The sequence below is a fragment of the Salvia miltiorrhiza genome, chromosome 2 (assembly GCF_028751815.1).
Source record: "Salvia miltiorrhiza cultivar Shanhuang (shh) chromosome 2, IMPLAD_Smil_shh, whole genome shotgun sequence".
In the NCBI taxonomy this organism is placed as follows: domain Eukaryota; kingdom Viridiplantae; phylum Streptophyta; class Magnoliopsida; order Lamiales; family Lamiaceae; genus Salvia; species Salvia miltiorrhiza.
This window is the reverse complement of record NC_080388.1, coordinates 60,932,362-61,004,450: the sequence shown is the minus strand read 5'-3', so window position 1 is coordinate 61,004,450 and position 72,089 is coordinate 60,932,362. Positions and strand designations below refer to the sequence as shown.

General features: G+C 34.5%; 3 protein-coding genes and 2 long non-coding RNA genes across 9 annotated transcripts; 2 read left to right on the top strand and 3 right to left on the bottom strand.

The window, feature by feature from the left end:
* Positions 1-1,619: 1,619 nt before the first annotated feature.
* LOC131010833 (uncharacterized) lies at positions 1,620-5,165 on the bottom strand. Its single transcript, XM_057938499.1, has 5 exons — positions 4,630-5,165; positions 4,241-4,436; positions 2,613-2,744; positions 2,104-2,228; positions 1,620-1,914 (listed from the first exon to the last, which is right to left on the bottom strand). Exons 1-4 carry the CDS (start codon positions 4,929-4,931, stop codon positions 2,106-2,108), a joined length of 753 nt encoding a protein of 250 aa, XP_057794482.1. The 5' UTR covers positions 4,932-5,165; the 3' UTR covers positions 1,620-1,914; positions 2,104-2,105.
* A 100-nt stretch (positions 5,166-5,265) lies between these two features.
* LOC131010834 (cold-regulated protein 27) lies at positions 5,266-7,926 on the bottom strand. 3 transcript variants are annotated; one of them, XM_057938501.1, is made up of 5 exons: positions 7,727-7,926; positions 6,540-6,743; positions 6,174-6,405; positions 5,940-6,031; positions 5,266-5,849 (listed from the first exon to the last, which is right to left on the bottom strand). In XM_057938501.1, the coding sequence occupies exons 1-5, from the start codon at positions 7,778-7,780 to the stop codon at positions 5,838-5,840; spliced, it is 594 nt and encodes a 197-aa protein (XP_057794484.1). In that variant the 5' UTR covers positions 7,781-7,926; the 3' UTR covers positions 5,266-5,837. The 3 variants fall into 3 exon arrangements, with proteins under 3 accessions (XP_057794484.1, XP_057794485.1, XP_057794483.1); XM_057938502.1 differs by having other exon boundaries at positions 6,540-6,734; positions 7,727-7,921; XM_057938500.1 differs by having other exon boundaries at positions 5,266-6,031; positions 6,540-6,734; positions 7,727-7,904.
* Positions 7,927-13,393: 5,467 nt separating this feature from the next.
* On the bottom strand, positions 13,394-19,338 carry LOC131010832 (uncharacterized). 2 transcript variants are annotated; one of them, XM_057938498.1, is made up of 13 exons: positions 19,034-19,338; positions 18,685-18,903; positions 18,274-18,448; positions 17,286-17,369; positions 16,939-17,180; positions 16,423-16,651; positions 16,147-16,311; positions 15,796-15,927; positions 15,472-15,585; positions 15,033-15,080; positions 14,547-14,625; positions 14,097-14,153; positions 13,394-13,714 (listed from the first exon to the last, which is right to left on the bottom strand). In XM_057938498.1, the coding sequence occupies exons 2-13, from the start codon at positions 18,873-18,875 to the stop codon at positions 13,656-13,658; spliced, it is 1,575 nt and encodes a 524-aa protein (XP_057794481.1). In that variant the 5' UTR covers positions 18,876-18,903; positions 19,034-19,338; the 3' UTR covers positions 13,394-13,655. The 2 variants fall into 2 exon arrangements, with proteins under 2 accessions (XP_057794481.1, XP_057794480.1); XM_057938497.1 differs by having other exon boundaries at positions 18,685-18,906; positions 19,034-19,337.
* Positions 19,339-29,244: 9,906 nt separating this feature from the next.
* Positions 29,245-44,433, top strand: LOC131010831 (uncharacterized). Of its 2 annotated transcripts, XR_009096674.1 has the most exons (4): positions 29,245-29,378; positions 42,953-43,029; positions 43,132-43,505; positions 43,611-44,433. It is a non-coding gene; the product is annotated as an uncharacterized LOC131010831 (long non-coding RNA). The 2 variants fall into 2 exon arrangements; XR_009096675.1 differs by lacking the exon at positions 29,245-29,378 and having other exon boundaries at positions 42,922-43,029.
* Positions 44,434-47,388: 2,955 nt separating this feature from the next.
* LOC131010830 (uncharacterized) lies at positions 47,389-51,018 on the top strand. Its single transcript, XR_009096673.1, has 2 exons — positions 47,389-48,090; positions 50,757-51,018. It is a non-coding gene; the product is annotated as an uncharacterized LOC131010830 (long non-coding RNA).
* Positions 51,019-72,089: the final 21,071 nt, after the last annotated feature.

Sequence of the window (72,089 nt, the reverse complement as noted above, 5' to 3'; positions counted from 1 at the left end):
AAAATAGCAGAATCGATCACCTATCCACCATGAACAAGAATAATGTACCCATCACTTATGTGACAATATAATTAGGAAGGAGAATTAATAAATTTTACTCTAATTAAAATTATTTTACTATAATTACAATTGTCACATCAGTGATGAGCACGTTATATTTGCCCACGATGGGTAGGTGATCGGTTTGTACAAAAATAGAGCCTTTTTAATAGGGTGATGTTATACAGTCATAACGTGACCAACTACAAATTAGTTAAATAAAAATTAATTAATTTATTTATTTTATTTTTTGAATAAAAAATTTAGTTATTTTATTGTATTTTTTATATTATAATTATTTTTTGTATTTTTTATATATTTTTAAATTAATTAAAAATAAAAAGTTAAAAAAATAAAAATAATAAGTACAATGTAGATAATACAACAAAATAATCAAATCTTATTTTTATTTTAAAAATAAATTAAATAAATAATATTTTTTCTATTTTACTAATTTGTTGATGGCCACAGCGTAGCTGCATAAATTTATTAATTATTGTCTCCAACCAATTTTTAAAAAGCAACTTATTCTTGGAAAATAGTAGTAATGCTTTTAACACTGATTTTCACGGCCTCAATCATTCTGTTTTTATTATACTTATGATTATGATTGTGATAGAAGTACAAATTGGAACCAATTCTTTTCTATTGTGTTTTAGTTGCAAATTTCATTTTTTATTCAATTCGTGTTATGATGTGCCGTACGACATTACAACTCTTGGCATAAAGTGCACTAGTAAAACTATTCATGTTATGATTATATAATTCAGATAAAACTGTTAACCTTTTATTTAGAGATTTTTTTTGAGACAATAAAATGGTTAACCTAATCCCCGAAAACTCGTATTGAGCTTGATTATAGTAAAACACAATAAAAATGTACTAATATCTACGTCTTCCAAGTCAGAGATAATTTGCTTTTCTTTTACACTCCTCTTAAAATTTATACACAAACTTTTATTTAATTTTAATTTTGTACCTCAACTAAAAACTTTGCAAGTTTAGATTCAAATATACAAACTTTTAATTATATTAATTTTTTATACAATTGTCAATTTTCAACAATTAACATCATAATGACTAATTGAAGTGACGTGTTACGTATTTACAAAATACATGTTTCAATTTATCCCAGGGTTCCTCAAACAATGTGATATCTTACACTGGCTAAATCCGTAATCCTCCCCCCTCTTATTAAGACTGAAGAATGTTCTTGTGAATTATTGCCAATACCAGATATATAAGCAGTGATTTCATATTCAGGAGTATAATAAGTCAATTTGTACTCTTTAACACCCGCTTTGAATCCAACACTTGCTTTAGTCTCTATTTGTGGTGACATAAATCCCACCCTACAACTCATGAATTAAGAATTCTTACAACAAGACCGTCCAATTATGTTATTTAGTATATCAATCGTTTATGCCATGTAAATTTTATAAACGTCCATCTCAACATTAATTTGAAAGTAATTGACAATCGTGCAAAAAATCAAAACAATTGAAAATTCGTCTAAAGACGAATTTTAGTTCACGTGCAAGAACAAAATTGAGTAAAAATTCACATATTTAAGCACAAAATTGAGTGAAAATTCCTATTTTATTTTCTCAGATAGATATTGTGTAAGGAGGCGAAGATCAAAATGGCCTATGGGCCTAAACCTAAAACAGATACATCAGAATTCAGAATTGAGAGATATGGTCATAAGGTAAAAGAAACAGAAATAGTAAAGAAAGAACAATATGGCTAAAAGGGAGATGAGCCTGGTATCCATTTTTCACCATATACATGCACCATTTTACCTCTTCTCTCCATCACCGAATAAAACTAAGGAAACATAAAACGTCATCGTTTCAAGAAATAGATCGATACGACCTATCAGACAAAAAATTCAGGCAAGGGGAGGAGTTAGAACCTTTATCAGCATTTCAATAGTAAATGAGAGAACTCTGCTTATCTATTTAAAATTCTATTTGGTATTGCTGAGAATTCATAGACCATAATATTCAAAGGCACTGTGTTTTGATAAGATGATCAAAATGATCACAACAGACACCAACTTACTCTTATGTTCTGTGCTCATAACTATTTTCAAGAACTTGCACCCCAGGTCCATATATTTGTCGACATCGATCGTTGAATGAACTAACAAGCCGAGAAACCACTTCTTTGAAGAACATATTGGCAATCTGCAATAGAATCATAGAGATTGATATAAATTAATAATACTCCAATTATGTGTCAATGGTTCTTCTTTCCCCATGCAAGCAGTAATGAGTGATCCTACATCTTTTCATCCATATTTATGCGGCCCTTATGGAGATAAAAGATTAATAAGTTAAAACTAAGGTGAAATTTTAATTATTTACACTCGGCAGTAAGTTTGTTATATGACAAACATACTTCACTTCTGCGAAGGTGAACAGATACCTCATATGAAACCACCATGAAAAAGTTAACTGAAAGCCAATGCACATAAAGTTAAGCATATTAAGAAATCATGCCACCCTTCAAGTTTCCAATAAACGAAATTTATTTTCGAATATAGAGTAAAAACTACTGAAAGAGCTTACCTGTCGATAAAATGGTGACTGAAACTTGAAGTCCACCATAAAATAGAGGTTGCAACTTCCAGGAACGGGTCCAGGGCTAAATTCCCAGACATTAATCAAATGATCAAAAAGACTAGTTTGGGATGAAGTCGTCTGCAACCAAACAGAAACAATAGATGTTTTATAATTAGGAAAACTTCAATGGCGCATAACTTACTGGAAGGAAAACACTAATGGCAACCTTAAAGATTGAATTGTTGACTTAAGCTGTTTCAGTTAGATAATACTCATTCTTCATAATCAAGAAACCGATACTGAGTTTGTGTCTGTTATTCTCACACTTTCCATATTGCTAAAACAAAGTTTATAATGCAGGTGGGAAATGTCAGAGCTCTCACTTGGTTCATCTCAATTCAAAAACTAAGTCAAGGGAAAGAGCTGAAGTACTGAAGACTGGAAACACAGGAATACTCATCAAACATAGAGTTGATAAAACAAGACACAAACATAATGAAAATGTAGACTACTGGGCTAAGCCAACAGTACATCTACTTGCATAAGATCATGGGTTAAAAACAAAAGCCAAAAAATATTAGAAGGTGGGTTCACACCATTAAACTTTTCTATCATGCAGCCATCAACCATTTTCTAACCAAAGTATCAGATACAAAGGTGCATTGTCATAACTTTCAGGCTGCTTGCTATATGTCAATGGAAAAAATATGAAATACCAAGTATATTTTCGAGCAAACACTAGATGCACGCTGTCAGACTCACATGCCTTTAGTTAGGATTCCATTTCCTATTCTAACTTGTGAAATTGTTTCTTGTGATAAGACAACAAATATGAGAACTGAGAAAAAAGATCAGATAAACATAAAAGTCCTCTGAAGAAGCTCAATGTTGTGGAATAAGTTCATTGACAATCATCTTCTTCTTTTCAGAAGACAATGAGTTTTTGATATAAAAGAAAAAGGAGAAGAAAAATACTGATATTTTGGTCTAACAACTAAGAATTAAGAACATATGTGACGGCATCCAAAATAGATCAATCAACAATATCTACCCTCCTCCAATGGAGGAGATTCGGAAAGAGTCATCTAGGTCTTGCTGAAACTATTTCACAACTCAACTTTAGGAAATCTAAATAAAATGTAGCAGTAACAACAAAATGACTTTGGAAGAACTCATAGAAACAAATATAATCACCTTATATTACCAATGAATCCGTTTAGCAAATGGCATGTAATAAGCTAACAAAATTCATCACCAGTCCTAAAAACTGTTCCTGCTTATTTCAAGCCTTCTCTTTCATAGTATTAAAACTCAGCACAACGCCTATATAAAGTCTACCAGTTTATAATATGTAAACAGCCACAACCCAATATATCTACCATAACCCCAGGTCCCCAGCACAAGATTAACAGTTCAGTCCTAAAAATCTTTATGGAGAAGCCGTGTCCTGATTTTAAGCAAATAATGAAGTGCTAAGTTATATTGATATTGATATTGATAACAAAAAGGGCAACAAAAAACAGTCAAATTTGGGTAAAAGTGGTTATTGTGAATACTTTACTCCAGCCAACCAGCAAAACAAGGAAAAACCAAATATGAATATATGAACCAAGCTGCATAACATGGATCTTCACCTTAATGGATTTTGGTTTGGTTAGCTGCACATGGGATGTATAACTTTCGACGAGAAATTTAAAGCCAATTTCTAACTCCGCATCAAAACTTCCATCAGGGTTCTGGCAAATTATCTGTGAGCGCTGACACCAAGGAAGAAAATCTTCATACATGTCAACCGCAGCAACCACATTGAACAATTGTTCAGGTGAATATCTAACATTTAAAAGATGAATCAGCAAATTGCACATTTGTTAAGAGAATCAAAAGCCACACTAATTTCACCAAATAAATCACATTGACTGGTCATCATTGCAACCAAAATCGCAGAATTCTTCAAACAGGATTTCCATAAAGAATCAAATAGAAATTCAAAACAACAAAAGCAGCTGGATTAATGAAACATTACCCCATAACATGCCTTTCTTGGTGCACTTTTGATAGCATACTACCCTCTTCGCCATCACCGCATCCCAGAAACCCTCTCTTTTGGTGAACAATACTACTAATATGCGATAAATTTGCACAGCCTAGCGAATTGCAATTCCCGTAACGCCCATTTTCCACCGAAGAAAACGCATTATTTCCGGCGATGTTCCTCGAACGCCGAATCTGGTTGTAGCTAGGAAAGTCTCTCGTCCGCTGCCGCAATGGATTCCGGAGAGCCACCAATCGGGCGAGCGCCCTCGGTGCGGAATTGAACGGAGGCATTTGATCAGAAATCGATTAGGAGTTTATCTGTTTGTGCGATTGGAACCCTATCGAATTTGCCTGATGTGATCTCGAGATACGATTCTGTTGCGAATTGGGGCTAAAATTAGGGCTGATTTGCAAATTGTAATTGAATTTTTTTTGTAAATTATGGTCTGTTGCAATTTCTTGTTTTGTAATACAACTAAAAATTAAAATAAGATTTTCTCAAAATAGGGGTTTTTATGAACGGTGGAACCGTGGAATATGTGAATCTACTACTTATTTACAGGTGTAGTAATGACGTGTAATTACGTTTAACAAGTAAAAGTTGCACAACTGTATCTATACTGACTAACAAATAACTTGAAATTTCTATTCAAACAGAAGTTTGAGAATATCATACATGTCATAACAATTCAAATATTATACTCCTGGTATAAATCTTTGGAGCTGACCGATACTTGCAACGATTCACTAGTAAAGTGTGAAACATTCATCAACTTGATGTGAATACCTCTTTCCAGTGATGAAATTTACATCAATACACTAGAGGCACAATTGGGAGCACTGTTTCTTTGTGCTCAAAAAATCTAAGGCCCAGAAAGTAGCTTTCAATATAGCATACGAAAATTTTCGAGTTCTAGGTTCTAACGATAAAGAATAAAATCTGGGACTATTTGTCACCAACCAGGGATAGCTGCAGTCTGTCACTTCTTTGAGAGCTTACAAAAATTATCTACAGAGCTTGTGCGACGCCACATGTCAACTCTTCTTGCGTGGAGTTAGAAGTTTCAGTTGTTTCAATCAAAATACTAGGATCTCTGGTGCTGGCATTAGGGATCTTGGTCTATCTAAACTACATCACCATTCTACTCTTCGAGTGCTTTATGCCGATGGCCTTCAACGACTCGAACCATATTGCTGTTAGGGAACAACCTGAGTAAATGATTTGGAAACTGTGTAAGATGGAATTGCCAGCAGTAAATGAGTGTGTTTTATGCAGATGATATGGGAGCAAGTAATTACTTGATCGTTGCTTCTTGTACTCTTCGTTTCGTCTATCTTGGCAGACTTCTCCTCTGCAACAGCTTCATCATTGAAGTTCTGATCTGTCATCTCTGTTCGAAAAGAAAAGAGCATGTTAAAGAAAGCCTTAACAGATCATTAGGAACACTGATATTTTTTGTTTTCACTCTGTTTTTCGATGTTACTAGTCATTTACTACACAGTAAAATATGTCCAAAATGGGAAGGAAAATACCTATATTGTTTTCATTAAAATCTTCACGTGAAGGTGACAAGTTGCTCATAGGCGTAGCTGAAGGAGCTTTAGCAGAAGGTGGACACCTTTTGATTGCCTGTATTTTTGAGTTCCGGTAGCGCTGGATCCAGGGATTTGACAATGGAACTTTACACTCCTCTCTTTGGTCGACTTCAGACTCGTCCTTTTGGAAGTCCACTTTGGACCAAAATCCATCACGAAGAACCTTAAACTACATAGGCAGAAAAGGTTCCAAGACAAACAATAACTTTTAGAGAGCGTTCTGAATTTGGAAACTTATACACAAAGAACATAACTGTGCCAAAATTAGTACTTCATGGACAAAGGGTAGTAGTAGAGGTTAACCTGGCCAGAAGTTCGGGTGCTCGTTTGCTTTTGCTTGAGAGGTTTTGATCGAGATGCTGAGCTTGTATGAGACTGCAAACCAAACATCTCTATTGACTTGTATAGCTGGTTGACAAATGTTGATTCCATAGATTTGAGAAACAAGCAGTGTTTCTCATCTGTCCATTCTGGCGCCATCAGCTCTCTTTCCTGACACTGCAAGAACTAAATTGACTAAACTAAAACCACGAAATCTTGTATAATGCAAGAACCAACATATGCTTCAGTGAATATCAACGAGCGATCATCAATGCATGAGGCAACGCAGGTAGATCAAATGCTTTACACAACCTTAACTCACAGTCTCATCACGCAAATATAGCATGTCATTTTGCTTCAGAAAAGAATAAAACTTGCAGCGCTATGATTTAACATACCAACTTTCAATAACAAATTATAATGGATTCAAGAAGATTAATAATTCAAGAACCAACATATATCTCAGTGTATATGAATGAAGGATCACCATTGCAGATGGGGAAGGGAAAAGGACGAGTATCTACTAAATTCAATTCCTAGATACTAAAATCCTAAACACAGGCAGGCCTTCAGGCAAAATCAAATGCTTTATGCAACCTTAATTAACACTGTCTCATCAAGCACATATTAGCATTTTCCTTATTAGAAAAAACATATTGCAGTTCAAAGTTAGCATACCATCTTCATCGTCCAATAACAAATCACAATGGGTTCAAAGACTATCCACTTAACACGATGAAATGCCATCAAAGAAATGTTGGAAAACAAATTAAAATACTTAAGCTAATTCACTCTGCGATTCAGATTAATCTCTTTCTTCTTAAGACAGCCAACCAAATCGTATCATTTCATATAAAAAAAATCAAATAACACAAAGAAAAAGGTAATTCTTCTCATAATCTCATCAACAGCAAAATAATTTCATCGGAAAAAAAAAATAGCGATTCCTATTAAGATCAACACAACATATAATTTCTCCTTCTCCGATTGAACAACTAACAAATATCATAAATAGTTGCTCTTTCATGGTGCAAGTTTCTCGACAATTTAGCAGGAATCGCAGCTCAATAATCGCAAAAACATCAAAAAAAAAAAAAATCCATCGACAACTACTCCATCATTTGCCAACTAGAGACCGTAAATCATTGAGAGGGAGAAGAGCGATTTACCACTAATTTAGAAGTCTCTTCTTGCTCGACAGAATTTCTCGAGGGCGAATCCATACAATATCTCCTTCGCCTTTGTCCAAAACCTCAAATCCACAAACGAAAAATTGAGAATTTTCAGTGAATTAACAGAACAAATTTGGTGCTGGATGATTATTGGTTGTGATAGTTTGGCGTTGATATTTTGTTTGGGGTTCCATTATAAATTCGTATGGTGTGGCAATAGTAAAAAGTTCACGCCACGTGTTCTACTTTACACGTGTCAGCCTCTCAGGATGTCCCCACTTGTGGATTTAACTGTATGGACCGTGTTCCATGAACGATATTTTCAGATTTTTCTCTGTATTTTGTAGTATATATAAAAATGTCAAATTATTAATTAATTAAGTTGCCACTAATCAAATATCTAAAAAATTAATGTGATTAATGTCTCAATTTATCAAATGCTTTTCTGAAAGTATTTTGGGCCGGTCCATTTAATGTTCCAATGAAATAACATTCCGATCTAATTTGAAATTCAAATATATACTACTTCTTCCGTACGCCAAAAATGGAGCACAATTATTATATTTGACGTTCATGAAAAATGGGACACTTTCCTTTTTTTTTACATGAGTTCACCTATTTCTCTTATATTTTATCCTTACAAATATTTCTTATTTATCAAAAGAATCATATTTAGTTCAATCTCAATCACTCATTTTATACAATGATGAGACCTTTTTTTTCAATAATCACTCATTTTATTAAAACTCGTATTTAAAGACTTTGTTCTATTTTTAATGAGCGGAGGAAGTATATAATAATATCAAATATCAAACAACACCACAAATATCTTTGCAAATATCAAACGATAATCAACACCACCATACAAATTGTGATATTTTACTTTACACATACGTGTCCGGTGTCCCTAAAGATAACTCAAGCTCTAAAACCAAATATAAAATTCAGGAATCTAGCTTGTATACAATTTTTAAAAATCAACTATAAGCACTTGAATTTAGGATTTAACTAAGTTCTTATTTTTCAACTAAAATTTACTAATGTATAGTTATGATTTATTTAATTAAAATTTAATATTAAAAATAGAAAATTATATTGTACATACATCCGCACGAAAGTAGCGAGTCCACTAATATAACTAACAATTTTAGTTGTAGCAAATTAATTGAACTAGAAAAATATTTAAAAATAATGTAAACGCGGGTAGGGGTGAGCAGAAACCGAACCGAAATGCAAAATCGAACCGAATCAAACCGTTTTGGTGCGGTTCGGTCCCGAATCTATTGGTTCGGTTCCGAAAATCAAAAACCGATAAGTTTTGGTTCGGTTTCGGTTTTAAATCGAACCGAACCGATAAATATTAATATTTTATTATATATTTATATTTTATAATATATATTCAGCTTTCTAATTTTTAATTGGTTTATATATTTATATTTTGTAATATTTTATTATATATTTATATTTTATATATTTTATAATATATTAATTGGTTTTTTCATAAATTATATATTTATATTTTTACATTATTTTACAGGTTTTTAATTGTTTTTTTCGAAAAAAAAAGTTTTTTTTTTTTTGCATTGGTTCGGTAAATCGAACCGAAACCGACGGTTTTACCGGTTCGGTTTGGCACCCCCAATTGGTGCGGTGCGATTCCAATTTTAACCATCGGTTCGGTTTCTGTTTTGAATTTTTGATTCGGTTTTGCACTGAACCGAACCGATGCTCACCCCTAAACGCGGGCCCGTCTCACTATAGGATATCATTTGTACAAAAAGATAAACAAAAATGGTGTCAAAATATCTATATAGTATAACAAATACTCCATGTATGAAATAATATTTGCATGAAAGCCAATATGAAATACGTATTGTCTGGCGTCATGACTCGTATGGGCAAGTTAAAGTGTGAGAGAAAATGTCAGATATTTTGGGATTTGGAGTGCCCCAAAAATATCTAATTCATTCATTGTAAGTATTCTACTACAAAATATCTAGTACTACTAATTTTTTTTTCTTACAAAATATCTAGTTGTCTGCTGACATCCAAAAAGGCAACGGCAACGCGACTCGGATGTGGAATGACTCTTTCTATCCTTTTCGTATAAAATAAAGTATTCTGGGACTGTCTTCAACAATTTACATTAAACTCAAATGTATTTTAAAGTAAATATTCTCCTTTTAAAAAAAGTAAATATTATTTTAAATAATAATATTTACGCTAAGATTTGAATCAACTAAAGTTTACATGATAATATGCCAATAAAGCATAGCTAAAGTGATAAAGTTGAGACACTCAAAAACTCTCATTTGTGAGAGATCTTAGGTTCGATTCTCGTCTGCGTGCGGTGTAGTATTCCCACCTTTGTGTAGATAGTGGTTCCGCCTGCGTGCGATTATTTTATTAATTATCTTTGTGTGGTGTAGAGGTTCTGCTAGTGTACGAGTTACTTATTTGATTATATTTAGATATCTCTTGTAATTCTTAAACAAAAATTACTCCATGATAATATGATTAACTACTTTTAAGATATAGATCAAACAAATACAAGTTGAACGATTTAGAGGGTATTTTGGTAAGCTTATCTCAAAGAGCTTAGAGCATCTATACCGGGGGGCCAAAGTAGACGCGCACCCCCCCTCCCCCCGCTTCTCTATGCCGAGCGCGCATTACTTTTTTGTTGGGCACGTGCGGAGAACGACCCAATAAAAAAAAGTATCAACTAATAATAATAATAATAATAATAATAATAATAATAATAATAAATCGATCAAATTCGAATTTAAAAGCTTTTTTGCTATTTTTTTTCAAAGTAGCAGTTCAACGGCAGTACGCATTTTCCTTATTTATTTATTTCATTTTTACCTCTATAAATAATTCATGCTTCCATTTTATTTTTCTTCAATTCAAATTCAAATTGTGCTAGAATAATGGATGAAAATTGGGGGAATTGGTGGAACACCCACCCACAAAATCCCACTCGGGGCAATTCCTCTGGTGGAACATTCTCGCCTTTCTCGTAAGAATCTATCTCCGCTCGAGCGGCAGGTCTAGAGGGCTTCAAACACCGCAATGATCTTTAAATTTTTATTGTAATGCAATTTTAATTTTCAATCAGTGTAAGGTTAATTTTTAAGTTTAATTAATTTAGAATTTTATTTTTATTGTAATGAAATTTTAATTTTTAATCAATGTAGGGTTAATTTTTAATTTAAATGAAATTTATGCTGTTAAATTTAATGTTAATTTTAATTGAAAATAAAGTTAAAATTAAATATAAAATCAAAAAATAAATTTAAGAGCCAAGGTGGAGGCTCTCCCACAATGGGGAGCAGGCTCTTAAATGGTGGGGATCAGTTTTAAGAGCCCACATTGGCTCTCCACTATAGATGCTCTTATAAGCTCTTGAAGTTTATAAGATGTAGTTTCATCAAAGCTTATAAGTTGTAAAGTAAAATCTTTGTTAGAGAGAACAAATCGAAAAAATATGGAATTAGAATGATATATGATGAAAATAAAAAATTATAGTTGAAGTGTTTTTGTAAAGGGGTTATGGCCAAAAAATACACTAACTTTGAAAAAAGTTGCAATTTTCACCCGAACTTTCAATTAAGCCCCAAAATACATGAATTTATATTTTTTTTTACAATTTTCATTTAAGTTTGACTTTCAACGAAATTAGAGCTTATTAATATAAATTTTTATATATTAATGTAAATTCTTAGAGCTTATATTTAGAGCTTATAAGCTCGTTAGGAGCTTATTTTTCCGAACATTTTAAAGAGCTCAGCCAAACACCCTCTTAATTGAAGGGGTGCTAGATTGAGTTCCAAAGATCTTCCAATGCTTAAGCAGCAATGTGCAAAGTCGACCTTACACTTTGGGAGCCTTAGGCGAAATCGAAAAATGAAAGCCTTAAAAACTTAAATTTCAAGATTTTTGTTATCAACTAGAGATAGCATACGATCGCCGTTCATGTTTACGGGACTATATAACTTAATATTATATACTTAATAACTTAAAGAACTATGATTAAATAATCACTGAAATAATTTAGATTTTTAAAATTTTGAGAAAAAAAATCATCAATAATATTTTTAAGACCAAGAACTACTATATTTAACAATATCTTATATACAAAAACATTAGATTAGTAATACGAAATTTTAACAAACTCAAGAACTTCTACAGCTAACTTTTTGTATGATAAAATACATAAGGGATGGGGCATTTTTGCCCATTAACACATACATTTATATCACTTGCAATTTAGAAAATAAATCTTTAACGTCAATGCTAATTAATATTTTTTTAAATAAATTTAGAATTAATAAATATTAAATTATGATTAAAATACTATTTTTAAATTTGGAGGCCCCTCAAATTTGGGGGTCCCTAGTAGGGGTGAGCAAAATATCCGAAATCCGAATATCCGATCCGAACCAAACTGAAATTTAAAATTTGGTTCGGATTTTTCAGATTTTCGGATCGGATCGGATTGAATTTTAAGCAAATTTCGGATTTTCGGATCGGATCGGATTGGCACCTTAAAAATCCGAAATCCGAATTATATTTATAATATAATTAATATTATAATATTATAAATAAATATATATAATTATTAGTTTTTAAATAGTTAAATATTTCTAAATTCTAACCCTATACTCCCATTTTGGTTGATTATAATTAATGGTTTGTTAATTATGACCTTAATTTGATTGTAATTATCTAATATGTTAGGTTGACATCTATTTCGGATTTTTCGGATTTTTTCGGTTTTCGGATTTTTTTTTGACATTTCGAATTTTTTTTCACATTTCGGGTTTTTCGGTTCGGATCGGATTTTATCCGAAATTTTTTGGATTTTCGGATAATACGGTTCGGATCGGATTGAATTTTAGGAAAATTTTGGATTTTCGGATCGGATCGGATCAGGCAAAAATCCGATCCGAAATCCGAATGCTCACCCCTAGTCCCTAGGCCTTTGCCCCATCTTCAACAATTAACTTTAATTTTTTATGATAACATATTTATATCACTTATAATTTAGAAAATAAATCTTTCACATCAATGCTAAATAATATTTTTTAAATAAATTTAAAATTAATAAATATTAAATTATGATTAATAGTAAGTTTGACTTATTTATATATTAACAAACTCGAACAAGTTTTTACCAAATCGCCGACTTTTACGTAAGATCTCTTGGACAACATACAATAACCCTCATAGTGAACGGAATTACATCTCATCTTATATGCAATGTTCATTATTAACATTGAAATAAACACTACTATTTGTTACCCAAAAAATCTAATCAAACTAATTGTAGAAACAGTACGTATATATAAAGTAAGCCCACGTTTGATTGAGTATTTTTACAGGTTGAAAAGGGAATCAAGTAATTTAATCCATTACTTGTTGTTTGGTTTGGGTAATGAGATAATCATTACCCTTACTTGAGGGTAACCCATTCACCCAATTTGTTACCCCTCAAAATAGAGGGGAAACAAAAGAAAGGGAATCCCTAATATTCATTTTCGTTGTTAAACCAAACACTCAATAAAAATAATAGTTATTGTTACCATTCCACTCCTTTATTTGATTCATTTCCCTTTCCATTCCTCTACTTGAACTAAACGAGCACTCAATGTAGATAGATGCAGCACAAGTGTTGTAATACATAATTGCACAAACAATATATCATTTACAAATGCTATTCCTGCAGATTGATATTAACATTTCCCCACCAAAACAACAGGCACAGAATTAAAAGAAACAAAAAATGGCCAAAATTGTTATCCAGCTGCAGAGTGATTTTGAGTTCTCTTCATATACAGAAAAATTAGCCGCTTACGCACAAATAACACATCTCTTTAAAGCAATGATCCAATCCGAATACGACACGAGCATCATATTAAGCTCAAGCGGGTGGCCTTGGATCGTCCTCGGCTATTACCGAGTCTTCTAGCCCTACGTGACCTGCACTCGGAGTCGAGAATTATGCGTTAATTCTCCTTTTCAGTCAAGTTGAAACTATGATCATGGCGTATGTTGAGAATTATGCGTTAATTCTCCTTTTCGAACCCTTATCCCATAAATGGTGAAATTTTCAATTTTTTGAATTCATAATGTTTCATAAAATGACTATTTTCGTGAGTAATAAGAATAACGAATAAGTCAAAATAAATTTACAAGCGACTTATTCATAGATTTATACTAGCTTATTCATTTTCATTTCTCAACACATTTTGTCATTCTCACTGGATCCTCTCTCTCTCTCTATATATATATATACTTGGACTATGAACCACACCCCATCAAAGGATATCTATTTGCTAATTGTATGAGAAGAATGACGTACCAAATAATGACACCAAAGATGGAGGTCTGGAAGATGCATTCGAGCTCACATCTATACCTGTATAATCATCATGCACAATTACTTACATAGTTTAATAGACTTTAGTATATGTTTATCTATCAAGAAAAAAAAATACGAGCATGGTTGGATGTCTTAAATTTGGTATCCGATCCTAAATCTGAAACATATTGAGTGAATTCGTGGTGGCTTGCTCGAGTCATTGCAATCATAAGTAATTGCTAACCATCGTCGTGCTTACTTTAGAGGTTTGAGGTATATTAAAACCCTTGATTACAAGCATGGATGAATAGATACTTGTGCACAAGCATAGTTGAATAGATATTTTTGTTAGATTCTTGAAAAGCATAAAATGCTATATTGTTAGGGCATATTTTAAATGCAGGACCAATCAAAGCAGAGACTGTCCGTAATCTGAGTGAAGGACGATACCTGCGGTTCCAGCAGATTTTAGAAGATCTGATTTCTTGAAAGTGTATCCAATAAAATTAGCATCTTTGGACGTCAACATCTGCTCATCAAAGTATGCAAGAAAAAAAAGAACAAGAGAAACATTAACACCAGTAACTCACATGTGGTATGGTATCTAATCAACATAAAGCAGAGCAAAGAGTTGGAAATTATTTCAGAGATTATAAGAGACTATTTTTCCAAGAAATTCCTCTTCTTAAAAGCAATGGATACGAAAACCGTTAAACTTTAAATCAGAATAACTTGGGACTTACAAAAACATGCCATTAACATTTTCTATTTCTTGCTCAATAAGCTCAACTAAATGATCCTAATCATTTTGGGAAAAGCTGTGTAGTAATAGCTCATGTTCATAGAAATAAATTTAGCTGCAAGCAAATTTAACCATATTTGAGATCTTCTTCACAAGATTCTAGTTTCAGAAAAGATGTATAATAACACTTTTACCTTCCTCCATGGTCCTACTCTTGGTGTGCTAGATGGTGGATTTTCTCCCTGAGAAAGAGAAGCAAAAGAGGCTAAAACATTAGAGAAAATCATCAAACACTGCACAATGGTAACAGTATAGTCTTACTCGAATATAAGAGGAGAAAGAATTGATGGCAGATAATAGATGGAAGGTCATTCTGCCTATAAAAAAGAATATGATGATGACAATGTAAATCCGAGCACTATTCAAAGCCTAATATCACGAGACTTGAGCAGAATCAGCTTAGAGATTACAAGAGTAGGATGAAGAAGAATAATCGAATTATTTATTTACATTCTGCATTTGGTTCAGCCGGGGATTCATAAGGTCTTCACAATAACTAAAACTACTATGAGAAATATAATCATGAACTTTAACAAGTCTGGAAGATAACCAATCTCTTTTGTTAATACTCACTTCATCAAACTTTTCGAAATTCTGTGTATCCAAATCTCCATTTACGACAGGTTTGTAGGCTGCTTCCATTTCGTAGAGCCCGTCCCATTTAACACCTCTAAACCATGGATGTCCCTGAAATTGGACATAAAGTCGCAAAATTAGCAAACTAATGAACAGGAAGAAAATCAGCCAACACCTGAACTCGCTAATGTTCGAGCTATACTAATTCGACTCCGATTCACTTGAGATGAAGTTACCAAAGTAACCAAGAACGATCCATTAGTTTACCCCTCGTTTGCTGGGATGGTGGGAATACATCCTTGAAAGCAACATTTTACATACCTTTATTTCGTCCACGCCTCTGGTCCCTAATCTTTTCTCAACGTCACATAACAAATGACAAATAAGATCCCTCGCCTCATCAGAGATTTTTGGTTCTTCAGGAAACTTTAAGCATGTTTTCCAATTTATTATCTGATACAAAAGGAAAGATAGTTCAACGACAACAAGGAACCACAACTTCATGAGTAAATCAAAAAATATTTCAGTGTCAATAGTGTCGGAAAAGCTTCAACAAATGACGACTCAACAATTATGCAAATAAGAAACCAGTTCCAAACAATTAATTTATGGAGAAGGTTAACAAATAAAGTTTCAAGATCGCATATTTGAGAGTAGATTGAGATTGTGTACCTTGCGACATGTCATTCTGGGATCATCGGAACAAAATGGAGGATAACCAATAAGCATTTCGTACATTATGGCCCCCAAAGACCACCAGTCGCACTCCATTCCATATCCTTTCTTCAATAAGACCTCAGGTGCCATATAATCGAGAGTTCCAACAGTAGAGTACGCCTATAAGCAAGAGTGTGTGCATAACAACTTTATACGTTGTAGATAGAATAGAGAAGAGAAAACCAAAGGGAACCTACGAGATATTACATCTAAAGAATAAGGAAAATATACCAGGGCACGACGGTTCCGTTTCCATTGTAGTAACTGCTCCTTTGCCATTAACCAAGGAGCAGTATATTCATCAGTATTCCCATCACCATCGGGTCTAGAATCTTGGGCCAAAAAATCGTCATCTTCCAACAATATTGACGAGTATTTCTCCAGCGTCTTACACAAGCCAAAATCAGAAAGCTTTAAATGCCCATTTTTATCCAATATGAGGTTATCCGGTTTGATATCCCTACAGATTGCAAATTCGAACAAATTTCATATTCAATGAATTGATAACCCAAAGACACTTTATATGCACATACTACTTCATATATACACCCTCCGTCCCATTGATAATGGCTCAATACTGTTCGGCACGGTTATTAAGAAGAGTGATTGAAGGATAAAAGTGATAGAAAGTGGTGGAGCCCACAACTTTTTGTGAGAGAAGGTGGTTTCCTTTTTTGAGTCATTATCAATGGGACAAAGGGAGTACTATTAAATAAGACACAAAAGGATGGATATTTATATATATACCTATGTACATAGCCATGCTGGTGGATCGAGCTGATAGCTAGAATACTTTCTGCCATGTAAAACCGGGCAACGTCTTCGGAGAGGATATCCTCCCTCATTAATAAAGTCATGATATCACCACCAGGTAAATACTCCATGATGAGGTACAAAAAATCAGAATCTTGGAAGGAATAAAAGAGCTTCACTATGCAACGACTATCTACCTCCACCATCAAATTCCTCTCGGAACGAACATGCTCAACCTATAAGGAATCAACTCATCTGGTGAGTGTCATCCCAGTCTGGTCAGACAAAGTACATGGCAATATCTATTATATGACTTTCATTTTCTATTTCTACTTTCTCACCTGCCCGCGGCTGAGCATATCTGACTTCTTCAATTTCTTCATGGCGTATATTTCTCCTGTACCTTTAGCTCGACATAGTCTAACCTGTATCACTTAACTGAGTCACATAGGAAACATAATAATCAATGTTAGTAGGCCATTACTTGGCCTCACACAGGTATTGGTGTATTTAATAAATTTGCATTTGCTTTGTACATAGCACCTTGTACATAGAACCTGCAGTAATTGTTTACTGACACAGCATATCCAAGAATTATACGTATTTAATGCATTATCGACTCGGCCTTGTGTCGTTTAGTAGGAGTTAAAGCAAATCCAACACAATCCCTCTCTATCCCACTTTAAGTTTTTTCAGGAAAATCAAGCAAATAGATCAGCAGAAGCCAAAGGTTCCACGCATTTCACAAAGACTAATATCATATATGTCCTTCGATAAAGTGGCTCTTTGGAGCACCGATCTCATGATAGCTGTCGAGATTTTTGCCTTATAATATAACCCTTCTAAATGACAATAACTTGTAATAACTAATAAGTGAAACACTATATAAAAGTAGAATGACATAATTCAAGTTAAGCTAGTCAACTGTGAAGTCTACTCTAGCTTAGCTTTGGGTAATGATTCTAATAAACGCTTATAACTGATGAAACAAAAAGTGCAATAACCGAATCGATGGCATGGAAGCTTCATAACTCATAACAAAGAACTTACTTACACAGTGAAAAGTTGTGAAGTAGATAATACAAAAGACAAATTACAAACATTTGTCTCCCTACTTGTATTATAGTATAAACTAATTGAGATCAAAATCTGAAATAGGACTATTTTTTTTTTTCAAGAAAGAAGCCTACTCGTCATTTCATCAAGACTAAAACCGTGAAGAATCTTATGCAAATCACCTCATTCCACAAGCAAAGAACTAGATCGTACAAATGCAAGTGCAATATGTGAAATCCAAAGCTGAAAATAAAGGTGAAAAAACCAGCATACCTCACCAAATGCTCCTTTACCAATAATAGTCAATTGCTCGAAATCATCAATCCCCACTTTGTGTCTTTGCAATCTCATATACTCAGTCTCCCTCTTCTCCAAATTCCTCAACATCATCTCCTCCTCCTCGCTCGACACCTGTGCCTCCTGCGCCCTCCGCTGCAACGTCCTCCTCCTAAATAACCCCCAAAATATACAGAAATCAAACAAACAGACGAATCGAAAGCATAAATCCCTAAAAAAATGCACATGGATTCACATTCTCAACTCTTACTACAGCCACGTAATTCAATCACATTTCGAGAATCTGTTCTACAATTCAAGTCAAATCCAATCAATACCAATTCATAAAATAGCTACAAATTCATCAAATCAAATCAAATCAAATCTCAAAGCAATCAAGATTTTCACCTCTCCATGCGATCTTGCAACCCCTGCAGGTAATTCTTGTAGTGGTTCTCGATGAACTGCTTCGCAGCGGCCGCCTTCTGCCGCGTCACTGGCGATGACACCGCCTCATCGGGCTCCAAGCTGAAGGCCCGATGAGCCTGCAGCTTCATCTGCGGGCTCTCCATTCTCCCTTCACCGCCGCCGCCCTCCATTAGACAAAACCCAGATCAAGAACCACAACTTCTGCAGCAAAAGGAGAAAAACAATTGGAAGCTTCCTCAATAAAGGCACAAACTTTGGTGAGAATTCGGACAGTTTAACCGTTTGTAGTGAGAATTACGAGGTAAAAAAAAGTGAGAAAGCGAAGTACCTGAAACAGGGAGCAGGAAACGATAAAGAAACTACAGCTTCTCGCAACTCTTTTTTTTTTTTTCTTGTTGGGAGTTTCGATGTGGAATCGATCAATCAAAGATGCTTAAAAAAATTGGTGGTGGGGTGTGCGTGTGAGTGTGTGTTTTTATGGGATTTTGGAGTGGCAGGCTGTGTGCAAGCAGATGATTAGCTGTAATTTGTTGGGATTTAAGTTAATCTAATACTTGAATATTAGATTGGATTCCATGATTTTAGATGGATTGGAAATGGGGCAACGTGAATTTTCGAGGGGAAGAAGGAATTTTGTAAACTGTTAAGTAAGGTTTAAATTTTTATGTTATTTTTTTATTTTATTCTTATTTCTTTTTGTTGTACAGTTATGGGAAGCTAGAAAACAGACAGATGCATAGCATAGTCGTGTTGTGTCAACGAAGACTGCAATATCTTTCTTTTTTTCAATTTGCACCGGGTTTTTAGGGTTTTGAAGTTTGTGGCTTGGATTTTGTAAACTTTTTAGACCTTTGAAATTAGTAGTATATCTTACTTTATTTAGGTCAATTGTTAAAAAAAAATTCACAAAATTTGGTTGATTTTGATTTATGACTTGTTATATAAATTGTTGTAATAATAACATCATTTTTCAATATATTAATAGTAAAGTAGACATGCTTAATAAATTTTGACGACGTAAATTTTTTTTTTTTTTTTGAGACGAAACCTGTGAAATATATTATTCAGACCTTCCGTACAATATCCCTAATCCAACTAAGAAAATCTTGAGTTCACCCCATAAGATGATCAATATGCCGCGCAAATTGCGCCAAATAATATGCGGCTTTGTTCGACATTCTATACATGATACGTATAGAATATGCATTAGTTTTTTGTTGATATGTAAATAAAATTACGGCGTGTCAGTTTTTCAGTTTGAACGTGTCTATGTTGCTACAATTAAAAAATGGTGTTAATATTGCAAAATTTCCTTAAATTGTGGCGTCTCTTTTTATTTTTATAGCTTAATAAATAGGGGCGTGCATTCAATTTTTTGTTAAAATTGAATCTAAACGAATTTATGTTTAACTTTTTAAACATATAATCGAGTGAAATAGGTCGAATAAATCAAATTAAATTAACCAATATTTTTAAAATTATAATCAATTAAACCAAAAAACGAAATAACTCAAAAAAACTGAAAATTTGATGGTAAAATGACGAAACGCCAATAAAAGGAAAAAAAAATCAGCATGCATAATTTTGCTATTAGTAATAAATATAGGGCTAATTACATTTTCAGTGCATGGATATTTTTTTTTTCATTAATGACAATTTGGCGTTACCATTTATCAAAAATTATTTTGCCTTCTATAGCAGTTGCCCGGAAATTTTGGAGAAGGAATATCTTTATGGTTAACATAAACTTGTGAAATCACTTAAATATTACTCCACAATTTACAAGTATCAACATTTCACTAGGAGCATATGTAGCGGGCTCGCAAAGTGGGTGCGCGATCGGCTTGCGCGAGCCCCCTATAATTGCTGAGCTCGAGGGAAGCGAATTGCGCTCGATTTTGCACGATAGGTGTGTAAGAAGAGAGGGGAGAGCGTGTCCCATACACGACCCAATCAGAATTTGAGCTCAAATAATAGTAATAATAAATTTATAAAAAAACTGGGCAACAATAAGAATGTCGGAAAAAAAAATGATTTACTAGTCGTTATAACTCTTAATGGCATTCTTCAATTTTTTCCTTATTCTATTTTTCTCTTATAGATACTATATAATTTATTCACTCTTTTTTCCACACAAAATTCTTCTTCTTCTTCATTTTCTTCATTCTAAGTTTTAATTTTCTTCTTACATTTTATTGTGATAAAGAGAATGGAAGATTGGGAAAATTATTAGAGCAACCACCCCCAAAATTTGGTTCCGTTGCTGAGCAATTCAAATTTCTCTGGCAGAGCTTTCTTGTCGTTCTCTCAAGAATCAAACTACGTGTCTGTGGTGGGTCTTGAAGTAATCAACTTGAACATCAATTTTGCTCACGACGATGATGTGGCGGAGATACCCGTCATGTCGCAACGACAAAGCAACAAGACGGATAGACTGTGGCAGAGACGACGCTCATATGTACTTTGTGGGGCGAAGCTACGTTGAACGTTGTCAAGGAAGCTGATCAAAAGGCTCCCATCTATTGGACGGCAATGTCACCAAATAGTTATTAAAATTATAATAAATGAAAAGTAATTATAAAAGTGATCTGATAGATCGTTAGAGGATGACTTTAGAAAAATAAGAAATTAATTAATATTTCGCACATAATAAAAAATTATTATGGAGCTTAACTTGAATCTATAATCGTATATAGTAATGATTATGAATGAGTCGTCGGCGAATTGATTTCACTTTTCGACACTGAACTCTGAATCACATGCCAAAATTAATTCTACAACAAACGAAAATAGAACAAAAAGTCAAGTTATTTTTTCAATAACTATAATTAACCATATAATATAAATCGGATCAATGATAACGGTTTGTCGGTGACCCGCTTATCGGCTAGATAATTAATTTGCATGTAAAAAATAAAATTCAATAAGCTAGAGTGTGTAGCTACCTCTTTGTTTGGTAGTCGCCGTTATGATCACAATCTTCTCTATCTCGGGCTCCGTCGCCTTCGCAAAGTTGGCATTTTAAATTAATTCCCTCAAGATCCGTCGTTGGAGCGATATTTGATTCTTGAGAGAATGACGAGAATGCTCCGTCGAACGAATTTGCGTTGTCCGGAGAGAGGGATTTTGGGGGTGGTTGCTCCACCAATTTCTCCAATTATTATCCATTTTTCTAGCACAATGTGTATGGAAAAATTAAAAATTAAAAATAGAAGGAAGAAGAAGAATTGTGTGTAAAATTGAATGGAAATAGTAGGGAATTTATAAAAGTGAAAAAGGAATAGAAAAATGAAAAAATAAAAATAAATCAAAGAGCCGTTGAACGGCCCTCTGCCAATTTTTTTTTAAATGCTGCATTAACACAGTATTTTGGTCGTTTTTTTTTAATTGATGGAATTTTCTGATTGGGCTCACGCGCGCCCAATCAAATTACGGTCTGCAGTGAGGGCGAATGGGAAAGCCTAGGGAGAGGGGGTTTCGCGCGAGCCCGGTGCGCACTGGCTCCCGAACCCTCCCACTGTGGATGCTCTTACAGATGAATTAGATAAGTGATATAAATTTAATTATTTCATTACTTGTCTGAACAACGAATTACATAATATGATCACATTCTAAATGGAAAACAATTTATATAAATAGTGTGATCCTTCCACATTGATTATATATATAGGGGAGCGCTCCAATGAGACCCCCTATTTTTAGTGAGATCATAGACACAATTTCGTGCGTTTATTTTATCAATTCTATGGCTGATATTGTACCTAGAGGACAACTTTTTTTCTCAGTGTTCGAATCCTAGAGGGAGCGAAATATTTTAAATTTCGTTATTTGTTCAACCTAAAGTGTACTCTCTAGATTGCTCGCAAGAGAACGAGGTCAATCGTAGAGTGACAAGTTGACCCAAGTCGTATTTCACGAGAAAGACTTAACATGGCTAATTATCTATGCGTTGGAGCATCCGCATTGGGCTTATTTGATAGCCTATTTGATAGCTTACTTGATAGTAGAGGACCACATTGAGTAGAGGAGGCCACAGTGGGGTTACTTGATAGCCTACTTGATTTTTATGATTTTCATTTAAATTTAATTGCTTAAATTTAAATAACACAATTTAATTCAAATTTAAATTGCATTAATTTAAAATCCTACAACATACCCAAAAAAAAAAACCTAAAGACATAACTTAAAAATACTTAATTAAAACCAAAAAAACTGCATAAATTTTTATTTATGTTATTTTTTTTAAAAGTTCGGCGCGTGTAGAACACGCGCCTGAATTTTGGCCGATCGTGAGATACTCGAAGCATCGAGTAGCCCTCGAGTAAGGGCCATTTGCATCGCCCTACTCGATGCTCGCCCTACTCAAGTAAGCCCCATCGAGTAGGGTGATGCAGATGTTGTTAGAGCATCCTCAGTAGGGATGACCTGATAGCTGACCTTATAGAGGGGGGACCACATTGGGTCAAGGAGGCTGCAGTGGGATGACATGATAGCTGACCTGATTTTTTTAGTTTTGATTTTTATATTTTTCATTTAATTTTAATTGCACAAATTTAAATAACACAATTTACTTCAAATTTAAATTGCATTAATTTTAAAATCCTAAAAATTACATAAATCTTAAAAATTTAAAGACACATCCTAAAATAACTATTCTGGCTCTAGAGGTTCGAAACGTGCCCAAATGTGCTCGATCAAATCACGTTGGAGCTGAGCATGAATCTGTCTATCTCGAAGAATTGCATCTTTTTGCATGTATTCCTCGAAGCAAACTGGTGTTGCTCGAGCACTCTCGGACGAGTCACTGCTAGACGCCATGTGTCATGCGTCGTCATCTCTCCAATGGGCAGTTCTTTCACCTTCGTTCTCAACAATCATGTTGTGGAGAATGATGCAACACATCATGATTTCCTTGAGATTGTCGACGTACCAACCTCGCGCCGGACTTTGAATGATTCCCCATCGAGCTTGAAGCACTCCAAAGGCATGTTCGACATCCTTCCGTGCCGATTCTTGCATTTTCTTGAACCTCGCCTCATTTAGATTGGTCGTCATTGGCGGACTCTTGACGAAGCAGCGCCACTCCGAATATATGCTGTCACACAAGTAGTAGCCCATATGGTAGTAGTGCCGGTTGGCCTCAAAGATCACCGGCGCCGTCGTTCCATCTAACACGTCGGAGAACAGAGGCGACTGGTTCAGAACGTTGATGTCATTGTTCGAACTGGCGACACCGAAGAAGGTATGCCAAATCCACATATCGTGGAATGCAACGGCCTCCAAGATCAAGGTGGGCTCTCCTTGATCACCGCGTGTATATGCGTCGTGCCACGCCTTTGGGTAATTCTTCCATGCCCAATGCATACAATCGAGACTCCCGAGCATCTTGAGAAATTCGTGTCACGCCTCGTGCCTTCGTCTCACGTTCTCACAAATAATGTAGTTCTCTCTAGAACCACACCCTATATATATATATATTTATAGATAGATAGAGCGCGTGCATAGAACGCGCGTTCGATTTTGGCTATCGGGGCACACCCGATCTATCAGGCCTCCCTCGAGTCCCTTGTTTCTGCAGTGGGCGACCCGATTTCGGGGGTGATTCGAGTCTCTTAAACACGTAAAAACAATAGCTCATAAATATTCTAACCAATATTCAAGTGATCAAGTAGTGTATCTAAAATAACGAGAAATGAGTTCAAGATGATAAAACAAACAAGAGTTCAAGGATTAAAGATTCTAGGGCGACGGATCATCTTCTTGAGAAATCAATAAACAAGTGAAGATCATGCACAATTCATAAACCCACAAAATTCTCCTAACGTAGGTGCTCAAACCATAGTTTTCGCATTCAAGCATGAGTCTATGCTAATTAAATCACATGAATTCATCAATTATTAGACTACAAGTTTCCAATTAAGTCTAATTCCAATTCAACCACGGTCAAGGAACGAGTTCTTCTCTCGATCTCACACGTTGCAAACACAATCAAGTAGTGATCAATTGCTAAATCGAATATCATACAATTGAATCGGATAAAGTGCATCAATAAATCACAAGCAAATCAATTAAACCCAATTGACTCTCCAACCCTAGACTATAGAATTAGTTCATCATGCTGTAAAAAGAAAAAGAAAAAGCAAAAGTAATCCATACAATGAAAGCAAAGAAGAAAGATAAAGAAATTCTTTCTAATAGAAGTACAATCCGTTCCTAATGCGTAGAGAAATTGAAATCAAATTAAAAGCTCAAGTTCTCCTAATCTTCTTGCTTCCTAAGAGTAAAAAGGTAAAAGTTTTAAGTGAAATTATCTTTTTAACATCTAAAAACTGCATTTCATAAGTAAAATCCCATAAAAAAAATTGTCAGGGTCAGCCCGGTTGACAGTACACCGCGGCTCACTCAATATTCTGCCCATTTTTCTTCTAACAGTCAGCCTGGTTGACTGCGAGCCGGGGCGCGCTGTATTTCCTTTCCAATTTTCTTCGACTAGTCACCCTGGTTCATTGTGCGCCATGGCTAGCAAGACTTACACACCCTCTTTTGCATCATTGTGAGCTTAGTTCACGATCCTCAAATGCTTTAACATCAACATTCTTTCACACCTAAAGCATCACAATTAAACACTAAGTTCAATTTAACACAAAATTATCACTACTCCACACAACTTTTGCAATAAAATACGACTAAACTAACAAAAGACAATGACACAAATTACGACAAAACATTATTCATCAGTATATATTGCCTTGTTCATCATTATATAATGCCTTATTCATCAGTATATATGTCTTATTCATTAAAAAATAAGGGTCTCAGTGTCTCACGAAAAATAAGGGTGTCATTGAAGCGCAACGCTATATATATATTTTTTTATTTTCTTGATTGCACGTTGCAACCTCCATTAAATTATTTTTCTTAGTCATAATATATGTATATATACCTCCATTCAATTATTTTTCTTAGTCATAATATATGTGTAATTTAATGACTAAGAAAAATAATTTAATGGAGGTTGCAACGTGCAATCAAGAAAATGAAAGAAAACGTAGTTTCCTTGATATTTCCGTTTCCTATCATTTCCATATTAAATGCTTTTCATGCTTTTTCTTTGACCCCAAAATGTGGTGTTAACCAAATAGTTAGGGTGTGTAATTAAATCAAACAGATTTAAGTATTGAAATGTTTGTTTGAATAATTTGTTATGAAGCGGAGTTCGAGTTTACTTTATTGAACATATTCAATACTTACAAACTTACTTGAGTTTATTCAAGCTTAGAAAATTATATTTAATTCAATTTTTCACATTATTCTTTAAAAAATAACCTTTTACTTCTAAAAATATAGCATATTCATTAAAATATTATTTTGTTATGAAAAATACAGTTAATTAGGTAATTAAATATGCGTGTGTATCACTATCACAACTCACAAGTATATAACATAAATTTATTATAATTATCATATTGAACATTTGTATATATGTTCAACCTAGTTTACAAGTTAAGTTACGAACTAACAAGTTAATTAAATATAAATTTAAGTTTCTCACCGGAAAAGCTCTTAAACGATCAAGTTCTAAGTAGACTGCAAATAAATTGACCCAATCACAATGTTGAAAAAATGTCCATTCAAGAATTGCGTTTCTCAAGCAGTCCAATTGGAATTTCGCAGATAATGAAATCAGATTAAGGGTAACATAAATAAAGAATGAATATATGCTATGCTAGTATTGGAAATCAATATTATGATCTCATCAAGTTGTGCTTGAAATGTCAAGTGTGGCCTCATTTAAACCCACGAATATTTGATTAGCCGGCCCAGACTAAAAATACAAATATAAATAAAACATCACGTTGAACTTTTTTATTAAAAACAAAAATCTAGTTTTTGGTTTTTGTTTTTTAGGGAGGATCAATAAACAAAAGGGTTAAATTTCTATAAATATATGGAGAATACTTAAATTTTGATTTTTGATTAATATTACTATCTTAGTCAATTAATATATTAACTTTTAATATTTTGCAATTAGCTCAAAGTAAAATTTCGACAACAATTAATACTATATGTATGTCAGAATTTTTTTACGTGACATTTCAGTTAATAAATAAAACATTTGCATTCCATATAACATAAAAATATAATCGCTTTCTTATTCTAAACTCACACTCTCTGAACTCTAATGACTTCACTTTTATGTTATATAAAAACACAATGTTATGGTTATTGGCTGGAATATCATGTAAGAATTCTTGTAGAAGTAATTGTTGTCAGAATTTTGATTTGGGCCGAATTTCCAAATGTTGAAAGTTGTATTAATTGATAAAAGAAAATGTTGATTAAAACCAAAATATATGTATACTTCTTGTATTTATATGTAACTAACCCATAAATAAACAATTAGTTTTTAAAAGGGGAAATTGTATCTAAAATACAAGATTTTTTTTATAAATTTTTATTTTGCACATAGATTTAAAATTATGTCTCTAAATACACTAACTTTCAATTGTTCTAATTTTTCACATGGTTGTCACTTGTCACCAAATTACTGCTGGACGTCTGAAATATCTACATGACTTGAACAAATTATGTATTTAACGACGTAATTGAATGTATACACTTCAACTAGTTATAATGATATTTTTTTTAATCGAGCTAGTTATAATGGTATTAATTTGTTATTTCAGTTATCCATAATAACATTAATTTAGAGCACCTCCAGCATGGCTCAAGCGATTGCCTCGAGCTTTGCTGCTAGAGCAGTCCCCGCGCTGGCTCATCCGCAAGGCTCGAATCAAGCTCTAAAATTAAAGCCGGCATTTTAGGTGATTTTGTAAAGGTGTGTGCATATAAAAAAAATAATTTTAAAAATATACGTTAACGACTATTTTTGAAGAAAAAAATTAGAACATAACCGTTCAACGACAAATTTTTTCAATTCTATTTTTCTTATATAAATACTACTAAATTTCATTTAAATTAAACTTTAACACTACATTAATTAAAAAATGCAATAATTATAAAAATATTACAATAATTTTTATTTCTATTTTATCCATATTTTAAATGTATTTGTAGATTAAAAAATATTAAATAAAAAATTAGAATTAAAACTATTTGAAAGTTACATTAAATAGTGAAGCTACATTTAGTTAAAATTAAAATTATTTTTTTTAAGTTTTAAATGATTTTTATATAAAAAAATCAATTAAGTAATTTTTTTTAATAGACAGTGCTTTGCACGCGTGTAGTGGGCAAATTTCGTATAGCTTATTTGAATAAATATTCGTGGCCCATTGGTTGGTCCAATTAAAAAGGTCAAATTAATTTCAATTAAATTGGCTCAAATGCTAGGTCATCAGGGTCAATCTCGAAGCAAGGTCATTAAGGCTCATCGACCCAAACCCTAGAGGGGGCAGCGACTTGGGGAAGAAGACAGAAACTAATCAGGGATATCGATTGACCCCACAAATATTGGAACAACTAGGGTTGAGAGAGACGTATCAGCAAAACTTCAGCCGTCAGGCCATTACAGTATAAATAAAGACCAATTAGGTCCAATTAAAAATGTCAAATTAATTTCAATTAAATTGGCTCAAATGCTAGGTCATCAGGGTCAATCTCGAAGCAAGGTCATTAAGGCTCATCGACCCAAACCCTAGAGGGGGCAGCGACTTGGGGAAGAAGGCAGAAACTAATCAGGGATATCGATCGACCCCACAAATATTGGAACAACTAGGGTTGAGAGAGACGTATCAGCAAAACTTCAGCCGTCAGGCCATTACAGTATAAATAAAGACCAATTAGGTCAATAGACGCATCCAATAATTGGCACTTCAACACGTTCTTTCCACCTTCTTTCCTCACTCGCACTGTTCTGCCTCCACGCTCTCAGCCTTAAGTTTTTCGGTGATCAAATCAACCGGGACGACTCGACGGCCCCCGCTCATTGCTCAATCCCCCTTCAACCCCGTCGACCAGATCGACCCGATTTACTCTTTCTTTTACATTCAATACAATATTTCTTAATATTGTTTACTGACTTGAGCGTCGAAGGTCCTTCCATCGATACTCCCACCGGTGCTCTAAGAAGGGCTCTAACGTTGTTCATGTTTCAGGTTGCTAGTGTCCATCGTACCGGACGACCACGACGTCCTTATCCGTAGTTGTTGGATCTATCCCCAACAACGCGCCTATTAATTTAATCGTTCGAGCTTGGAGCGAAAGGGCAAGCCTGGTGCGCGAGGGCGGGTGCAGCATTGGTGGGGGGCTCACGCGAGTCCGGTGCGCACCCGCTCCCAAGCCCCTATTGTGGATGCTGTTAGAGGGTTATTATAGTATTTTTTTAGAATTAAGTCAATTGTTTTAAAATGAGAGTAAAAAAATGACCTAAAATAGTAAAGAAAAAGGATGGCCTAGCAGGCTGACACGACATTACAGCCGATGTGCTGACGCATTTCATTAGTAGTGGCGACGTAAGTTATGATCGGAAGGAACCACAGGGAATGTAACCGAAGAGACTCCCCCCCCTATCTGTGCGCGCGAAATTACCAGAAACACAATCCAAATCAACTTTGTAGCACGCTGAACAAAAATTGAACCACAAACCTAACAATTCCACGGATTTTCCCCTAAATTAGCGGATTGGGCTCTCTGCTCGTGTAGAATTTCAAGTAGTGATCATCTAAATCTTAATCTCGCTATATTCTTGCTTCGTTTGTTTTAATTAATTATGTTTAGTCCTCAATTTTTGAATGAACGCTGTACGTTTTGGGTCCTCAAATTTTCCTAGTTTATGTGAATGAAGCTGCGGGAGATATTTCTATGAATTTTTCAATATTGCTTCGATCTTTTTCTTTGGAGATAAACAATGATGCGTGTATACGATTTAGACATGTTATGGGTGGTTTTGATGTTGATGTTCCAAACTAGTTTCTTTAGTCTTGGTGTGTCACACCCCAATTCTTGAAGGAATAAATATAATCGAGGTGTGAATAATTCATAGAAATAAACAAGGGAAAAACCTTGTTATAACCGAAATAGGATTTGAAATTCGGGCTATGCCCCTTTGGATTACAAGTTTTGTTTCATGCTTCTGACAACCGACATTTATTAGCATAAATTCAGTAGTGAAGAGTCTAAGCTCGGTCAAGTATATCGTTTGAAATTTTACATGAAGATCTTAGGTTGGGATAACAAAAGACGGATATAAGTGACTGCTACAGCGGAAGTCTAAAATAGGAATTTAACCCTAGCCTCAGCTCCGTCCCGTCAGCACCAGCCAGCCAACCTGAAAACATTTGAAAGTAATTTTGGGCTAAGTACTAATGTACTTAGTGGGCATGCATTTTCTGAAACATTTCATATTTTAATAAAGACGGTTTATCCAATCATACTTGACATGACTTAGAAGGTTTTAAATTGAAATAACTTCTAAGCATGTTAAAATAATTTCTTTCATTTGTGCGCACATGTCACACTCCCTTTCTGTTACTCGCTGTGATCCCGGACCTCTAGCCACTGTCGGATCCATTTCTCCCATTTACTTGAACTGAGGGCGTAACCCAGACAAGTTTACTTTGACCTTGGGACGTTACCCAGGCAGGCCCTTACATTACATACTTCGGAACACATCCAGCAAGCACCCTTATAACGCCTCTTAGTTAGTGCCCGATGGAGATCAACCCACCAGGTCAGCTAACGAGTGTACACAATTCTCAAACAACGTGTTAGGTCATAAGAGAACCTCAATTGATTCGTTGTGGCGAGCCTTAAACAGAGCAGAGTGCACATAAACATTTTATTGGATAAACAGTTTGCATTTCATTGAATAAATAATTTGCAATTCATTGAAACATTTAGAGCTTAATAACTCAATCATACTTTATACATTTGGAAAGTAAGCCCACCTGGATAGGCAAAGCCTGAAGATCATAATTACATAATTGAAACTAAATTCTTGAGTTAAGGACACCAACAATATCCTTACTCGATTTTCTTAAATAATTGGAATTATAAATAAAACCAATTAAATCATGAATGGTTTTACTCACAAAAATACTTGATGCAAATCATCTCATGCTTAATCATATATGCACATAATAATATTAATATTATTATGAAAATCATTCTTTAAATTAATTAATCAACTAGTGATAGTCAAATTAATTAAAACTGAGTCCATGTTGAATAAATAAAATTAGCCCAAATTCAATTTAAAAAAAATCGGCCCATAACTCATTAAATAAACTGAGCCCAAGACCCAAGCCCAACACTCTAGCCCTAAACCCTTTTATCCTTCTCTTCCTCAAACGTCCGCCCACCTCTCTTCTCTCTTCCTCTCTCAAGATCCGTTCGTCTCTCTCTCTCTCCCGAAGTCACGGCCGCCGAGGCCCATCTCCGGCGAAGAGCGCCGTCTCCGGTCACCCTCACCGTCACCCTCTTCTCTCTCTCCGTCCGTGGCCGAGCGACAGCGGCAGGGCCGCCGCGCCCTGGCCTCCTCGGAACTCTCTCTCTCGGCTCACTAGACTGCCCGATCCGCCGCCTCACCTCTCTGTCTCCGGCAGACGACGGCGGCAAAGCCGCCGCGACGCCTCACCTTGACAACGGCGAAAAGTATCGCCGCCGCCTCCCTCCACTTTCCGGCAAGACCTTCGCCCCTCAGCCTTTGTTCTCCCTCTGCCCCTTTCTTCTCTCTCTACCACTCCTCACTCTGACTCGACTCGGCAGCAACACAAACGCCACCGGAGTTCTACCTCCCTCTGCTCTCTCTCAAACCTCCCGGCGATAGCAACCCGTGGCCTATTACTCACATAACTACAGATGACGGTGCACGCCGGGCACCGACCGCCGTCCCTCTCCGATGAACCAGCAGCAACGAGCCGCCGTTCCACTACTCCTTAGACTCGACTCTCACACACAAACATACGCAGCATCCCGACTCGACGCACCACCAGTTCAAAAGCAGAGACTAAAATTCAAGACTCTATCTTTCTTCTTTTTTCTTCAATCATGCTTCATATATATATATATGTATATGTACACAGATTGTATGCATTTATCTAAATAATTTGTCATGCTTGTGATTTGTTATGAAAATATTGAAATCTTGGTTGGTGTTCTGTACAAACGAGATAGCTGTGTGTGCTTGAAACAGAGGCAAAGAAAATTGAGGTAAACACCTTGTGATGTCTGTGTAGGGGAAGATCCTTGAGCAGCTTCATGAAAATGGAATTCTACTTTATTATGTTGTATGGAACGAGAAGGTGAGTTAGAACGAAGAAAAAGGTAAAGTCTGATTTTTGATTGAAGTAATATCTTGCCAAAGTAAATGAATGGAGTGACTTTTCAAGGAAGATGCGAATAGTGAAAGCTATGTGGATGAATTCTTTCCACAAATTTCCTAATCACAATTAAGAAAATATCTACATGTTAAATGAAGAAATTCAGCTCAATGAATTGATTGGGTTTAAAAGGCTCCATCTTCACTACTCAATAATAATAAAAAGCTTAAGGCCCAAATATAAAATCAAAGCCCAGCACACATAAATAATTAAGTCTAACATAGACTTTAATTTAAAATCTTGTAAAAACTCATACAATTATATGTAAAATATTTTAGATATTCACATACTCATATTTAAATTAATATGCAATGCACACAAATTTAAATAACTTAAATATTTACAAAAACTTTTGTAACTCATTTTTGTTGGAATTAAATAAATTCGTTTTCTTTATCCGGCGTGAATCACCTTAACTACTAAGTTCAAAATTTACTCTAAACTTAACTATAAGGAAACGGGGTATTACATCCCTGCCTCCTTATAAAAATTCCGTCCTCGGAATTGCATGTCTTGGTATTCTAGCTTGGGATACTAGACTTTCGTTTCATTCGCTTCTTACGTGGCCTTTTCCATCATGATGGTTCCACTACATGACGAGAATAATATTATTGTCTCATAAAACTTGAACCTTGCGATCAAGTATCTGGACCAGTTTCTTTTCATAACTTATGTCGTGGCTAGGACTACTTCAGCTTGCTTAATCACATGCTTTGGATCAAACACACGCTTTCTTAATTGCAAGACGCAATACGTATTGTACACATCCACAATGCTTGGTGGCAGAGCCAACTTATTGGCTACAAAGGCCCAGCTTAACTAGGATCTCAAAAGGTTCCATATAGCTGGTCGTTACATACCCCTCTTTCTAAAACGTATAACCCTGTTGAGGGAGGAACTTTGAGGAAAACTCGATCCCCAACATTAAATTCTGACTTTGATCGGCGTTAGACTTTATACATCTTGCTTCCTTGATTCTTTGCTTGATATGGTCGACTTTCTCGGCCATCCTTGATGCTAGTTTCAAATCTAAAAATTTTCTTTACCTTGTCAAACATTTTGTTTCACTTATCCTTGAGGCGAGATACATTTTCTTACCAATATGCATTTTACTTTTTGTGCTTTCACAACCATTTCTCGTAAATCAAATTCAGTTATATGTGCAGCTACACAACTTGATAATGTCTCCAAATGAAGAAAAATTCTTACACTGAATGGGACAGGGTCACCAATCAGTTCTCCTTGTTTGGCACTCAAATACTTTATCTTACCCAGTCTTTCGACTCATGGCGTCTGTTGTCACCCTTGCTTTCTTAAGTCGTGACTGATGGTGCAATCCAAAACTTTTACCAGTCTGAGTCACCTCTATTGACTTCAGCTCAAATTCTATTACTCAAAAGATACTTCAAATTCTTGTGATCGGTAAAGATTTCACTCTTGGCTCCGTAGAGATAGTGTTTCTAATTTCTCGATGCGTACACAACAACAGTGATTCCTAAGTCATAGGTCAGGTAATTCAACTCATGGTGCTTTGATCACCAAGATACTTATGTTATCACTTTTTTTTTTTAACTTGTATCAAACTCAGTCTAGTCTCAACTTGCAGTCACCTGTGCAATTCACGAATCCTTCTTTATCTGATTGGCATTCAATGGTCTTCTCATTCTTCGATTACTTGACAGGGTCCCTCTTGTTTCCTTCAGGTAACACGATGAGTTTGTGAAACTTCACTTCTTTCAATTGGGTCAAACGTGTCATCCGTCCTTGAGAGATGATATCTATTCTTATGAGGTTGCTTCAACTTCTTATAATCAATACACATTCTTAGTGTATCATCTTTTCTTTTGACATCTCGAATTAGTGCTCCCCATAGTGACATACTATGTTGCATGAAACTAGGTCTGGTGAAAATTTGGTAATTCATTGGGAAAAATATCTTTATACTCTCAAATCAGTTGAACTTCCTTAATTGTTTCCTTCGTCCTACGTCTCCTTCTCAGATTGAATAGGGAATTCTAACATCAAACCTTTCTCATCATTTTGGTACTTTCACTTCAAAGATTAATGGCACTCCTTCTACCATGTAAACTCATTTTCTCATTTCCAAATGATTATTCAATGTGGGTTTCTAAGATTCCATTGTGGTGGTGTTCCAAATTTATTCTTTGAGGTGATGGCATAGTGCTCCAGTTCTCTGCAGTTTAAAGCGATCATTTGCTCTATTCGGACATTCTTCTTAATGGAGCTTTTGGCACTTTAGCCAAAGCGTTCACTCTTTTTGGCTTGAGCTTGCTAGCCTTAGGGTCGGGTTTAGGGGTGGCACGGTACGGTATACCTTATTAAATCGACCATACCTTATACCTTACCTTTACCTCCGGTATGGAAAAAATTCATACCTTTACCTTACCTTTACCTACGGTATACCTTAGTTCGGTATACCTTAAATACGGTATGAAGAATATACAAAACCTTTACCGTACCTTTATTTCGGTATACCTTACCGAATTTCGGTATACCGTACTTTCACGGTATACCGCACTTTAACGGTATACCAAAATAATCGGTATTATCAAAATCGAAAAAATTCAATTGGTATACTGTACTTTATATTCGCATACTTGTATGCATTTGGTGAAACGAGAAACCATTGTCGGAAAACACTCTTAAAAAATTGTATGCTTGTTCGCATACTTGTATGCATTTGGTGTTCTCTTAAAAAATTCAAAAGTTATGTTTTAAGAGAACAGCCGGACACCCGAACCATTGTCGCCGGTAACTGGGAAAGGAACAGCCGGAAAAAGGATTTCGCATTTTTTTCTTCCGATGAACAGTAATCTTTTCTTCAATGAACAGTACCGCCGATGAACAGTAGCCGGAAAACACTCACGCCTTAGCTCAATTTCCCACAGACGGCGCCAGTTGGTGAAACGAGAAACCAACACCTAAACTAGAAAGCAGTAAACGACACAAGATTTACGTGGTTCGGTCGAGAAGACCTACGTCCACGGGGGTTTTGGGGGTTTTCCACTATAATCGAGAGAGTATTTTACACTTTACAAGTTGTAAGCTATAAGAAATGACTACCCCCCTTAATCTATGCATCAAGACCCTATTTATAAGCATGAACATAAACTTAAGGCCCTTGGGCCCATCAGACCCCTAAAGCCCATTAGCCCAATGAATCAAGCCCAAGCCCCGTTATTTTAATCTACATCTTGAAATTGAGCCATCAGAGCTGAAAAGCGGAGCCGAGCTGAGCTAAGCCGAGAGTCAGGGTAATCCTGTATCAAATATCAGAAATAACCACAATAACAATAATAATAATAATAACTAGAAATATTCCCGTTTATGTTTAGCACAGCGCTGGTGCATATTTCAGTCCTCATCAACATTCATGTAATATATAGTAAATTATATAAATGTTATAAGTTACATATAATTTATATGTTAGAAGTAATATTATTTATAATATAATACTAATATTATAACTATGCTATTATATATGTAACTATTATAAGTTAGATGTATAATTTATTGTAAAACAATAATTTTAGTTATATATTATAACTATACTATAATATCAAAATAAATAATTTTATTTTATTGTATAACTTATACTATATACTATATTTTATTTGTTTTTGTATCATTTGATGATATTTATAAATTTATAAGTTATATAGTATATACTATATATATACTATATAGATGTTATAAGTTATATGAGATTTATAAGTTAGATGTAATCTAACTTATAATATAATATCAATATTAATTATAGCTATGCTATTATATACATAGATGTTACACGTTAGATGTATAATTTATTGTAGAACAATAATCTTAGTTATATAATATAGAATATTAGTATATTATAATTGTGTTATGATATCAATATAAATAATTCAGTTATATTAAATTATATAACTTACATACTATATTATATTTTATTCATTTTTATATCATTTGATGATATTTATATTCGCATACTTGTATGCATTCATGTAATATATAGTAAATTATATAGATGTTATAAGTTACTTATAATTTATATGTTAGACGTAATATTATTTATAATATAATACTAATATTATAACTATGCTATTATATATGTAACTATTATAAGTTAGATGTATAATCTATTGTAAAACAATAATTTTAGTTATATATTATAACTATACTATAATATCAAAATAAACAATTTTATTTTATTGTATGACTTATACTATATATATACTATATTTTATTTATTTTTGTAGCATTTGATGATATTTGTAAATTCATGTACAATTGTATATATTCACATAATATAGATTATATACATCATTTTATAAAATTTATAAATATTTTTAAAAATAAATATTATATATTTTAAAACTATAGATTTTGATACGATATATACCGCGATTTTCGGTATACCAATATATACGGACAACTGCGGTATATCAGAATAAGGTATTGTACCTTATTACCAGTATATACCGAATATTAAGGTATACCAGAATAAGGTATGATACCGCATCACCGTTATATGCAGTAATATTCGGTATACCAGTAATACGGTATCATACCGTATTCCGGTATATACCTTTAATACGGTATTTATTGATTTTTTCGGTATATACCGCGGTATCGGTATACACCGGTATACCCCGGTATTTGGAAAATTCATACCTTTACCTTACCGTAAATCCTCGGTACGGTATCATACCTTACCAAAAAAACCGGTATACCTTAAATTCGGTATTTTGCGGTATTTTACGGTACGGTATGGTCGGTATACCGAGTTTTCGGTATATTTTTCCAGCCCTAGTCGGGTTATACCTTAAGTTTAGTTCCATTGCTTTCCTTCCATTTCAGAGTTTTCTTTATTTCTTTCATTCTATTTCCTTTTTTCTTTACCTCCATCTTGAGGTGGCGTACATATCTTTTTTTTTTTTTTTTTTTTTGCGTGAACTTTTTCCTTCTCCATTTGTTGTAGTGACCCGGTGACCCGGTGGTGGAAGTCTCGCCCATTGCTTGTTCCTTCGTAATATCTCCCTGGTTTACTAGGGGAATTGAATATCTCATGACGCGATTCATTTACGAACTCCTTTATGCATTTCTCATTATTGTCCACCATGTGAACTACATATTGACAACTGGTTGAAAACTTCATCATACTCACTATCTGCTCCAGTTCTTCGCTTGGGATTCCAAAAATCGCTTTGATTACCAAATGAAGGTCAAAAGACAGCTTGATACTTAGTGCGCCGTTCTAATGGTTGAAAACTAATAACAAACTGAGTAATTCTAATCGCTACTATACTCATCGTGATAAAAGGATATTCTATTGTGACAACGATATAGTGCGAGTCTATATATTGGGATGATGCTTTACCTCAAGATCAAAAATCTTAATTGACAATCACCGAGATCTTAGTCATGTGGGCTGGCCAGACCCAACAAAACGAATCACTCAGTCAAATGGGAGCTTCGCCCCCAATCATGTCAACTACTAATTCATGTAAGGCTCTGGTCAAACTTCTAACTTAAAACACTTACTAATAAGTACTTCATCATAAGTTACTGATACCATGAAAGTCCATTCTATGTCGTTCTAGCAAAGCTATCACGACTAACATCATAATCATAAGCAACATAAGTTCTTATGTGAAAAACTTAATCTTACCGCTATTGAAATAGCTCAAGTGAATCCTTAGTCTTTAGGCATTGCCTTCATGTTGTAACATATCTATGTTAAACATTTCTATCTTACCAATCATTACTTAAATCGATCAAGCGGTGCTATCACGACTAACATTCTCAAGCCATTCTTGGGTGGTACTCAAACGGTTTGTAAGAGGACCCATCATTCTAATCGTATAGGCATGAACCTAAAACGATAACATAAAACTTTCTCATTCGTTCATACATACATACTTCTGTTTCTTTTGAAACCTTAAACATATATGGACATTTAAAGTCCCTTTCATGAAAACTTTGCTTGTGCCGGAAAGATTCAAGGAATCTAACTCGACCATACATACATTGATTCGTTAAGGGCTCGGGTAGTCTGATCACTAATTTCTTAGCAACAAAAACTGCAACTAAACAGTGTAATTGTAGCACAGAAATAGCAAGTCGAGTATCGTATCCACAGGGACTGAAAATCGAAATAACTCTAGCTATCTCCTAAACAAACTTTAACAGTAGACAGGCAACAGAAGGTAGAGATTGATTTACTTAAACTAAAACGCAAATAACGATAAATAAAAGTATGTAGACGAATTCAAATATTAAAAACAACTGATCCTAGGGTAGTAAATTCATTAACTAAATCTACGCTATAAATCTATTAATCCTATGTACCAATTTAATCCAGTTATGATGAGAGATCACACAACTATTCACAAGCTTCTCTAACGAACACCTATGAAAGTAGATTAATTTACCCCCCTTCACATTCAAGACTCCAAGGAATAAATTAACTCCCAAGCGTACACAAAGAATAGCTCCCTATAGTTTCACATATCCCATTCAAGTGTCAAGGCTACTTCTATAACATGCATTCCTGAATCGGCTGAACAATTATCGCATTCAAGACTCAAACTGAACAGCTAGACATGTAAATTATTGGCCAAATAATTCACAAGAAATTAAGCACCAGGAATCATGAATCATAAACTGGAAGGCACAAAGGTATTAACAAATAAATCACATAAATTCAATCAACTATTTACAAACCCTAGAATCAGCTAAAGGAAATTAGCCAGACATAGCAAAATCAAACATAAACATAATTACATTGAACGCAATTGTAAAAACAAATTGTATAAAAATCGAATTAAAACGATTGTAGCGACTTGAATCTTCAATCTTGATCCAAGCCTTGAAAACTGGAAAGCTAAAATATTCTAAAGCTATAAAACTGAAATATGAATGTTGGGAACTGAAAAACTAAAGCTGGGAACCCTAGATAGGTCAAAAGAGGACCTATTTATAGTCTTAGGGTGAAAAACCAAGTTCTAAACCGAAAATAACTTGAAAAATCATAAAAACGCGGAAAAAACGAAAACACGCCTAAAAACGGCGACCCGTTCGGCGGTCGCCGAATTTGGCCTGAAAACAGCTAAAATTCGGCGATCGCCGTTTTTTCTCCACCAGGCCAATATCTGAACAGGGATTTCGGCGACCAACTCGGCGGTCGCCGTTTAGGTCGCCGAATTTTGACTGCTGCGCGCGATGTTTGTGTTTCGGCCATAACTTTCTCGTCCGAACTCCGATTTATGATCTGTTTGCGCTCACGAACTCGTATCGAGACGATCTACAACTTCTATTTCAGAACATTGTTCCAAATTCGAACTTAATAATTCTGAAAATTCCTTCAAAGTTCGAGTAAGAATCATGTTTCACAAGATAAAGCAAATTAAGCACAAAACAATCATCCAACACTCAATTTCCTATAAAATTAACATCATATGAATATTAAAAACCATGGAAATATGAGTGTTATCATAGTCCCAAACACGAAATAACATTTATTGAGTCGTTATGGGTTCGGGTAGTCCCAAACACGACACTGAGCTGGGTTATATGAGTCGGAGACCCAAAATAACAATATGAAAGCGATTAGCAATTCATAACTTATAACATATGGAATACATATATGTATATTTTTGAAACTATTATTGTACCTTAGTTGAGGCAGTGTGACGGCGAGCTGAGGGCTACTGACATTCTTAGAAGTCTAGAGATACTATTCTAGACTCGACATCAAAAAGCTTATGGTTATCAGAGGCATGAAAGAAAACTTATGCTCTGATACCATTCTGTCACACCCCAATTCTTGAAGGAATAAATATAATCGAGGTGTGAATAATTCATAGAAATAAACAAGGGAAAAACCTTGTTATAACCGAAATAGGATTTGAAATTCGGGCTATGCCCCTTTGGATCACAAGTTTTGTTTCATGCTTCTGACAACCGACATTTATTAGCATAAATTCAGTAGTGAAGAGTCTAAGCTCGGTCAAGTATATCGTTTGAAAATTTACATGAAGATCTTAGGTTGGGATAACAAAAGACGGATATGAGTGATTGCTACAGCGGAAGTCTAAAATAGGAATTTAACCCTAACCTCAGCTCCGTCCCGTCAGCACCAGCCAGCCAACCTGAAAACATTTGAAAGTAATTTTGGGCTAAGTACTAATGTACTTAGTGGGCATGCATTTTCTGAAACATTTCATATTTTAATAAAGACGGTTTATCCAATCATACTTGACATGACTTAGAAGGTTTTAAATTGAAATAACTTCTAAGCATGTTAAAATAATTTCTTTCATTTGTGCGCACATGTCACACTCCCTTTCTGTTACTCGTTGTGATCCCGGACCTCTAGCCACTGTCGGATCCATTTCTCCCATTTACTTGAACTGAGGGCGTAACCCAGACAAGTTTACTTTGACCTCGGGACGTTACCCAGGCAGGCCCTTACATTACATACTTCGGAACACATCCAGCAAGCACCCTTATAACGCCTCTTAGTTAGTGCCCGATGGAGATCAACCCACCAGGTCAGCTAATGAGTGTACACAATTCTCAAACAACGTGTTAGGTCATAAGAGAACCTCAATTGATTCGTTGTGGCGAGCCTTAAACAGAGCAGAGTGCACATAAACATTTTATTGGATAAACAGTTTGCATTTCATTGAATAAATAATTTGCAATTCATTGAAACATTTAGAGCTTAATAACTCAATCATACTTTATACATTTGGAAAGTAAGCCCACCTGGATAGGCAAAGCCTGAAGATCATAATTACATAAACTCATCTTGGGAAAGCAGTGCTAATCCCCTTGGTCCACAAAGCCTACAAGAAATACTATCCTTAATAGGTCTCATGAAACTAATCTTAATGTCTTAGTGCATGTACTAAACATACTTGATTCATCACGCGATTCATCACGCCGGGTTTCCAAAATTTAGTAAATAAATAATTGAAACTAAATTCTTGAGTTAAGGACACCAACAATATTCTTACTCGATTTTCTTAAATAATTGGAATTATAAATAAAACCAATTAAATCATGAATGCTTTTACTCACAAAAATACTTGATGCAAATCATCTCATGCTTAATCATATATGCACATAATAATATCAATATTATTATGAAAATCATTCTTTAAATTAATTAATCAACTAGTGATAGTCAAATTAATTAAAACTGAGTCCATGTTGAATAAATAAAATTAGCCCAAATTCAATTTAAAAAAAATCGGCCCATAACTTATTAAATAAACTGAGCCCAAGACCCAAGCCCAACACTCTAGCCCTAAACCCTTTTATCCTCCTCTTCCTCAAACGTCCGCCCACCTCTCTTCTCTCTTCCTCTCTCAAGATCCGTTCGTCTCTCTCTCTCTCTCTCTCTCTCTCTCTCTCTCCCGAAGTCACGGCCGCCGAGGCCCATCTCCGGCGAAGAGCGCCGTCTCCGGTCACCCTCACCGTCACCCTCTTATCTCTCTCCATCCGTGGCCGAGCGACAGCGGCAGGGCCGCCGCGCCCTGGCCTCCCTCGGAACTCTCTCTCTCGGCTCACTAGACTGCCCGATCCGACGCCTCACCTCTCTGTCTCCGGTAGACGACGGCGGCAAAGCCGCCGCGACGCCTCACCTTGACAACGGCGAAAAGTATCGCCGCCGCCTCCCTCCACTTTCCGGCAAGACCTTCGCCCCTCAGCCTTTGTTCTCCCTCTGCCCCTTTCTTCTCTCTCTACCACTCCTCACTCTGACTCGACTCGGCAGCAACATAAACGCCACCGGAGTTCTACCTCCCTCTGCTCTCTCTCAAACCTCCCGGCGACAGCAACCCGTGGCCTATTACTCACATAACTACAGATGACGGTGCACGCCGGGCACCGACCGCCGTCCCTCTCCGATGAACCAGCAGCAACGAGCCGCCGTTCCACTACTCCTTAGACTCGACTCTCACACACAAACATATGCAGCATCCCGACTCGACGCACCACCAGTTCAAAAGCAGAGACTAAAATTCAAGACTCTATCTTTCTTCTTTTTTCTTCAATCATGCTTCATATATATATATATATATGTATATGTACACAGATTGTATGCATTTATGTAAATAATTTGTCATGCTTGTGATTTGTTATGAAAATATTGAAATCTTGGTTGGTGTTCTGTACAAACGAGATAGTTGTGTGTGCTTGAAACAGAGGCAAAGAAAATTGAGGTAAACACCTTGTGATGTCTGTGTAGGGGAAGATCCTTGAGCAGCTTCATGAAAATGGAATTCTACTTTATTATGTTGTATGGAACGAGAAGGTGAGTTAGAACGAAGAAAAAGGTAAAGTCTGATTTTTGATTGAAGTAATATCTTGCCAAAGTAAATGAATGGAGTGGCTTTTCAAGGAAGATGCGAATAGTGAAAGCTATGTGGATGAATTCTTTCCACAAATTTCCTAATCACAATTAAGAAAATATCTACATGTTAAATGAAGAAATTCAGCTCAATGAATTGATTGGGTTTAAAAGGCTCCATCTTCACTACTCAATAATAATAAAAAGCTTAAGGCCCAAATATAAAATCAAAGCCCAGCACACATAAATAATTAAAGTCTAACATAGACTTTAATTTAAAATCTTGTAAAAACTCATACAATTATATGTAAAATATTTTAGATATTCACATACTCATATTTAAATTAATATGCAATGCACACAAATTTAAATAACTTAAATATTTACAAAAACTTTTGTAACTCATTTTTGTTGGAATTAAATAAATTCGTTTTCTTTATCCGGCGTAAATCACCTTAACTACTAAGTTCAAAATTTACTCTAAACTTAGCTATAAGGAAACGGGATATTACATGGTGGATTCACAAAATGGTGGTTTGTATAGGAAATTGTAGGAGCTCATTCATTTGAGTTAGCACCTGATTTGTTGGGATAAGCAATGCATGAGCCTAGACACTGAAGGTGAAATTGCTTGTAATCCGAGTTCTTCGTTGTGTTGTGAATGTCTTTATGAGGATTTCTAGTTGCCTAAGGTCTTGTGGACTCAAAATTGTCTTTCTTCAGGTATTGTTGAAGAGTACTTTCCAGTTTATTATACCAATGAATAAGCAGAGAAAGAAGGAATTATATATGTTTCTGTACATGAAAGAATCAGGTTCCTCTTTGTACCTAATCTTTTCTTTCATGTAGAATTTTGGTATAGTTATTTGTTGCCCTTTACTCAAGAGGCTGAGATTGATGAACTTTGATGGCTTCACCTCTCCCAATTTTCATGCTTCACATTTCCACTTCTTTGATCTCTGTATATGAACTCTGGAATTGCAAGAAATCCAGCTTTTAGCAGCCGAGGCAATTCGATTCATATTCTTCAGCTTGAGGTGTAAATCCTTGTTTGCAGAAAGCTTCAACCAATTCCTAGACCAAATCTAGAATTATGAGTAAGAGAACACAAAGTTTGCTTGCATATTATGTTCCATTTCAACTTATAATTGGAGTATCATTCTTATATTCTGTTCTTTCTTTTCCTATGTATATTTTTACAGTATTTGGCTGCTGGAACAAGCCAAGACCAGCATGTCTTGATCATAGTTTTCTTTCAATTCACATATCTGGCTGCTCTTTCCCTTCCAAGAAGTTCTCCCAACTTTCTGGATCTTGAGCTGTTGGGTAATTTTCCTTTCAATACATTTATGCAGATACACCTCCTTCGGCTACGAAATCACTTGTCTTTACATCAATCTTACTTTTGCTTTCTTTTCTGATCTTTCCTTCAATATAACTTTCCTTTCACTATATCGATTAATAATATACACTAATCCACCCAACATATGCATGACTGAACAATTATGATCTTGTTTGATCATGTGATCTTTCAAATACTCAATCTTATGTATTGTCAATCTAATCTATCACCTGATGCAAAGTGCAAACACCCTCTTATAGGATTGCTAAGAGGAATATAGCTAGGCTGCTAGTAGAACAGCTGTCAATTCCTTCTAGCAACTTCGTCTTATTAAGATTGTTGGAATATCTTGCATCAATTTAGAGCATCTCCAACCATTTAATCTATGAAACTCTAAAATAGAGTACGAGTTGAACATCGAACAATGTCCCACGTTTGCTGACACTCGACCCCTAGCGTGTGGTCGAGTGTCGTGCAACGCAGAACCTGCCATGTGGAGTAGTTGATGTTTCATGCGGGCGTTGAAAGAAAAGGCGAGACCTATGTCATCTTCTCTTCTGCAACTGTTCTTCTACTTTTTTTTGTCACTTTATTGATTGGAAATAGATGAAAATCTATTACTTTTTGAGGTATTGTGATGTATGATTGCTTGATATTGGAGTGGGTTGCTTGTTATCATCAAATCTTGTATGCTTCTTGCTCACTATTTTGTTTTTGTTTTTTAATTAATGTTGGTTGCTTGTTGACTTCATCATCTAGTCTTAGATGCTTCTTGCTCACTATCTTGTTTTTGTTTTTTAATCAATCTTGGTTTGATCACTTTTTGAGATTAAATGTATATTATATAACTTTTTTATTAGTTTAAATATGTTTATACAGGTTTAGATTAGTAATTGAGTACGCATTTGTTTTTCTCTCTCTCTATTTTGGTCATTTAACTAGTGACAAGTTGTTTGAGTTCGGTACGTGTGTATTCAATTTTGGTTTATTCAAAAGATTACTTTTCGCATCTCTACAAAAATTAAACAAGTTTTGAAAAAGGGTTAAATGCATATAAAATCACAAATTTTGGTCAAAAAAAATTTTGTTCACGAACTTAGAAAATTTTAATTTTTATCAAAAAAATTCATAGTTGTTTAATTTTACCACTGTTTATCAATTTCTCCAATTCGAAAACGACGTGACAATGATGTGGTTCATCAGCATGTGCCACAATTTTTCTCGTCCGATAATTTAAACTCAACATTTTGCAATAGCTAGTATGAAAAATTATGTCATTTTGTATATATTTATGATTAAATCCATAAAATTGAAATCAAAACTCTAATCTTTCATTTTCATTTTCTTCTTCTTCGCTGCGTCGCGATTCTCTGCAATTGGGGGAACCCCTACCCTCTCATTTTCTTCTTCTTCTACATGCGTACATGTTTGCGATGCACGTGGGATATCATGAATATACACAATGTAATTATAGTGTACATATAAGGAAGTAGTAACACTACAATTCGACATGTTGTTAGTATATGTTTTAATTATTCGTACTATTTAAACAATCACGTGTCTTAAAAAAAGCAATGGTTCAGGCAGATCATCATTGCACTTCACATTTAATGAGTTAGCTATTCATGTTTTGATAAAAAAAAGATGAGGATATTTTTTTGAGAACAAAAGATGAGGATATTTTACTTCTTCGTTTACTTTTTTAAACGCTTAACGTTGGCATTCTTTTTTTCTTTTTCTTTTTATAAATTATATAAATAAATAAACAAATTTAAAAATTGTGCAATAAAGAACTCGAATTTAAAATTTCAAATCTTGAACATTAACTTCCTACTGCTTAATCAATATACGTACACTCGCATTCCTCTTTTGTAGCATGCATGTAGGCCAATAAAATAACTTCAAACTTTGTTTGGCATCATTAGGGTTGGAAAAATATACCGAAAACTCGGTATACCGGTCATACCGTACCGTAAAATACCGTAAAATACCGAATTTAAGGTATACCGATTTTTTTGGTAAGGTATGATACCGTACCGAAGATTTACGGTAAGGTAAAGGTATGGATTTTTCAGATACCGGGGTATACCGGTGTATACCGATACCGCGGTATATACTGAAAAAATCAATAAATACCGTATTAAAGGTATATACCGGAACATAGTATGATACCGTATTACTGGTATACCGAATATTACTGTATATACCGGTGATGCGGTATCATACCTTATTCCGATATACCTTAATATTCAATATATACCGGTAATAAGGTACAATACCTTATTCTGATATACCGCAGTTGTCCGTATATATTGGTATACCAAAAATCGCGGTATATATCGTATCAAAATCTATAGTTTTAAAATATATAATATATATTTTTATGTTTATATTTTTAAAAGTATTTATAAATTTTATAAAATGATGTATATAATCTATATTATGTGAATATATACAATTGTACATGAATTTATAAATATCATCAAATGATACAAAAACAAATAAAATACAGTATATAGTATAAGTGATACAATAAAATAAAATTGTTTATTTTGATATTATAGTATAGTTATAATATATAACTAAAATTATTGTTTTACAATAGATTATACATCTAACTTATAATAGTTACATATATAATAGCATAGTTATAAGATTAGTATTATATTATTAATAATATTATGTCTAACATATAAATTATATGTAACTTATAACATCTATATAATTTACTATATATTACATGAATGCATACAAGTATGCGAATATAAATATCATCAAATGATATAAAAGTGAATAAAATATAATATAGTATGTAAGTTATATCAATATACTGTGTTATGATATCAATATAAATAATTTATACTATATTAAATTATATAACTTACATACTATATTATATTTTATTCACTTTTATATCATTTGATGATATTTATATTCTCATACTTGTATGCATTCATGTAATATATAGTAAATTATATAGATGTTATAAGTTACATATAGTTTATGATTTAATATAATTGAATTATTTATATTGATATTGTAACACAATTATAATATAATATTTGAATTTGCTTTTGTTGAAGTTTAATTGATGAGACTTGAGATGTAGACAATGTTAATTTTGTTATTTTGTGTAGTATATGAATAATTTTCTTAAACAAATTACATCTAACTTACAACATTAATACAATTATTATATAATATATGAACATGTAAGTACGAGATTATAGGTATCTTATAATTATATGATAGTGTTGTTTATATTAATATATATATATATATATATATATATATATATATATATAATAACATAGTTTTATTATCATAATCATGTGACGTGAGTTACATAGTTATATTGTATAGTATATATAATTAAGATTATTTTTCTAAACTAAATTATACCCAACTTATAACATAAATATAATTTATTATATAATTTATGAATATATAAGTATGAGACTATAAATATGATAAAATTATATACTTCTATGAGTTATACAATTTGATATAACTATTATGTCATTATTATATTTGTTAAATATTATTCATTATCTAAACATGATGAACAGGGGCCAATTTTGACTCTCGTATGAACAGGGGCCAGCAGAGAGGCTCTCGCATCTTGTAGTGACCCGCTCTTTTATATATTTTAAATCTAGTAATGAGTGTTTATTTTTGTTCATCAGTGAATGAAAACGGTTTTTATCCTAATATGAATTCAGCTTATGATCCTGAATTTATATTGTTAAAGCAGTTAATGATATTATTTCAGAGTTATAACTGACTTAGCAAAGTCACGTTATTTATTTAAGCAAGATGAAATTAGATTTTATCTTTATTCAAGTCGTGATTTATTTCTGACTCGTGAGTTAATTAAATCTGCGGATTTAATTTAAATATTAGAACAACAAACGAATTAAATCTACGGATTTAATTTAGATTCATTTTATAATTTATCGATTTAAGCGAGAAATCACATGTCGAAATACGAGATTTATTTAAATAAACAGTATCAAGCATATACGAGCACACGATCCATCTTACAGTTACAGAATCACCGAGACAGAGAAAATACATCAATAATTCTCCTCTACATTTTTTTTTCCTTTCTTTTTCTTCTCTTTTTCTTTCCATTAATTTTGTTCCCCACTCCATTTTACCACTAAATCTACTTTTTGACTTTCACCACCATTTTCCCCACCACTTTCACCACCAACTCAATTATGCAACAACACATATTGTTCCAGCCATCAAGTCTTTTCTTCCCTCACCAAAACGTGTAGAAGAAGTTGAGAAAGGGAGAGAGAGTTTCCTCCAACTCCAAATTGTAACTTGAAGAGGTATATACTAAGCTTCTTTATTTTGAATTCAGTTGCATATCATCCAAACGGTTCCCAAAAATTCTCAAATTAATTTTGCATCATATTTCATACATTTTCTATATTTTGGTAAAATTTCAGAATATTTAGAGCTCGCATGATTTATTTATGAATTTGTAAACATCACTGCCCATCTGGAATACATTTTTGGTAAATAATCTTTGGGAGATCATAAGTAAAGTTTCAATCGGTGAAAACCTTTGAAACTTGAATATGTCACTCTAGACTCCCGTATCTTTCTTTTGACATCGGCCTCACCATTTTTGAGTAAGGGAAACAACCGGTATAAATTCTTGAAATCTAGTTCTTATTCCATGTACCATCCAGTAGATTTTACAAACCTACGACTTTGAGGTGGAAAAGGCCGACTTAAATATTTGATTCTCAAGGCTATCTTTCTACTGAATATTCACTGACATGTTGGGAACTTACTTGTTCAGTTTTAGAATTTTTGGTGAAGCTTAAAGTGGTTTTTCCGATTTATGTTCTGAATCTGCCAAACTTGAACTCTTTTTGTGCACTGAACTTTAGATAGTCATATCTTCTAAACCATGAAGGTTCTTAGAGTAAATCCAACTGGAGAGTGTTATGATCTCTCCCTAGTTTCCAGATTGACCTTTGGGGTTCCCAGTGGAGTTTTGTAAAGGGAGATATGAATTTTTAAAGAAAGCCCACTGACTTGGTTGTAATCTGGAAATATGAAATTTACAGATTTTTGCTTGTTAAATACCCATCTTTGAGAGGGCATATCTTGCTCGTTTGAATTGTTTTTCATTCGATTCAAATTGGAGAATGATCCTTGAAATGTCTAGTTTCCAGAATGTCTTTTGGAGCCTCATTTGGAGATCCGAGGTAGATTTGGTGTCTGTTGTAAAACAACCCCTTAAGAGCTCAAGTTGTTGAATTATTCTCTATGTATCAAAGTTTATTTTAAAGGATGTTTCGTGAAAGATTTAGTATATGTGCGTAACAAGTTTGGGACTATTTATTTTAAATGAGTTCCGTTCTTTATTTAAATTAGGATGGACTTTTAATGAATATTTTTGGGATTAAACTATTATTTCTTGATTTATATAAATTATTTTTAAGGACTTATAAATATGAATTTCGTAGGCCTACTGACCTACTGTGATCGACGGTTTGTCGATGTCTAACAGCTTTGAAAATTTTATAGCAAGTCCCTACATGAGTCTTGAGTACCCTGGTAAAATTTCAAGCCATTCCAACTTCGTATGATACTTCTTTAAAATGCAAAACCTAAACTGCACATTACTACTGAGAATTTCAGAGAACAGAGAAAAGAGTCATTTATTTCAGTAGCTTCCTGGGTGATCTAGATTTCCAAATTTTTATGGTATTAACCTTATTGTGTTATTTAGATATCCACCAAAGTTGAGCCCAGTTTGACAACGTTTACTATTTTTCAAAAATACAAGTTTTCTATTGTTCAAAACTGCCGAACATGGTAGATCGTGGTAAAAACGTCATATCTCTCAAACCACTTGGAGTTTTCGACTCTATTTTTTTTATATGAAACTAGACTCGAAGATCTTTCTTTCGGTATGAGTCTCGAGTCCAGGAGATGTCGGAGTCAGAACAGATTAAATTTTGAAGTTGAGTCAGTGTAAAAGCAGAGCATGTTTTGATGATGTTTGATTGTGATTCTTATGTGCCTTATGTTGAGCCTTTTTATTTTATTTTATTTTTTTTTAATTTTATAACATTACTTGTTCTTATTTATTAAGCCCGATTAATTATGAGATTATAAAGCGAATAAGTTGAAGTATTTATTTTCTATTGACTACGAGGAACGGGGTTTATTTAATTGACGGATTAGAACACCCGATGAGAACGGATTGATTATGATAATCTATCCGACCTCATGTGACGAGCCTTATTTAAATTATTTTATTTCGACAATTAGGATTTATAATGGAATTTCCCAGATTATTATCTCAGAATAATAATTATCGGAATATGAGTCATGCATAGTTAAATTACGCATTCTCATTAATTGAGGATTTTATTCGAGCAGTATCTTATTTATATTCTCGTAATAAAGGTCAAACACGAGATTAATAATCAGTCAAGGAGCTACTGTACCACAGAAAATTTCTATCAGGTGGGCATTACTTTCATATATATCAAATGAGTTTAAATGTTACGTTCAAGCAAGTTATTTCGTGACTAAATTAATTGAAGTTATTTCAAATATTGTCTTGCCATAAAATGTTTAAATTTCAGTATGATATCTATCTGATGTGACTTTAATCATGTAATCGAATTCGGGTCTTGAGCAGTTGATAGCTATCCTGCCAGGGCTAGTGTACACCAGTGACCGTGAGTCATCTAGCGGGTTGGCCGGTCAAGTGACCGTGAGAGGTGGCCACCTCTCCGGCACAAAGTTCCAGATATGATAGATTACAAGAGAACTTAGTCTGCAGACGAACTTTAAGAATCACAAATGAATTTAGTAAGCTTGGGCCTTTTAGCGAAAAACTCCCTTGCTGTACTGTTTATGATGGCATGACAATTTACAGTTTTGAAGCATGTATTTTTATAATTAGGCATACGTGTCCACTGAGTACTTTTGTACTCAAGCCCTGCATATATTTCTAAATGTGCAGGTTGAGCAGCTGCCGATGGTGATGAAGTGACGAGCGGGATTCTTTTGTCTTATTATGTATTAATGAACTCTAGGGTTACATGTCTTCATACATGTAATCAGAACCTTATTCCGCTGCGTACTCAGAAGTTTTATGTTATTTTGGATAAGTCGGAGTTATCCGAACTTGTTAGTTATTTGAGTCTATACGACAAAAACTCTGTTATATTATAGATATCCATGTTGTTAACAATGATGAAATACGATCCTTTCTTGTTTGATTATTCCCTTTCTACCCCGCTTCTAATCTCCCTCCATTAGCCACGATTTCCCGGCTTAATTATCCTTAATTAGGATCGGTCGTGACAGAGTGGTATCAGAGCAGTTTATTTGCTCTGAACCCTAGAGTTAACCAATTTTTCTAGTATGATCACTAGTATGAAAGAGTCAGTCGACAAAAGCTCAGCACTTCATCACATCGTCATGCTCAGCAAGAAAGAATGTGGTAATGATTTTAAAACATTGAGAAGTTCACGTTTTATATGAATGTACTGATGCTTACATTCAAGTTTATGCATTATTGATTGATTAGATATCTCAATGAACTTAGATGCGTTAAGAATGCATGATCACTGTTACGAAAAGAACAATAGAAGCTAGGAACTCAGTCATATTTCACTATAGCCATGGTGAAGAGCTAAGAAAGAGGAAGAGAATCCAATGAAAGCAGTGCAAGCAGAGTGCCACGCACGAATCACTGAAGCAGGCATAGTTCTTCATTCAGGGTGTTCACGCAAGACGGAGCACCTAATCGACTATTGCCTTCGATGATAGTTTAAGTACAATATTGCTTATAAGTGATGAGTGCAACTGATGTAATCAGTTAGCTAATCCCTAATAAGCTGAGACTCGCTTCTAGCCTCGATTATCACTAGCTATGGCTTGAGGATAACCTTCATGATTCATGTATGAACTTCAGAGTTAGACTTACGAGGGGTCAAAATGCTTTGTATATGATGTTATAATATTACGATTAAAGCTATCAGCTTATAGTTTCAGATATTCGGAACCATTCTACTTACAGTACCTATCGCAATAGATAAGGACATGACTGAGAATCCCTATTGATTACGATCACCTACTACGAATTGGAAAGACGAGATGTGATATGGGTACTAGCAGTTATCAACCATTATGATTGATCATAAAAGTTTACGCAAGTGTATAAGACGAGAGAAGTTCTCGAAGATGGTTTAGAGTTTAATAATAGCTAGAAGCGCCGACAGTGGATCAATGCTGGAACAAATGAATTAAGATTCTAATTAGACCCTAAGGATATACTCCAGATAAGTATATATACCTTAACCTATCGAGGACATCGTCTCAGTTAGAACGTCATGGATTATGCATTTAGTCTGGTAGCCGTAATGAGAGCATTGACTAAGGTCATTCCATGACTTAGTATTACACATGGAGACACATACCCTATAAGGTGCTCAGATGAGCAAAAGCTATTTCCTTATTGAATGTGTGATGATTCAGAAGGTCTTTTGCAATAACACGGAAGAGTGCTTCAAATTATATGGTTGCATTTCAAGCGCTATGTGAAGGAACACTAAGTACTAGAAGTATTACATTAAGATCATATAGAGGAACATTATTGAGTAAGGTCGAGCCTACCTTATTTCGCCTATAGAAAATGTTTAAGGATTGCATTAAACTAGGAGGCAGACTCCAAGTTTGAGAAGCTCTAGAATATTCTCAAGGACATGTTCAAGATATTAAGAAGAAAGTGGTGATTTTAGACCAAATATACCTTTTGCAGCCAAGGAACAAGAATTGCCAAGTTCGGAAAAGTATTTCCGAATGACTGAGAAGTAGTTGTGTCGGACCTGGCCAGTCCACATGGCCAAAATCTCAGTAGTCGTCATATATGGGTCTTTAAACCTATATATTTTAAACCTTCATCTGAAAAGCCAAACGGGTTCAGACTATTAGGTCATTTCGTTTCGACCTTTCAGTCAATTCATTTCTACCCTATAGTTATTCATTTTCAATTGTTTGGCAAATTATTGAAACACTTTGCCTAATTGCCATTTGTTATTTGAATCATTGCGATCTACTAGTTGTTGGTAGATTTTCTGTGACCCAAGGACAAACAGATACTTATCTGATTAAATCAGTCAAACACATATGCTTCAACCCAAGGGTCAAGCACGTAATGCATACAGACAATCTCTTGTGCATTTAGTAGGACCTTATTTGTGTATTTCAAAAACGATGATCATTTCGATGCTTTTGTATGCCCCTATGTTGGCTTAGTTATTTTGACTAGTATTAGTACGGAAACGCTGGTTAATAGGGCATTTTGGAACTGAGATCTTTCATGATGAATTTGCAAGATAGCCAGTTCATCATGTATAATGCTTGAATAGATCACCATATTTAGATTCAAATGTTGATGAAATAGTCCTCATTGATACTAATTTCCCATGTCTATGTAGCGACCCTATCAGTCTTTCGCGGCAAGTCGAACCGCTATGTTTTATTTATATGTTCGCTTAAGTTTTAGCAGGAGCAGAACTCGATGAGTTAAGGAGTAACTATAGAAACGATAGTATGTCCTTATTGCATTTTAATGCGCTGATAACTTGTGTTTTTACTCATTAGAATGCCACCAAGACGAGGGCGTCCGAGAGGAGGGGGAAGGATTCCCCGTAATGATGAGAGAGGCCCAGAAGCAGGGCCAGAACCTGAATTAGTTCAACCACCTGTTCAGCCAGAACGGCGGATTGAGGAATTATTCTTGCGACAGAACCCACCTACCTTCAACGGGACAGGAGACCCGGCAGAAGCTGAGACTTGGGTTCGCGCTATTGAACGTATTTTCAACTTCCTGCGTTGCACCGACCAAGAACGCCTGACTTGTATGTCATTTCAGTTGACTGGGTCAGCTGATTTCTGGTGGGAAGCAAGGATGAAAACGATGACAGCAGAGCAGTTAGAAAACCTGACTTGGGAACAATTCAAAGCCGGTATATATGACAAGTATATACCCAAGAGCTACCGCAAGAAAAAGGAGGCTGAATTTTACAATCTGAAACAAGGAAAGATGTCGGTAACTCAATACGACAGGATGTTCTGCGATATGTCTAGATATGCGCCGGAACAAGTTGACACAGATGAGAAGATGGCTGAAAAGTTTTGTGCCGGTCTGAGGCACGAGATTAGGATGGCTTTGGCAAGCCACGGAGGATTGTCTTACACTGAGTCGCTCAGCCGAGCGTTAGACATTGAGGCAGCCATGCCAGGAGAAAGACTTGCAATTATACCTGCGCCAGCACCTCCACATGATCAAAATCATAATCAGAATTTCAAAGGAAAGAGGAGATGGGACAACAGTAACCCGAACCAAGGCGAGAAGAGGCCATGGCAGGGACGGGTCTTCCAGTCACAAGGTTATGGAAGCCAGGGCGCACCGAAACAGATGGGAAATAACCAACAAAGAGCCCCACATTGTCCCAAATGTAACAAAAGTCATATGGGAATTTGTAAGGCCGGCAGTGATAGTTGCTATATCTGCAACCAGAAGGGGCACTATGCAAATCGGTGCCCGAATAAGCAACATGGAATGAGTTTAAGGCCAAACCCACCTATCCAGGCTCCGCATCTGCGAGCAATCCAAGCTCTGCCCCAACCATACCCAAGGCAGCAACCACAGTATCAGCAGCCACAGCAGCACCAACAGCTACAGTACCAACCACAACCTCAACAACCGTATCAGCAACAGGCCCGCCAACAACATCAGCGACAACAGAAACAACATGAAAAGCCTCGTCAAGCTAGAGTCTATGCTATGAGGCAGAAACAGCCCGAGAACAACCAGGGAAACCTGGCAGGTATGGGCATGCTACTCAATACTCCTGTTGTACTTCTATTTGATACGGGCGCATCGCATACTTTCATTTCAAGTACATGTGTTGACACATTAAAATTTAAAATGGAAAGAGCTGACCAGAAGTTGAGTATATCATCACCTATAGGAGGGATGAAGACAGTAGATCATGTGTGCTTGAACCTAGAACTGAACATAGGGTCACTCAAGATTGTAGTGAACAACTCCTATGTTATACCGATGGGAGATGTGGACATAATCCTAGGAATGGACTGGCTAGTCGAGAACTATGCCACCATCCTTTGTAACGAAAGACGGATATCGTTTCGACCCCCAGGAAGGGAGCCGTCACATTTCCACAGAATTAGTATGGGAAGAAGAAAAATGATCATCTCCGCCCTGCAAGCAACGAAAATGATGAAGAAGGGATACCCAGCTTACCTCGTATACTTGCACGGAGAATTGGGTACTGAAAAGAGTATAGAAGATGTAGAAATTGTACGGGACTTTTCAGATGTATTTCCAGAGATTCTGCCAGGACCACCACCGGACAGACCAATTGAGTTTACCATTGATTTGGAGCCCGGGGCAGCTCCCATTTCGAAGGCACCATACCGAATGGCTCCTAAAGAGTTGGAAGAACTCAAGATACAACTGCAAGAACTTTTAGAACTTGGATTCATTAGGCCAAGTGTATCACCTTGGGGTGCACCCGTACTTTTTGTGAAGAAAAAGGATGGCACATTGCGAATGTGTATAGACTATAGAGAACTGAACAAAGTGACACTGAAGAACAAATATCCTTTACCAAGGATAGATGACCTCTTCGACCAGCTCAAGGGAGCAAGCGTGTTCTCGAAGATTGATTTGCGATCTGGTTATCACCAGCTGAAGATTCGACCAGAAGACGTACCTAAGACGGCATTTCGAACTAGGTATGGCCACTACGAATTTGTAGTTGTGCCATTCGGGCTAACCAATGCGCCAGCTGTGTTCATGGACCTCATGAATCGAGTGTTTCATCCATACTTAGACAAATTTGTCTTGGTGTTTATAGATGACATCCTGATCTACTCGAAGAACGAGAAAGACCATGAGGAACATCTGAGAATTGTCCTAGAAACGTTGAGGACGGAGCGCCTTTATGCCAAATTCAGCAAGTGTGAGTTTTGGCTCAGCGAAGTCACGTTTTTAGGACATATTGTATCATCAGAAGGGATTAAAGTGGACCCTGAAAAAGTGCAAGCGGTGCGTGAATGGAGATCGTCTACTAACCCTAATGAGATAAGAAGTTTCTTAGGATTGGCAGGTTACTATCGGAGGTTTATGGAAGGATTTTCCAAAATTGTAAGGCCAATGACGCAACTACTCAGGAAGGGAATAAAATTTTCTTGGACAGAGGAGTGCGAGAAGAGCTTCCAAGAACTCAAGGAAAAGTTGACTACGGCACCAGTGTTAGCCGTCCCAACAGCTGATAAGGAATACGTGATCTACACAGACGAGTCCAAAAATGGACTTGGTTGCGTGCTGATGCAAGAAGGAAGAGTGATAGCATATGCGTCACGATAGCTTAGGCCACATTAACTGAATTACCCGACTCATGATCTGGAGTTAGCTGCAGTGGTGCATGCGCTGAAGATTTGGAGACACCACCTATATGGAGTTAGGTGTGAAATATTCACAGACCACAAAAGTCTGAAATACTTTTTCGAGCAAAAGGACCTTAATATGAGACAAAGGAGATGGCTCGAACTAGTGAAAGATTATGACTGTGGTATTAACTACCACCCAGGCAAGGCCAACGTAGTGGCTGATGCATTGAGTCGTAAGACTCAATCTAAATTGGGAGCTCTCATCACTCGAGAGACGGTGCTCATAAGGAAATTTAGCAAAATGAGCATAGAAGTGGTTAAACCACCAGGGACGATAGCAAGCGTTGTGGCAACGGTACCTAACTTGAGGAAGACGATCGTAGAAGCACAAAGAAAAGACGGGAAGATGGAAAAACTACGGGAAACAGTAAGGAAAGGAGGCGTCAAGAATTATCAAGAAGCATCAGATAATGCTATCCTCTTTGAGGGAAGGATATGCATCCCCCACGATGATGAGCTTAAGGATAAAATCATGAGTGAGGCTCACGATACCCTTATACTGCCCACCCAGGGAGTACTAAGATGTATCAGGACCTAAAGAAACACTTTTAGTGGGAAGGCATGAAGAGAGACATAGCGTCATTTGTGGAGAAATGCCTGGCATGCCAACAGGTGAAGGCCTTACACCAAAGGCCATATGGAAAACTACAATCGTTGGAAATTCCAGAATGGAAGTGGGAGCACATCGCAATGGATTTTGTGACCAGTTTGCCCAAAACAAAGAGAGGAAACACTGCCATTTGGGTAATAGTGGATCGACTCACAAAATGTGCTCATTTTATACCAATACCGATCACACACGGGTCAGACAAGCTAGCTCAGTTGTATGTTCGAGAGATTGTACGCTTACACGGTGTACCCGTGTCAATCACATCAGATCGAGACTCGAAGTTCACATCTAGATTTTGGATGAGCTTACAGAAGGAGTTAGGCACGAGGCTAAATTTCAGCACCGCCTTCCACCCGCAGACAGATGGGCAGTCTGAAAGGACAATTCAGACCCTTGAAGATATGTTGAGAACAGTGGTGTTAGACAGAGGTGGAAGTTGGGAAGCAGTGCTGCCGTTGATTGAATTTGCCTATAATAACAGTTACCATGCAACTATCGATATGGCACCATATGAGGCATTATATGGAAGAAAATGTAGATCACCGCTTTATTGGGATGAAGTGGGTGAGAGAAAAGTTTTAGGACCAGACATGGTCAATGAGATGGTTGAGATAGTCCGCCAGATCAGAGGGCGAATAAAAGAGGCACAAGATAGACAGAAATCTTACGCTGATGCACGTCGAACTGAGTTATGTTTTGAAATAGGAGACAAGGTCTTCCTAAAGGTATCTCCTACCAAGGGGATAACTAGGTTTGGTGTCAAGGGAAAACTTAGGCCCCGATTCGTAGGACCTTATGAGATTTTGGAGAGAATAGGCCCAGTAGCCTATAGGTTGGCGTTACCGCCAAGCTTTGGAAACGTTCACAATGTTTTCCACGTATCACAACTCAGGAAATACGTTTTCGATCCAAAGCACATAATCCACCAAGAAGAGATGATCCTTTGTCCAGACTTGAGCTATGAAGAAAGACCAGAGGCCATTCTAGATCGAAAAGTACAACAACTCAGGAATAAGGCAATCACATCAGTGAAAGTCTTATGGAGACACCACGGACAAGAGGAAGCCACGTGGGAGCTTGAAGACAAAATGAAGGAGAAATACCCCGAACTATTTTAGAAGAAATATGCAAATTTCGGGACGAAATTTTTGTTAAGAGGGGTAGTATGTAGTGACCCGCTCTTTTATATATTTTAAATCTAGTAATGAGTGTTTATTTTTGTTCATCAGTGAATGAAAACGGTTTTTATCCTAATATGAATTCAGCTTATGATCCTGAATTTATATTGTTAAAGCAGTTAATGATATTATTTCAGAGTTATAACTGACTTAGCAAAGTCACGTTATTTATTTAAGCAAGATGAAATTAGATTTTATCTTTATTCAAGTCGTGATTTATTTCTGACTCGTGAGTTAATTAAATCTGCGGATTTAATTTAAATATTAGAACAACAAACGAATTAAATCTACGGATTTAATTTAGATTCATTTTATAATTTATCGATTTAAGCGAGAAATCACATGTCGAAATACGAGATTTATTTAAATAAACAGTATCAAGCATATACGAGCACACGATCCATCTTACAGTTACAGAATCACCGAGACAGAGAAAATACATCAATAATTCTCCTCTACATTTTTTTTTCCTTTCTTTTTCTTCTCTTTTTCTTTCCATTAATTTTGTTCCCCACTCCATTTTACCACTAAATCTACTTTTTGACTTTCACCACCATTTTCCCCACCACTTTCACCACCAACTCAATTATGCAACAACACATATTGTTCCAGCCATCAAGTCTTTTCTTCCCTCACCAAAACGTGTAGAAGAAGTTGAGAAAGGGAGAGAGAGTTTCCTCCAACTCCAAATTGTAACTTGAAGAGGTATATACTAAGCTTCTTTATTTTGAATTCAGTTGCATATCATCCAAACGGTTCCCAAAAATTCTCAAATTAATTTTGCATCATATTTCATACATTTTCTATATTTTGGTAAAATTTCAGAATATTTAGAGCTCGCATGATTTATTTATGAATTTGTAAACATCACTGCCCATCTGGAATACATTTTTGGTAAATAATCTTTGGGAGATCATAAGTAAAGTTTCAATCGGTGAAAACCTTTGAAACTTGAATATGTCACTCTAGACTCCCGTATCTTTCTTTTGACATCGGCCTCACCATTTTTGAGTAAGGGAAACAACCGGTATAAATTCTTGAAATCTAGTTCTTATTCCATGTACCATCCAGTAGATTTTACAAACCTACGACTTTGAGGTGGAAAAGGCCGACTTAAATATTTGATTCTCAAGGCTATCTTTCTACTGAATATTCACTGACATGTTGGGAACTTACTTGTTCAGTTTTAGAATTTTTGGTGAAGCTTAAAGTGGTTTTTCCGATTTATGTTCTGAATCTGCCAAACTTGAACTCTTTTTGTGCACTGAACTTTAGATAGTCATATCTTCTAAACCATGAAGGTTCTTAGAGTAAATCCAACTGGAGAGTGTTATGATCTCTCCCTAGTTTCCAGATTGACCTTTGGGGTTCCCAGTGGAGTTTTGTAAAGGGAGATATGAATTTTTAAAGAAAGCCCACTGACTTGGTTGTAATCTGGAAATATGAAATTTACAGATTTTTGCTTGTTAAATACCCATCTTTGAGAGGGCATATCTTGCTCGTTTGAATTGTTTTTCATTCGATTCAAATTGGAGAATGATCCTTGAAATGTCTAGTTTCCAGAATGTCTTTTGGAGCCTCATTTGGAGATCCGAGGTAGATTTGGTGTCTGTTGTAAAACAACCCCTTAAGAGCTCAAGTTGTTGAATTATTCTCTATGTATCAAAGTTTATTTTAAAGGATGTTTCGTGAAAGATTTAGTATATGTGCGTAACAAGTTTGGGACTATTTATTTTAAATGAGTTCCGTTCTTTATTTAAATTAGGATGGACTTTTAATGAATATTTTTGGGATTAAACTATTATTTCTTGATTTATATAAATTATTTTTAAGGACTTATAAATATGAATTTCGTAGGCCTACTGACCTACTGTGATCGACGGTTTGTCGATGTCTAACAGCTTTGAAAATTTTATAGCAAGTCCCTACATGAGTCTTGAGTACCCTGGTAAAATTTCAAGCCATTCCAACTTCGTATGATACTTCTTTAAAATGCAAAACCTAAACTGCACATTACTACTGAGAATTTCAGAGAACAGAGAAAAGAGTCATTTATTTCAGTAGCTTCCTGGGTGATCTAGATTTCCAAATTTTTATGGTATTAACCTTATTGTGTTATTTAGATATCCACCAAAGTTGAGCCCAGTTTGACAACGTTTACTATTTTTCAAAAATACAAGTTTTCTATTGTTCAAAACTGCCGAACATGGTAGATCGTGGTAAAAACGTCATATCTCTCAAACCACTTGGAGTTTTCGACTCTATTTTTTTATATGAAACTAGACTCGAAGATCTTTCTTTCGGTATGAGTCTCGAGTCCAGGAGATGTCGGAGTCAGAACAGATTAAATTTTGAAGTTGAGTCAGTGTAAAAGCAGAGCATGTTTTGATGATGTTTGATTGTGATTCTTATGTGCCTTATGTTGAGCCTTTTTATTTTATTTTATTTTTTTTTAATTTTATAACATTACTTGTTCTTATTTATTAAGCCCGATTAATTATGAGATTATAAAGCGAATAAGTTGAAGTATTTATTTTCTATTGACTACGAGGAACGGGGTTTATTTAATTGACGGATTAGAACACCCGATGAGAACGGATTGATTATGATAATCTATCCGACCTCATGTGACGAGCCTTATTTAAATTATTTTATTTCGACAATTAGGATTTATAATGGAATTTCCCAGATTATTATCTCAGAATAATAATTATCGGAATATGAGTCATGCATAGTTAAATTACGCATTCTCATTAATTGAGGATTTTATTCGAGCAGTATCTTATTTATATTCTCGTAATAAAGGTCAAACACGAGATTAATAATCAGTCAAGGAGCTACTGTACCACAGAAAATTTCTATCAGGTGGGCATTACTTTCATATATATCAAATGAGTTTAAATGTTACGTTCAAGCAAGTTATTTCGTGACTAAATTAATTGAAGTTATTTCAAATATTGTCTTGCCATAAAATGTTTAAATTTCAGTATGATATCTATCTGATGTGACTTTAATCATGTAATCGAATTCGGGTCTTGAGCAGTTGATAGCTATCCTGCCAGGGCTAGTGTACACCAGTGACCGTGAGTCATCTAGCGGGTTGGCCGGTCAAGTGACCGTGAGAGGTGGCCACCTCTCCGGCACAAAGTTCCAGATATGATAGATTACAAGAGAACTTAGTCTGCAGACGAACTTTAAGAATCACAAATGAATTTAGTAAGCTTGGGCCTTTTAGCGAAAAACTCCCTTGCTGTACTGTTTATGATGGCATGACAATTTACAGTTTTGAAGCATGTATTTTTATAATTAGGCATACGTGTCCACTGAGTACTTTTGTACTCAAGCCCTGCATATATTTCTAAATGTGCAGGTTGAGCAGCTGCCGATGGTGATGAAGTGACGAGCGGGATTCTTTTGTCTTATTATGTATTAATGAACTCTAGGGTTACATGTCTTCATACATGTAATCAGAACCTTATTCCGCTGCGTACTCAGAAGTTTTATGTTATTTTGGATAAGTCGGAGTTATCCGAACTTGTTAGTTATTTGAGTCTATACGACAAAAACTCTGTTATATTATAGATATCCATGTTGTTAACAATGATGAAATACGATCCTTTCTTGTTTGATTATTTCCCTTTCTACCCCGCTTCTAATCTCCCTCCATTAGCCACGATTTCCCGGCTTAATTATCCTTAATTAGGATCGGTCGTGACACATCTCGCTCGCCGCCGCCCAGCAGGCGTCTCCGTCCGTCCGGCCTCCGCCCAGCAGGCGTCTCCGTCCGCCCAGCAGGCATCTCGCTCGCCGCCGCCCAGCACGCGTTCTGCAGATCCGACTTAGGCGGAGAGGATCTGCACGCAGACGATCTGCAGATCCTCCTTCCAGGCGTCTTCCGACTTCCTCCTTCCAGGCGATCTGCACGCGATCTGCACGCAGGCGATCTGGTCAAGGTGAGGACCAAAATTCCTCCTTCCAGTCGATCTGCACGCGATCTTCACGCTGCTTGGTGGGGAGCAGGCGATCTGCACAGATCTCGGAGCTCGCTGCGCGATTTCCGTCATCTCACGGTCACCGCACCCAGCAACGGCGCCTCCCCAGATCTCGAAGCTCGCTGCGAGACTTCCGTCTCTCGCTGACCCTCAGCTGCGCGACTGCACCGCGGCTCCCAGGTCGACTCTTCTCACGGCCACCGCACCCAGCAACGGCGAATCCCCGGTGGATGGCCACCAGTTCGCCGATCATCGGTCGAGACAAGGGGGGTCTTAACCTTCCCCCGGTTTCTTCCAACTTTGATGTTCGAACTAAACCTGATCTCTCCCATGATATGCGTCTGCCTCCCAGGGGGTCGGGTACTGATTCCGACGCGGTTGCCGTCGGAATGCGATCTAGTGGCAATTCATCAAATCTGACAGATAAGGAACCCACCCAGATTCTCACTTATTCCGACATCGTTAGCATCTCCCCTAAGAATGACGATAGAGTTTCTTATGCGGAGGCTACTGGCAAGAAACCGGTGAAAATACAGGATTTGGCTGCTCACATTTTTCATGATCTGCGGCCTACTAAGGAGGGCGAGCAGTTCTCCCTCAAAATACCGAAGGATCTATATCTTGAGGAAATTAAGGCCTTTGAATTTGCTTTGACAGGACGTTTGTTTCTTCAGAAAGGAGACAAACCGAGATCAACTTTGGAACTAAAGTGGGAACTTCAGAGATTATGGAGTTTAACCTCTGATTGGCAACTAATTCCTTTGGGAAAAGGTTATTTCACTCTCCGATTTACTACGGCTGAAGATAAGGCTACAGCAAAGGGAAAGGCAGTTTGGGAGCTCTCAAAAGGGCTCCTCCGACTCCGTGCATGGACTCGAAATTTTGATCCTTTCAAAGAGAATTCCCCTTTGGCGGATGTTTGGGTTCGCATACACTATCTGCCGATAGAATACTGGAACCCACAGGTTATTTCTGGAATTGGCAGATATTTGGGTCACCCCTTAAAGATCGATGGAGCGTCGGCACGACGTGACTTCGGACAATTCGCTAGAATCCTTGTGGAAATCGATATGTCGCAAAATCTACCTTCTACTCTTTTAATTGATGGTGAGGATACATCATTCCATGTTGAATTTGTCTTTGAAAATTTGCCTCTTTACTGTCGTCGTTGCAAAATAACTGGGCATTCTCAAGAAACATGTCGAAAAAAACGACGTGTGGAGCCGGTAGCTATTCAGGAAAATCTGACGGCTGCTCCTAACCATCAGTCTGGTGTTGTGAATCATAAACAATGGCACATTGTGAAGCAGGGCAAGAAGGTTGTTGTCCCAATCGTGCAAACCACGGGGGAACAGCAGAACACTACTAGTTTTGGCCATTTGGCGACGGGGGGGCAGCAGCATGATTTCCAGAATGAAGGCCATGAGATGGCTGGCAGTAACCCAGTTCTGGATTCCAAGAGGGTTGACGATCATGGCTCTGAGGAGAGAGCGTTATACGAGCCGGAGGCAGCGGTGTTGGTTTCGGTTGATCAGGAGCTTCATAAGACGACTGGTAGTGAGGACGAGGTGGACGAGGAAATTGAGATGGAAACACCGGCTGGGGATCCGACTGAGATTGTTACGGCTGCTGCTGATTTGGATGAAGCTCGCAATTCTGAGCAAGCTGGAGAGTTCGTTGGTCAGCAGGCTAAAAAATTGGATGGTGATTTGGGTGAGCAAAGCAAAGACTCGCACACTACTGCTCCAGAAGATATTGATAGTCGTATCAGTCGGTTGGAGGCGCAGGTTAGCCAAGGAATGCAAATGCTTGTTGAGCAAGCACCGCCTAAGCGACGAGGACGTCCTCCAAAAGGTATGGAGCGTCCGCGCGTTACACAGAATCATGAAGATAGCATAAAAAGCCGCCTCAGAAATGCGGAGGAAATGGGTCAGAAGCCGAGGGACTTCGTCATTGATCATAGCGGAAGTGCTAGTTTGCGTGTTATGAATAATATCGCCACAGGACGTTGGTCGGACGAAATGGAGGTGGACGATTTTTTGAATGGTTTTTAAATCGCTTTTTGCTTTGTTTCCTGTTTGACGAGCTCCTTTCCGAGTCTCGTGCCTCTAGTCTGCATTACTGTGCTTTCATTGGCTTTTTTCTTTTTCTTTTTATAAAAAACCTCAATTTAAAAATAATTCATTATCTAAACATGTTTTAAATAAATAAGTTATCAATTTTTTACCGTATTAAATTTTTTCGATTTCGGTAATACCGATTATTTTGGTATACCGTTAAAGTGCGGTATACCGTGAAAGTACGGTATACCGAAATTCGGTAAGGTATACCGAAATAATGGTACGATAAAGGTTTTGTATATTCTCCATACCGTACTTAAGGTATACCGAACTAAGGTATACCATATGTAAAGGTAAGATAAATGTATGAATTTTCTCCATATCGGAGGTAAAGATAAGGTATAAGGTATGGTCGATTTAATAAGGTATACTGTATCGTGCCACCCCTAGGCATCATAACTTACAATTGACACACTTATTTAATTTTGGATGGCAGCATTTAATATGATATACTTTGTGTGGTGCCGATCGACGCGCGTCACTTTAGATTGCAGAGATTTAATTGCTGCCCTATTATTGTATAATTGGTTGATTTAATTGAAAGACTTTGAGTTTATGGACTAAAATGAGGGCAGTAATTTTTTTTTTAAAAGAATTACAAAAAGTATCAATAATCTAATCAAATAAATAATTGGCACGCAGGCGAAACCTCTACACCACATAAATATAAAAAAATAATCGCACGCAAGAGAAATCACTACACTCACATAAAAGTGGGAAAACTACCCGCACACAGATATAATTGAACTCAACATCTCTCATAAAAAAGAGTTTTTAAGCTAGGTCTCATCGGCAATTGAGGGTAGTATTGGGGCAGATCTAGTTTAATATAATAATGTGAATTTTGCACTTAATTTATATATTTAATTTATAAAGTAATTGTACTTAATTTATAAAATAATTACACTTTCATCATCTTATAAATATACTTAGAATCCATAAAATAATTATATTTAATAAATAAAATAATTATATTTTTATAATTATGTATCTGCACTATAATTGCGTACTTTATGAAATTCAAACATACTCACTATGAAAATTCATGAAAAATCCTTAGAATTTTTTTATGTTTATCCAAAAACAAGCAATGAATTGGCTAAAAACATTGTTCGGCCACGTCTCTTTCAGAGGCAGAGGATCACGTGCTTTAAATTACTAATTCCATCCTATTTTTGACGACATAATTTTCATTTTAAGATTATAATCAAATTGAGATAAATAATACTTAAACACAAAACTTATTTACAAATATCAAATTTACTTTGCCTGTATTTTATATAATTTTATTTTAGGAATAATAGCATATAAATTATTGAACGTTAACCTAATATTAACACATTAATTTTAAAATCTATCTTAGAATTTTTAAATTCATTTTATTTTGCTAACGAGTTGGATTTTAGCCTAATTTACTTATCAAAATATTTTCATTTTTAACTAATTAAAATTGCAAATAATTAACTAAAATCGATTGAATATAAGAACGAAAATCCAGATGTCATGCTAAGATTAAATTGGGTTGGAATCAAATTCGTTATACTGACCCAATTTAATACATACTATGAAATTTTGTTCTCATATTCAATTGATTTTAGTTAATTATATGTAATTTCAATTGAAAATGACGATATTACAATTAGTAAAACAAGTTACAATTCAACTAACTATTTGTAGTAAAATCAAATGAAGTTGAAAATGTGATAATTATATAGTTAAACTTATATGCAAAATTAAAATTTAGTTAAAGTTATTCCTTTATTTTTATGTGTGTGCACTCGCCCCCTTTATTCTAGGTACTTGTACTCGTAAAGATTTGAGTGTTTGTCCTCACGTATCGCATGGAAATACTCACTTTGTCATTGCCTTCCTTTTTCCCTTTTTCTTTTTCTTTTTCGTTTTTTTTTTTGTTTGCGTCATTGCCTTCCCATTTCCACACAAATTAAGAAAAGTATTTTAATGCACTTCAAAGAATAGACATAAAATTATCACAAAATGCTACTCCAAAATTTACCTAAAATTTCCCCGTAATAATAATTTAAAAATAAAAGGAATGGACAGTGTCTCCAAAAGAAGGGATAACTTTTAGAGGCAGCACCCTAGTCTAGCTAAAACCTTTTAGTCATAGGAAATCCTAGCCATATAAATAAAAATATGGAAATACTAGCATTTCTGACTAAAATACCCTTTTAGTGTGTAACAGTATAAAATATACTATTACACACTTTTTAGAAACGAAAAAAGTGTGTAATAGTGTATTTTACACACTTTTCGCAGTTACACACTTTATGTTATTACACACTTTTGCGAAAAAATGTGTAATAGTATTAAGGGTATAATTGTACATTTACGTTAGAAAATGCTAGTTTTTCCATATTTTTATTTGGGTGGACATTTTTTCCTTTTCTTATACAAGAACGGCTAATTGAGCCCATTAACTCTAACTTTTATAGGACGAAGCGTTACGTACCTAATATATTTACCTATAATTGCCTATAATATAAATTATAATATAATATAATGATAATTTTCAATTTGAAATCAATTTCAAAATTTAGTAACAATTTTTTTTTTTTTTGGTTTTCTCACAATATCAAATTTATTATTGTAAATTCTTTTTTATTTTATTTTTATTTTTTTCTATATTTGTATTCAGCTTATAGTATATTTTTTTATTATTTATAAATTAAATAAGATCATTGAGTTGATATACATTATATATGTAAATAAATATAAAAATATTTCCCACCTATTGCACGGATGTAATTGCTACTAATAATTTAAAAGCAAAGGGAATTGACAAATTTTTAATGAAGTCGTCGAATATCTTATATTTTCAATTTTTAAATATTCAAAACTACCATTCATATATTCATGAATACACATAGATCTACATCTTCTACATATGTCCACATCACAACTTTAAAGGTATAATTAGCTCTATATGTACAATTTTTATTAAATTTTAATTTTACACATGAATTAAAAAGTTTGTCTTCAAATACATAAGTTTTTCATAATTTTAATTCTCACATAAATATCAATTTTCGGTGAATTAATGTCATCATGACTAGCTGAAATAGCAAAATTAATGTGATAATCTATCTATTATTTAATAGATTACATATTCAAGGACTCCCCTTAATTCAAGATCCTATATGGCACATCCTCTATTCTCTATTCTAATTTATCTTTTTTTTTTTTGAAGGAATTCTAATTTATCTCTATTCTAATTTATCTTAAATCCCCATTTAATCATTCTAATCTATACATTCTCTCATCCCACATTGAATTTATAGTAGTCAATGACTACTAGAGAACACATATAAAAGGATTAGATATAATGTGTATTTCTCCATCCCTCAATTATTTTGCACATTTAATTAAATTTGATTTATTAATTAGTTGGCCAAATAAATAGTTTTATTTTTATTGAAAATTTTGTTTTTATCAATTATTAAAACGTCAATGCTAATTGGCTAAGTAATTGATTTTTTTTAATTAAAAAATATTTAAGTTCACAAAATTGTAAGTTGACGTAATTTGAAGAATCGTAGAATTGCATTTCTCCATATGTTAAATATTTGAGCAAATAATTAGAAAATATTTGCTAGATTTTTATAATTTTTGAAACATAAATTTTTAAACTGATGTATCCCCTTAGAAAAAATTGTCATGATTATATGATTTTCTCTATTTTTTAATTTTATTCATCTCAAGTCCTCATTTTAATTATTTTTTATACAATCCCACATCAAATTTATAGTAGTGTATGCCTACTAGAGAACATATATAAAATGATTAGATACAATGTGTATTTTCCCATATTTCAAGTATTTGCACCTCCAAATAAACATATAGTAGTGTATGCCTACTAGAGAATATATATAAAATGACTTGAAGAAATATAGAATTGCATTTCTTCGTATGCTAAATATTTGAGCAAATAATTAGAAGAAAATATTTGAAAAATTATTAGAATTATGAAACATAAACTTTTAAACTGATAGTATAAGATAAAATCAATATACTTCTCTTAGAAAAAATTAACATGTATGATTATACGATTTTCTCTATTCCTTATTTTTAATCATTTTTATCCATATCTTCTCCAATACCACATCAAATTTATAGTAGTTTGTCATTACTAGAGAACATATATAAAAGGAGTAGATATAATATGTATTTTCCCATCCCTGAATTATTTTGCACCTCAAATTAAATTTGGTCAGTTAATTAGTTGGTCAAATAAATAATTTTATTTTTATTGAAAATATTATTTTGATCTATTATTAAGATGTCTAGCTAAGTAAATGATTTAATTTTAATTATCATACTTATAAATATAATAAAAATTTAATTTTAACTGAATATATTTCAATTAAATATTGATTGAATAAAAAATAAAGAAGAACTCACAATTATAAATTTTGATATTATGAAATGTAAAAAAGACAAGAAAAACTAAAATTAATAAAAAAATAATTAAAAAATAAATTTATTCAAAAAGATGAGAGAGGAGAGAGATTTTTTTTTAAAAAAATTAGTATTTAAACAAATATAACTTTTACATTTTAAATCAAATATTTACGTAAAATATATCAAATTAAAGCTCTTATCGTGACCTTTAATTTGATATCGATATTAAATATTTTATAACCAATCGAATTTCACGATTTTGGAAAGAAATAAAATAAAAAATAAGAAGTTAAAGAAAAAATATAGTTTACAAAGTAACTTTCAAATTTATTATAACTTCAAAATTGTCATTCAATTTTGAAACTGATTTCAAATTGGGAATTGTCTTTTTAATATAACTAGCATTTGCATCCCATGCAACGCACGAGAAAATATCTTTTATTTTTTTATATATAAAAGTTAATACTAATTCAATTATCATACTCATAAATATATTAAAAATTAATTTTAACTAAATATATTTGAATTGAATATTAAAAAATAAAAAAATAAAAAAGAATTTACAATTATAAAATTTGATATTATGAAAAGCAAGAAAAAAAGTTAAAAAATACTAATAAAAAAGAATTTAAAATACATTTTTTCAAAATGATGAAAGAGGAGAGATAAATTTATAAAATTATAATAAACAAATTTAATTTGTACATTTTAAATCAAATATTTACATAAAATATATCAAATTAAAGCTCTTATCGTGATCTTTAATTTGATAGGTATATTAAATATTTTATAATTAATCAAATTTCATAATTTTGGAAAGAAATAAAACAACAAATAAGAAGTTAAAGAAATAGAAAATAAAAAGGAAAATATAGTTTAAACATAAACCTTCAATTTTATTATAACTACAAAATTGCAACTTAATTTTGAAATTAATTTGAAATTGATTTCAAATTGGAAACTGCCTTTTTAATATAGTATAGATATAGATTATAGAATATTTAATTTCATAAAATTATCAAGTTGGTGTAACTTGAAGAAATGTAGAATTTCATTTCTCCATATGCTAAATATTTGAGCAAATATATATATATATATATATATATATATATATATATATATATATATTTGAGCAAATAAATAGAAGAAAATGTTTTCCGGATTTTAGAAATTGTCATGGATGATTATACGATTTTCTCTATTCTCTATTTTTATTTTTCTTATGTCCTTATTTTAATTATTTTTATCCATATATTCTTCAATCCTATATCTAATTTATAGTAGTCTATGACTACTAGAGAATATATATATAAAAGGATTAGATATAACGGTAAATATTACTTTAAACCCCAAATTATGTTCACACAATTAATTATATCTTGAACTATTGAAAAATATTTTTTAAGACTTAAACTATCGATTTTGTATTAATTGTACCTTTCATCCATTTTTCACTCCTTAAAATTTCAACTAATAAAGCATATAATGATGTTGTTTTATGGAGTATAAAGCATGTTAAAAAACGGATTGATTTTGAATAATCATAACATCCGGCGAGCCACGTCAAATTTTCAGAGCCAAAAAAATAGACGAGTGGTGCAATTGATACAAAATTAATAATTCAAGGTTTGTAAAAAAAATCTATAATTAAGGATATAATTGATAGTGTAAAAATAATTTGAGGTTTAAAGTAATACTAGCATTTGCACACCGTGCAATGCACGGGAAACTTTAAACTTTTATATTTATATAAAACTGATATCAACTCAATTATCATATCTATAAATATAATTTAAAAATAGTTTTAACTTAATATATTAATTTGAAATGTATATTGAAAAAATAAAAAAATTACAATAATAAAAATTGATGTAATGAAAAGAAAAAAATTACAATATACTCTCTCCATCCCATGAAGCAATATCAAGTTTCATTTTTGGTCTGTCCCACGAAGCAAGACCAGTTTCTAAAAGTAGCAAAAAATTTACTCTTTATTCACCTTTTCACTTTTTCACCTACCACACTTAACACACAAAATACCAATTTCTTAATTCGCGTGCCGAAAAGAACTTGGTCTTGCTTCATGGAACGGAGGGAGTATATTGCATACTGCATTCAATCCAGAAGTTTTTAAGGATAGAGATATTTTGGAGTAACTAACGAGATGATTATTCGTGTAAATTTTGTCGACATCATTAACCAATTATTGATTTATATTTTGTTTATTTATATACATATTTTATAAATTTAAATAAATTCAAGAAATTAATTGGTATTACAAACACACATAGACATATATATATATATATATATGGGTTTGGGACGATAATAATATTAATATCATCACATATATAATTAGAAAATGGAATACTCCTATGTAGCATCACCATAGTTATGCATTTTTATCTATCCTATTTCTCAAAAAAAAAAAAATCATATTTATTAATTCTTATTTATCTAAATCTTCTCATCCCACATTGATTTTTTTTTTATGAAAATTTACCAATTGAAATACTAAATAAATTGATATAATATAATTTGAATCTCGTATCAATTTGTTAAGCCTTAGACGAGATGATTCTCAAAACTTAGTTATGGTCTTTCAAACTTCAAATAAGATGATGCTTACCCAATTTTATTCTTTCAAACTCCAAACGAAATGATGCTTGAAATTCAGTTATTCTATTTTAAGCTCCAAATGAGATGATGCACATAACTATGTTATGGTTTTTGAAGCTCCATATAAGATGATGTTTAGAAGTTAGTTATGATATTTTAAACTCCAAATGAGATGATGCACATAATCATGTTATGGTTTTTCAAGCTCCATACAAGATGATATTTAAAAGTTAGTTATGATCTTATAAGCTTCAGATTGTATAATCTCACAAATCAGCCCTGATCTTTCAAGCTCCTAATGAAAATAATGTTTAGAAGTAAGTTATGATATTTAAAGTATCAAATAATGATGTTCAAACGATTGACGCATAAAAGCCAGATATATTGTTTCAGGGTCCAGACGAGATAATCCTAAAAAAATTGGCGTTCAAAAGTTAAATATTGTCTTTCGAGTTCTTGATGATCCTCTGGTCTTATAGAGTTGAGATGGGATGATACTTATATGGCATATGAGATCTTAAATTAATTTTTATCTGTCAATATAAAAAAATTATACAAAATTTATATAAAAGAGTATTTTTATTATTCTAGCAAAAAATGAACATTTAATTGACGAATATAGTTGAAATTAATATAATGTAAACTCTATTTCATCAAGTTAAATTAATTAAAAATAATATAAATAATTTAAATCAAAATTTAAAGTCCCGTCGAATTTCGACGGGTTATACACTAGTAACTAACTGAAATAGCATAGACATTTAAGATGTTCGCCTCATCATTAAAATGAGGCAATTGTCATTCGTGCGAAAAATTAGAATAATTAAATCTTGATATATTTAAAGATAAATTTTTAAATTAATTTACATG

Bases quoted from the DNA above. Each gene is read 5' to 3' on its own strand.
- LOC131010834 (XM_057938500.1), bottom strand. From the start codon at position 7,780: ATGGATTCGCCCTCGAGAAATTCTGTCGAGCAAGAAGAGACTTCTAAA. The intron at 6,735-7,726 runs GTAAATCGCTCT...TAGTTCTTGCAG, and splicing joins AAGAGACTTCTAAATTAGTG to TGTCAGGAAAGAGAGCTGAT. The intron at 6,406-6,539 runs GTTAACCTCTAC...CTGCCTATGTAG, and splicing joins GCACCCGAACTTCTGGCCAG to TTTAAGGTTCTTCGTGATGG.
- LOC131010833 (XM_057938499.1), bottom strand. From the start codon at position 4,931: ATGCCTCCGTTCAATTCCGCACCGAGGGCGCTCGCCCGATTGGTGGCT. The intron at 4,437-4,629 runs GTAATGTTTCAT...TTTAAATGTTAG, and splicing joins CAAGAAAGGCATGTTATGGG to ATATTCACCTGAACAATTGT. The intron at 2,745-4,240 runs GTGAAGATCCAT...GTTTGGTTGCAG, and splicing joins CCAAACCAAAATCCATTAAG to ACGACTTCATCCCAAACTAG.
- LOC131010832 (XM_057938498.1), bottom strand. From the start codon at position 18,875: ATGGAGGGCGGCGGCGGTGAAGGGAGAATGGAGAGCCCGCAGATGAAG. The intron at 17,370-18,273 runs GTATGCTGGTTT...TAAGTGATACAG, and splicing joins GTAAAGGAGCATTTGGTGAG to GTTAGACTATGTCGAGCTAA. The intron at 14,626-15,032 runs GTAAAAGTGTTA...TTTGATGAGCAG, and splicing joins GAGTAGGACCATGGAGGAAG to ATGTTGACGTCCAAAGATGC.